The 68,204-nt window shown below is 40.7% G+C and overlaps 3 protein-coding genes across 3 annotated transcripts; 1 reads left to right on the top strand and 2 right to left on the bottom strand.

Annotated features, from left to right (window-relative positions):
- Positions 1–15,173: 15,173 nt before the first annotated feature.
- On the bottom strand, positions 15,174–17,789 carry LOC105051235 (L-type lectin-domain containing receptor kinase S.1). Its single transcript, XM_010931570.4, has one exon. It carries the CDS (start codon positions 17,563–17,565, stop codon positions 15,556–15,558), a length of 2,010 nt encoding a protein of 669 aa, XP_010929872.2. The 5' UTR covers positions 17,566–17,789; the 3' UTR covers positions 15,174–15,555.
- Positions 17,790–31,595: 13,806 nt separating this feature from the next.
- On the bottom strand, positions 31,596–39,025 carry LOC105036749 (uncharacterized). Its single transcript, XM_073243877.1, has 2 exons — positions 38,735–39,025; positions 31,596–31,900 (listed from the first exon to the last, which is right to left on the bottom strand). The coding sequence occupies exons 1-2, from the start codon at positions 38,870–38,872 to the stop codon at positions 31,748–31,750; spliced, it is 291 nt and encodes a 96-aa protein (XP_073099978.1). The 5' UTR covers positions 38,873–39,025; the 3' UTR covers positions 31,596–31,747.
- A 2,935-nt stretch (positions 39,026–41,960) lies between these two features.
- LOC105051237 (C2 and GRAM domain-containing protein At5g50170) lies at positions 41,961–53,321 on the top strand. The gene is given in 12 exon segments (XM_010931572.4): positions 41,961–42,597; positions 49,723–49,962; positions 49,965–50,003; positions 50,006–50,551; positions 50,554–50,961; positions 51,104–51,286; positions 51,387–51,670; positions 51,745–51,861; positions 51,943–52,205; positions 52,320–52,494; positions 52,603–52,875; positions 52,960–53,321. Coding segments are annotated over 12 exon segments (3,114 nt in total). The 5' UTR covers positions 41,961–42,221; the 3' UTR covers positions 53,170–53,321.
- Positions 53,322–68,204: the final 14,883 nt, after the last annotated feature.

Below are 68,204 nucleotides of genomic sequence, written 5' to 3' on the forward strand. Positions count from 1 at the left end.
GAGAAGAAAAAATATCCAGCCAATTTCAATCCTCCCACTGACTTCACCAAGTCAGATTAAAAAAAAGATTTAATTAAAGCTGGCATTAGGAGCACCTAAATCAGTCAAACTGATTTACCTAATGACATGGGTGAGCCCTAATCATCAAGTGATCTAATCAAAATCTAATTACCAGGTTGGCCAGATAAGTGAGATCAGTGGTGGGATAAGCCATTAACTCGTCAGAGATCGAATCACTGCGAGTAGCTCCCGCTTAAAAATCACTGGTCAAACTGCCAAACTTATCTTAGACACTAACCGGTTCATTAGTTTTAATTTGATCAACTTAGTAAATAGGGTTCCACCGCGTAGCCATGAATTAAGTCCATCTTGGTCTAGTTAAAGACATGGACCCATTCAACTACAACTATTGAAGTTGAGTCTAGAGTATCATTGACCTAATCTAATTCAACTTTTGATTAGATTTGATCAATTACTCTAATTTAGTCTATTTCTTTAAGCTAACTTAGGTCTAACCTAATTATGGACCTAATCCATCTAACCCATTGACCCACAAGTTTATGCAATTGTCTTAGATCTTAATTCACAATTCTAGACCTACTTGACAACACTTAATTTTTTTAATTAGTATTTGGGCTGATGGGTCAAGATTTGGCATTTCGAAAATAATTTTTAAATTTGAAAGATTTTATTTTTTGTTCACCAAATATGTTGACTTATTTCACAAATAGATCAGCATATTTTATAAATAGCAATCCTATTGCTAATTACATAACAGAAAATAACTCAATCAAAATAAATCATGAATATTCCTTTAGATCTAATCTAACACATTCATGATAAATTTCACAATTAAACCTTTACAATTAATTTCTTTCGCTACTTCATCTGTATGGGATATAATTGCAGTGGCACCCCTACCGCCATAGGAGACCCCATCGAATGGGAGGAGAGGGCATTTAAACCCTATTTTCTCTTATGATCGGACGGCCATGGCAACCAACCTAATTCGATTACTTGCTACTTGGATCAGGTATATCTAAATATACCAATTTTAAAATTTAAATTTCAAATTTTAAATTTTAAATTTCAAATTTCAAACAAATTTCAAATTTCAAATTTTTGAATTTCAAATTTTGAATTTCAAATTTTGAATTTTAAATTTTAAATTTTAAATTTGAAATTTCAACCAAATTTCAAATTTCAAATTTCAAATTTTGAATTTCAAATTTTTAAATTTTGAATTTCGAATTTCAAATTTCAAATTTTGAATTTCAAATTTTTGAATTTTGAATTTCGAACAACTTTCAAAATTCAAATTTCAAATTTTTGAATTTTAAATTTTAAATTTAAACTTTTAGATTACAACTTAATCTATGAATGCAAATATATATATCATATCTAAGAACCCGCTCTGATACCATTATGTTGGGAGGAGATTCAGTGTAGGGGTAAAATGGTAATTTTAAAACTTTTTCAAAATCATTATTTTATAGTGAAAAAATATTAATTAATTAATTAATTAATATAAATTTATCCTATAGTAGGATCTAAATATGATATATAGCATGCATGTATTTAAATTTGAAATTCGAATTTGAACAATAAACACTTTATTGTAATATGTTCAGAACACAATACCTTTGTGCGGGTAGTAGATCGTCGTAATCTGATACCATCGGGAGAGTCTGATCATTGTGACGTAGCACACAGTATATCTGGCCTCTGTGGATCATCCACACGAAGCTTCCGGTCTGATCGACTCCTCACGAGTGCTAGCTCGTTGTAGAGTCCTTTTGACGGTGATGCTGATCGAACTCCTTCGATCGATGTCTGTCGATTCTTCGGATGCTCTGAATCATCAACAGATGTGCTTGAGAGGATGTTGAAGATCTTCCTGAGATTTTGTGGGCTCACGACACTCATAGCTCACTTTCTCACTTCCCGAACCCCAAGCTAAAACTCTAGGGAACTCACTGGAAACCTTGCACCCACTTTTCTTTCTTTTCTTTCTTTTTCTCTTGGAAGGATATGGACTTCCTTTTCACGCACAAGACTTCTCACACCCCAGAATTTTTCTCCAAAAATCTTCTTCTTGCACGCCCCACTCTTCTCCTCCTTTTATAACAATGTCAAACATCTTATCCAAAAGAAAGGATAAAGATGAGTAATTGCACATTTGAATTCAAATCAAATTTTGAATTCAAATGGACACCAACTCATCTCTTATCCACTAAAGGCGTGAGGCGTGGCTTAAATTGTGTATGGAGTGATTTCATGAGAAACTTTTCTCATGTAATAAATGGGGCGTAAAAAAAGGGATAAGGTGCAAAGATTGATTGCCCATTCAAATTCAAACTTTATTTTGAATTTGAATGGCCAACCAATCATCCTTATCCATTCAAATGGCACATTAAAGTGGGGCATGGAGAGGGCTTGGCATGAGAAAAAAATTTATGAGAAGTTCTTTCTCATGAATTCAAATGGGTGCAATGGAAGTGAGGTGGCGCATGGAGATTGGGTCAAGGTGGTTTAATTATTTAAACCAACCTAATTGAACCAAATAAGTTAGGTCTAATTAGACTAATTTAAATCCAACTTAATTAGACTTAATTAGGCTCAATAAAATCTTAATCAAATCAGAATTGACTAAGCCCAACTCCTGTTCAAATCAGGGATCAAACCATCTTGATGATTAGGTCAACTCTTAACCTAATCGGGTCAAACCTAACTGAATCCAATTCAATTGGACTTGATCCAAAAATAATTACTCAATCAAATTGAGTTAATTAGTGATCAAATTACTAATTAAACCTCTCATAAATACTGAGTCAAATTCAATGGGCAATCGGGCATCAGAATTCATCGATATATAACCCTGATCGAAAAGTCCCAACCAGTGGGACTCTTGACCCCAGTACCCATAATGTGTAGAACTCATGATCAGAGAATCCTGATTCTTGATCACTGAGTCTCAAACATGTAGGATTCTACATCAGCCATCAGATCAGATAGGAACTCTAATATGTGTGACCCCGCAGGTTCGAACCTAAGTCGGTAGCACAGGAACCAATTTCTGTACTAATCAAAGTGACCATCTAGCAATGGTACCCGACGTTCGGATAGGTCGAAGAGTCGCAATCTCAACACTCAGAACCTACATGAATATGGTTACTGTATAATTCATCCTTTTGACCCCTGTGTTTAGGACGACTCAGGGTTAAACTGTCAACCCTGATCAGATCATCCGAATCGTGCTTAACTCCAACAGTCCTATGACTCATAAGGACTATCCTGATCAAGATTTTGCTAAATTAAAACACGACTGTACACAGCTCCTAAACTAGAGTGGTCAATCTCATCTTGACACACGCACCGACAAGTCAAGTACTTGACTACACCCAGCAGCCTTCCGTCATTGAATTAAAAATTTAAGTAGTCCAGTGCCTAAGTACAGTGAGTTGCTTGCAAGTCACCGTGATGGTCTCAGGTCGGAGAGATATTTATACCCATATTCCATCGGAGCAAATCTTGACAGCAGAAATAGCTCCGGAGTCGGTCACGTTCAGTGCAGATGTACCCTTACATCTCACCTGTATGCCATACCCGTGTCTCCACACTCATTGGTTAAGAGGACAACCAACCTATATGGCACACAATGACCTATGCTTGATAAACATTGTCGTCCTTGGTAACAACGTATCATTTGGTCGCGAACAAATTTAAGGACTAAACGACAAATCCTCCTTTGTCGAGTCTAAATAGTCCTAAGGACTTCACCACAACATAGGAGTTCATTAAAAGATAAAATATTTTATGATGTAAAATACTAAAATAATTTTTATTAATTCATAATTCATGTACAAATATAAAAAATGAGCACAACCGTCAACAGACTGACGATTGGCTTTGGGACACTATTCCCAACAGTGACTGCCCTTTGACCTGCGGTGTGTTGGCTATTCACAATGAGGCTACATAGTTTGACTGCACATTCTGTTGATCCCTAACCATTCAGATCCTTACTATGTATGTTGGTTATTGTAGGTTCAAGTTCGCTGTTTGGAGTAGGATACACCTAAATGAAATCTATCGATCTTGATAGAAAAGGAGAGTTCTATGCGATTCGTAAGACTTAGTTCAGAAAATCTCTGATCAAAGTAAGTGTGAATATTAGAAAAGAGTTTTAATGAGATTTACAAATGAACTCAAGTTAAGCCAATCTAGCACATGACTGACGATGGGGTTTGACGAGTTCTCCATGATCTCCATCAAATTGGGACACATGATAGAGGGATTATATCACACGATAACTGCACCTAGGGTTCATATTTTCTGTTCTATTGGATTGCCACTATATATTGCTAGAAATCACTGGGAGATCGTAAGAACTCACTAATATCATTTTCGGATCAACGATCTTTGTTGAGGAGAGTTGGAATCGTTTCAGCCCATCGAAAAGCATTTCAATGATACTGTGATGGAGATCATAGGTATATCTCACTATCAGATAGAATAGAACCTGAGGGGTCATATACAAAAGGAGCATGACCTGATCAATGACTTGGATCATATTCAAATTATCAATCGGATTGATAGTTTAAATTTTAGAAACTGCTAAATTGTAAGCATTACAGTTTTGGCAGTTGCTAATTGTTAACGCAGGGACTAAATTATAAATATTATAATTTTATTAGGATTGATTAAATTAAATTAAGTTTAATTAATTTAAATTAATTTAATTTAATTAATTTAGTTTAATTTAATACTAATTTGGTTCAATTATCCAAATCGGATTTGGATTAGAAGCTTGATTGAATCAGGCTTGACAACCTTTTCGAATTCGCTTGTTTCAGACTCGATTTGAATCCGATGAGGCCTATTTGAACTAGACGAACTATGACTCAGAGAGTCAAATTTTGTAGATCTTTCTCTAAAAATTATGTCAAAAAAAAAGTGAGGTATTATTTTTTCTCGAGCTCCTTTCTTCTTGCACGTGTGAAGGAGAGGGGGCGCCAATAGTTAGCGCCCCACCTTATCTAACTCTTTTTCATCTAAATTTTTTTTATTTGAATTTAATTTAAAATAGAATAGAAATTCATCTATTTGGGGTGTGGAAGAATTTTTTGTGCGACAAAATAAATTAGAGAAAGAAGGGCGTGCACTAAAGAATTGGTGTGAGAAGATTTCACACATTTTTCTTCTTGGTGAAAATTTTTTCTTTTCTCTTTTCCATACCATTCTTACCTATTTAGATAAGATTTGATCTTATCTCTTAATGGGGCATGAGAACATTCTTTTGGTGCAACAAAAATTTAAGAAAAAAGGGGTGGCATGTGTGATGTGCGAGTAGGCTTCTTTCTTACATCTTTCTCTCCTCCCCAATGCCTCCCTTCTTTCTCCCCTTCACATCTCCATGCCAAGATCTGATAGAGATCAGATCTAAGAAAAGAAAAGAGAGAGAAGAAGAGAAGAAGAAAGGTTCTTCTTCTCTTCATGGTGATCTGGTTCAGATCCCGTCAGATCTACGCGAAAGAGTTCGTACAGCGATCTTCTTTTTCAAGATCTAGAAGAAGAGATCTAGATCCGAGACTGAGGAGTGAGATCTGTAAGGTACTAGCACACCGATGATCTCAGTGCTCCAATCAGATATCTCTATGTGGATACCAGTAGAGGTCAAATGTGTGTGCGGCTACGATCAGAACCTGAGACATCTACAAGATCTGAGATATGAAGATCTGATCTCCGTTTGATTTTTCTAACATTTATTTTTCTATTTCAGATTTCAGATCATGGTTACATGTTCGTATCAAGATCCTAACTATAATTTTTAGATCAGATCTGGTATATGTATGAATTAAAATTATTTTAATTTATTTACTTCTACTGCTTCATGTTTAGAAAAAATTTTAAACTATATTTACGAAATCATAGTGATTTTCCAACAGAAAGACTACTCGATAGAGGTATAGCTCCTCACGTAGTTCTAGTTTGGTGAGGAGTGGCAATGAGCCGAGATACTTTTTAGTTCTTCAAATGCTCATTGGCACTCCTCCATCCACTTGAAATCTATCAGTCACTTTAGAATTTTGAAGAAAGAGAAGCAATGCTCCATCAACCTAGAGACAAATTAGTTGAGAGCGACTACCTTTCTAGTTAGGCACTGGATGTCCTTCATAGACCTCAGAGGGTTCATACCTTGCATGGCCTAGATTTTTTTTGAGTTCGCCTCAATGCCTCTATGTGAGACCATGAAACCGATGAACTTCCTGGAGGTAACTCGAAAGGCATATTTCACTAGATTTGGTTTCATCCAATATTTTTAGAGGGTGTCAAAAGTTTCTCTGAGGTCAATGATGAGGTCCTCCGATGTCCAGCTCTTGATCAATATGTCATCCACGTACACCTCCATGTTTCGATTAATTTGCTTTTTGAAAACCTTATTCACCAACTGTTGGTAGGTGACACCTATATTTTTCAGTCCAAATGGTACGATCCTATAATAGAAGAAATTTTGATCAGTAATAAAAGTAGTTTTCTCCTCATCTTTAGGTGCCATCCAGATTTGGTTATGATCGGAGAAGACATCCATGAAAGTAAGTCGATTCGAGGTAGAGGGTAACTATCCTTTGGACAGACTTTGTTAAGGTCAGTGTAGTCTATGTAAATCCATCACTTCCTATTTATCTTCTTCACGATGACTACATTCGCTAGCCATTCAGGGTAGATCACTTTTCTGACAAAGCCAGCACCAACTTATCCACTTCTTCGGTGATGGCTTTTTACTGTTATGGTACAAAATTCCACTTCTTCTGCTTGATGGGCCGGTGCAAAGGGTCAATGTTCAATTGATGCATCATTATTTCCGAATCAATTTCGGATATGTCTGCTGTCGACCTAATGAAGATGTCTGTATTCTCTTGCAAAAAAAATGTTAGCTAGTTCCAAGTCACCTCATTCAGATTTGACCCTATCTGAACCATGTGTCCTTCATTCCCATCATTTAGGGAGATCATCATGAGGTCTTCCATCAGCTCCTCTCATTCTTCCATCAGCTTGTTGTGGGCGTCTAAACCCTCGATAGGAAGGGTAGTAGATGATTTTGCCCCTTGAAGGGTGATTGTATAGCAATACCGAGATAGAACCTAATCTCCATAGACCTCACCGACCTCATGCTAGATGGAAAACTTTGTTAGCAGATGGTAGGTCGACACCATAGCCTTCAAGGCATTCAGCCTTGGCCACCCCAAGATGGCGTTATACATCGAGGGTGCTTTGACGACCAAAAAATCAATCCTTGCAATGGATTGTTGGGGCTTGCATCCAGCCATTACCAGCAGGATAATTGTAGGGATTCTGTGGTGCCCCATAGCCTTGGAGGTGACCATAAGTAGAGTCGATGTGATAGACTCTAAGTTCGCTAGGATGGGAGTGATCGTAGATAGAGGTGGAGCATAGCTTCCATGGATTCGAGGTTCAGACTGGTGAGGACTTCGACGAGCTTGATCGGGGCTCTAGATAACTAAGACATATGGTGGAGCAAGGAACCAAACAAAGGACTTCAGCCAGTAGAGGAGTCGACTCAGATCTTAGAGGAGTCGGCTCGCATCAGCTCGAGCTGGCTCAGACCCCTGAGAGAGCAGGCTCGAACTCCAAACAGAGAGCAGCATTTCATGGCATGCTGGTGGTATGGCAGCCGAGCCAACTCGAGCTCTGACCAAGCCGACTCGAGTCACGAAAATAGATGTGCGGGATTTTTGTTTGGATCTGGGATCGGGTTTTGATCCTAGGGTCTTGAGGTCTGATTTGATGGGTCTTAAAGGAATTAACTCAAGGGGTGAGTGCATGATCATACCATGGGTGTACATAGATTTGGGTGAGTGCATTTAGGTTAGTGCAGAAAGTTTTTCAGATTTGGATTTTGACCTATTGTATAGGCTATATGTATGTAACTTGTAACATTATGGAATGAATCGAATCTTTTTCTTCTGAAACCCTCATTTCTCTTTTCTCTCTGGTTGCATGCCATCATAGGAGGGGAGCAAACCCTAGCCGCCACTTCCAAAGGTTGAAAGAAAGGAGGCATTACCTTCTCAAGTAAAATCCTAATACCATCTCTATCATGTGAAGTTTGCTGGTGTTTTCGAGTTTTCACAATCTAGAAAGTGTACAACAATTGGTATCAGAGCTAGGTTGAGCATGGAGAAGGAAGGAGATGCCAGGATCTGAAATTTTCTTGTCAAAGATATTCTTTCTCAATCTAATCTGTGTTGTTTGTGGTTGTGGTGTTGAGACATCATGAGTAGTGGGTTGAAGATTGATTTTAAGAAGTTTGATGGAAAAAAATTTTTTGATGTGGAGGACAAGGGTGGAAGATCTGTTGATTCAGTAGGAACTGAATCTGGCTTTTAAGGAAAAACCAGAAGAGATGATAGATCGAACTTGGAGTTCTTTGAAAAAAAAGGCCTGTTCGTTGATTAGGTGGTGTTTGGTGGACATGATGCTATATGGCATGCTGAAAGAGAAGACACCCAAGGATTTGTGATCAAGGTTGCACTCCTTGTACATGAGAAGGAACATATGCAACAAGCTTATGCTAAAGAAACAACTCTACAGCCTTCAGATAGAAGAAGGTGGAGATGTGTTGGGACATATTCAGTGGTTCGATCAATTGAGTACGGATCTACTCAATTTGGGTGTGGCTATAGAGGAGGAGGATAAGTCTCTGATGTTGCTGTGCTCGCTACCCAGGAGCTTCGATCCGCTGGTAATGACTTTATTGTATGGGAACGAGACACTAGTCTATGAAGAGATAGTATCGATCCTTCGGATGAATGAGTAGAGGGAGAAGATGGTTAGGGGTAGTATGGAGCTTCCTCAGGATACCATGGTGATCGGTGAAAGGTCTTGGAGGGGAAAGGATAGATGCGAGGCAGTGGAGAGGCAGAATTCCCCAAGGACTATCAGGAAGGTAAGATATTATATGTGCCGACAGCTAGGGCACATGAAGAGAGATTGCCCTCAGAGGAAGTAAGAAAAGGGAGAAGGTTCCATACCAGAATCATCCAGTGCAGTGGTTGAGAGCAATGTATCAGATGATCTTCTGATGTTATCAGCTCCAGATCAGAGTCATCCAGTGCAGTGGCTGAGAGCAATGTATCAGATGATCTTCTGATGTTATCAGCTGGACACAGAAAGGAGGCAGATCGATAGGTACTGGATTCTGCTAGCTCTTATCAATGTATACCTCACTGGATGTGGTTCATTTCTTATACATAGGTGGATGAGGGGCAGCGAGTGATACTAAGAGATGGGAGCTCCTATGGTGTAGCAGAAGTGGGTTCCACAGGCTGAGGATGTATGACAAGAGGATGCAGACCTTGATAGATGTGCATCATGTCTCAGATCTCAGGAGTGTAGTATCACTTGGATACTTGGAGAAAAAGGATTTCATTTTTAGAAGCAATTTAGGAGTGCTGAATGTCTTCAAGGATAATAGGATTGTGATGAGAGGGAGGAGACTGAAGAGTTGTCTGTACCAGATGGAGGGATCTGTTGTGTCCAGAAAGATTGATGTGATTGCTTCAGCTATAGAGGATCAGTCGGAGATCCAGTTGGTGTAGATTAGACAGTTGATGGTATGTTTATCGAAGCTGCCTATTGCAAGGTCACCAGATCACAAGGAGGTGGAGCATCGAGTACAGGTGTGTCCACATATGGAGGAGGAGGAGCACCAGAGAGAGGTTCCTTTATGGGTGATAATGAAAATTATGGCCATGACATGGGCTCTAGGCAAGGAGATGCAGAGGGAGATGGAGTCTCCCAGGCACTCGGGCAGCGTTGAGCGGGCATCAGAAGAGGGTCTAGAGGCATATGCATCGGGAATAGATGCTACGATGATGACAGGATGCAAAAAGAACCTGAAGATCTATGAAGAAAATTCCACCAGCATGGACCATAGGTGGATTGGAGGCAAGGGAGTAGAGCTACGATCACTTCAAAATTTTTCGATGCTGCAGTGGAGTATGTCGTAGGAGCAGCGACGGTTAGAGCTACTAGGCCAGTGGTGACTAGAGCCATTAGAGCAACGACGAAGAGAGTCACTGGGGCTACAGTAGTTGGGAGTCGTAGGTGGAGTAACTGGTGGTGCGATAGTGAGTCACGGAGGCAGCAGCAAGAGTAACTACTGGATCAGTGGTGGGCATAGTCGCTAATGACAGGATCTACAGGAGAGATGTCCGAACATAGGATGAGAGCTTCAGCCATAAGAAAAATGGTGGCAGTCTCCCGGATAGCTCCAGGATTGAGATACTATGGTGGCGAGGAGGTCTGCACAGTTGGCTTCACTTCTTATTGGCCAGGTCGTATAAAGGATCAGAGCTCGATGAAGAGTGGTGCTTGCCAAGGCTTCAGGGGCACCAAGGTAGAGATTGTAGGGATGCTGTGGTGCCCCCATAGCCTTGGAGGTGACCACAAGTGGAGTGGGTGTGATAAACTCTAGGTTCACTAGGACAAGAGTGGTCCTAGAGTGGAGGCAGAGCACAGCTTCCATGGGCTCAAGGTTTGGATTGGTGAGGACTTTGAGGAGCTTGGTTGGAGCTTTGGATACTTGGGACATAAAGTGGAGCAAAGAACCAAGCAAAGGACTTCAACCAGTAGAGGAGTCGACTCAGACCTTGAAGGAGTCAGTTCGAATCAGCTCGAGCCAGCTCAGACCCCTAAGAGAGCTGGCTCGAACTTCAAACAGAGAGTAGTGTTTTATGGCACACCAATGGCATGGTAGCCGAGCTGACTCTAGCTCTGATCGAGCTGGCTCGAGTCACAAAAATAGATGTGCGGGATTTCTATTTGGATTTGGGATCGGATTTTGATCCTAAGATCTTAAGGTCTGATTTGATGGGTCTTAAGGGGATAACTCAAGGGATGAGTGCATGATCAGACCATGGGTGTACATGAGTTTGGGTGAGTATATTTGGATTAGTCCAGAGAGTTTTCAAATTTAGATTTTGACCTATTGTATAGGCTATATATATGTAACCTGTAACATTATGGAATACATCGAATCTTTTTCTCCCAAAATCCTCGTTTCTCTTTTCTTTCTGGTTGCACGCCATCATAGGAGGGGAGCAAACCCTAGCCGCCACCTCCAAAGGTTGAAAGAAGGGAGGCGCTCCCCTTTAAAGTAAAATCCTAGTGCCACCTCTATCGTGTGAAGTTTGTTGGTGTTCTCAAATTTTCACGATCTGAAAAAAGTGCACAACAATAATAATCCCTTCGACTGGTATTGCATCTCCAGTAAAACCTACAAAAGGAGAATCAACCATGCCCAGTCATTCTGGAGGGATGCCCACGTTGGAGAATGCATTGTAAAATAGAACGCCAGCCAAGCTTCCATTATCTATTAGAATGCAGCATACATCATAATTTGTAATACGAAGAGATACAACCACTACATCATTGTACAAAAATTAAATTCCCTCCATGTCCTGCTTAAAGAAAGTAATTGCTTCCTCCAATTTCTGCCCTTTGGCCAATCCATCGGGCCCCATTTCGTTGTGCCCTCCAGCAATGGTATTAATCACACCAGCCATGGGTCAATTTTTCGCCAACTGCTCCTATCGAGGCTGCTCTGGGTGTCGAGGTGCTTTAGATAGCTATACGGATCCTTCCTTTATGCTATGGATAAAACAGTCCAAGTGGCCTTGACAAATAAGCCCCTCGATCTCATCTTTGAGCTAGATGCAATCTTCGGTATCATGGCTGTGGTTACGGTAGTAGAGACAATACCTCTTCCATGTGCGATTTTGCAATCAAGATCTCATTCTTTCTGGTCTGGGCAACTGCTTCCTAATCTCTATAAGTACTTGGGCTTTGGAGACATTCAGAGGGATGTAGTTGGTAAACCTCCTTTGAGGAAACTGACACCTTGGTGATCGACGACACTATTTTTGAGGGCTTCTAGGTCACCAGCTCCAGGGAGGGGTTCTGGATCTTTATCGATGAGGAGTCCAGGATCGTGACCGATTCCTCGGGGGATCCTCTCAGATTGAAGAGAGCTTGAGGTCTTTCTTTTCTCTTCAATCATAGGGTCGACCAAGGTATCATACTTTTTGAAGGCTTCATTAGCTCGAGCATACTTCTCAAGCCGATCTAATATCTTGACAAAGTTTTTCGAATACTTCTTCTCTAGAGAGTAAAGGAAAAAATTCCTCCAGAGTCTGCTCTTGAAGGTGGTGATGGCGATCGACTGATCCAGGTCGCATACTTCTAGGACGTCCATGTTGAAGCGGTTCATGTAATCATAGAGGAGTTCTCCTTCCCACTACTTAATATTTACTAGAGAGTTAGATTGTCGATGATGCCTTTTACTGATATGAAGTGGATATCAAACGATCGGCTTATCTAGTCGAATGAGTGGATAGAGCCTGACTTCAGATCTGAATATCAATCTTGAGCCGTCTTCTTAAGGGTAGAAGAGAAAGCTTAGTATAGAATTGCATCACATACCCTATAGAGGAGCATGAGAACCCTAAAGTTCTCTAGGTGGTTTACTGGGTCGGTCAACCCATCATAGCTTTCCAACTGAGGCACTTTGAAGTTGCTAGACAGCGGCTCTTGCATAATTCTATCACTGAATAATGGGTTGATGCGGAAGCCAAGTTGATCGCCTCATTGTGTGGCACCTTAATCTATTGTTTCATCTCTTGGAATCTATGATCCACGTTGGGATCTCGAACTATGTAAACCCCTACGTGGCACGATGGGAAATGACTCAGAGTGGACCCCACACCAGAGAGTGGGGTTGACTCCTTCATTCGGGGCTCTGGGGTCGATCAGTCGCATTTGCCTACCTCAATCCAGGCTTTGCGGTAGAGACTGAGGAGATCACTGCAGGAGCAATTCCTGTGCCAAATTCGTTTGTTGTATGGCATTGACCGCCATAGTCAATGCTTGCAGTTGGGTGATCAAAATATTAAACTGGTCTTGATTTAGCCCCTCAGCCGACCAGGGGCTACAAAGGTGCCCTCGGCTACAAAGTTGGAATATGGTTCTCAATCGGATTTTCAATCGGTCGGCATGTCGTGGCATTTGAACGTCTTGAAGATGTTCTTTGCGGCAACATGGTGATGGATCCTGTGCTTTTTTTCAGAAAATGAGTCTGAAAGGCTCTTTCTCTAGTGCCAATCTATTGCTGCAAATTTTTGACTCAAACCAGAGTTGCTGGAGTGCAGCAGCACCCAGCAGGGATGATGGTGCCCGAACCTACAAAGAAAGACTCTGGCTAGAATTAACTCCAACAAGGATCCTTCAATATTCAAGTTGAAAATCTAGAATAGATGGAAAGGAAAGTGCACGAGAATTGCATACCTTGGGGGTCCCTTAATTGTCTATATTTATATATCGATGTTAGAGCTACGGAGGATGAGTTGTAGAAGGCCCTCTTGTTGTCTCTGGCTATACCACTTCAAAAATTCTGGCCTGATATTTAGTGATAGATATTACCTTATGCGGTGTGCAGCCAGCCGCTTTTAAGAGTGGCGTGATTTGACAGAACCTCATTCGGTGCGCAGTCAGCCACTCTCAAGAGCGGCATGATTTGACATCGAGTAGTATGATTTGAAGGGACTGCATAGGGGTCCCTTGTCAACTTTTTCAAATATGACAGTCGGCAGTAAGTCCCTTGGTCGGAGACAATGTTAGGGACAGGACTCTTCTTGAATCAATGTCCAATGTCTAGGGCTCGTTCTAATGGTATTTGGACGTATAGGTCAGCAATCAGAGGTGCTTGGAGGCGGGCTCAGCGCCGATGCTAAGGTCGACGGCTCAAGTGTGGATTGGCGACTTATGGAGAAAGGTGCTAGTGGGAGGTCAGAAATCTGTGCATAGGTTGGCGGCCGATGTGTGAGTCGAACACGACGAGAGCTTATCAATATATTCGCATCGAGCATCTAAGTTCTACCCATAACAACAGTAGTAACTATGGAGTAATCTTAAATTATCATATATAACCAGAAAGTTTATATTTATTGAACATTGATCGTGACAAGAATAAAAAAAAAACCTACGTTACAAAAAAATCCACTGATGCAAGTGTCTTTGATACTTTATTCTCCTCACTACATGGCATTAATCTTCGTTGTTGTAGTATGTCTTGCATCTTCTGAAAACATTTCTCAGGCATGTTTCATCCAAGTTTGAATGTAACTCATGATAGAATATCAAAATCATTGATAAATTCTCTGATAGAAGGATGGATTCCCATATATTTTGGCCTATAGCAACTGATTTATTAAATTTTCCACAAGAATCAAAATCCATAGAGATCACATGTTCATATAGTTATCATTTTCCAAACTAATTGATGTCTTTTAGACATTACAAAGTTCAAAGATCAATAAGCAACCGACTTAAGAGACATTGAATGGACAGCTCCTATACTTTTTGAGTTGATTCTCCCAACTTTATCATTTGTTAAATTATATGTGTCATATGGTCATGAATGTTAGGGCTTGTCCTGTGGTTATACCCTTCCACTTAGCATCAGAGATTATAGATTCAATTCTTAAATGGTGCACACTCAAAAATATAGACCCGGTTAACTACAATGCTTGACAATCGTAAGCAGTATACCAAGGATGGAATATCATCTCCAATGAGTAATCCAGGTAAGTGCAAGAGTATGGGAGCATAGGAGTTTAGCCAATGTGAAGTATCCTCTTCACCCATTTGTGTTTCCTGTGCTTCACGGCAATTAATTACTGAAGGTCAGCTTCTATGGGCCTTGGAAGGACACGGGCATGGGGCTTTAAAAGGACATGGGCATGTTGGAACAGACTACGTTGTTCATCATCATTCGGGTCTAGTGTTGGCCGCCGGATTGGTTTCCTTTACGGTTGACTTCGATTCTATCGATCGTGATTTCGGCGATATGGCATGTGTTTATCTCACTCTTATAACCTTCCATCAGGATATATAAGCTTTGGATTGAAGGTGACTCGCATTTGATTTTGCTCATGGATACTTTAGGAAGCCTAAGAACTGGCTAGATATATGGATAGATTAAATGGCCTCATATTTCTAGGAAGGGTAATTAGGTTGGTGACTGCCTCATTAACAACACATATGATTAGAGGGATGTTATGCACTAAAAGGCTTCCAAAGTGAGGTAACAATTCATGCAAACGTGGATGTTTTCTTATTCCTATAATGGTAGCTAATCTTAGATCTGATCGGATCTGAACGGAGATCCACTTGCCGGTAATGATAGCAAAATGAAGGTAATGAGAAAACTCAAAATCAATCACATGTCTTCTCTCATTATTCCATAAGCACTGATTATGTCAACCACCTCGTTTGCTCTTAACCACTTATCAGATCTCCGGTAGCACAGAAGTTCAGTATATTGTCACACATGTTGATCCATTCCCTCCTAGTGGTTGTCAGTCGGCTCCATTGTAGTAGAAGCCTTTCTTGTAGGCCTCTGAAGTCCCTCAAGAATTAAAGATAATTCCTTCTTTTTTGTTAGAAACAAAATTCCTTCCAACAACACTAATGTCAATCAGCAGCAGCACTAGAAGAAAGAGATATTGGAGCAGAGTCTGTTGCAGGGTTTCCGGGACCCTCGGCGGCCAGCAGCAGGGCCACCACCTCACTCATTGCGGGCCGCTTCTCCGGTTCGGGATGGCAGCAGGCCAGGCCCAGCTTGAGCACCAGCTCCATCTCCTCCTCCCGGAACTCCATCCGCTTCTCCGCCACCTCCACCAGCCGCCCCTCCGCATACATCTCCCTCACCCACTCCACCAGCACCCAATCCTCATCCTCCACCCTCGCCGCCCTCTCAATCGGCCGCCGCCCGCATGCCGCCTCCAACACCACCACCCCAAAGCTATACACGTCACTCGCCACCGTGGGCGTCGCCGCCAACGCCAGCTCCGGCGCCAGATACCCCAGCGTGCCCACCACCCTGGTGTTGCTCGGCGCCGCCCCTCGCTCGTACAGCTTGGCCAGCCCGAAGTCTCCGAGCCTCCCCCGCATCTCGCCATCCAGCAGTATGTTGCTGCTCTTCACGTCCCGGTGGAGCACCACCTGCTCCCACCCCTGATGCAGGTATTGCAGCCCCTCCGCCACATCCGCCAGCACTCGCCGCCGCGCCACCCACCCCATGGTCTCCCTCCTCCCTTCGTCGAAGATCCACTGGCTAAGATTGCCGTTGGGCATGTATCCGTACACCAGCATCAACTCGTTTCCTTTCCGGCACCACCCTCGGAGCGGGACCAAGCTCCGGTGCTGCAGCCTCCCTATGCTTGATATCTCCGCCATGAACTCCCGCAGCCCCTGCTTCGAGTCGTGGGACACACACTTCACCGCCACTTCCTCCACCTCCTCCGCTTCTCCTCCTCCTCCCCCTTCAATTCCTCTGGAGATCGAAACCGGGAGAGCCCCCTTGTAGACCTTCCCAAATCCACCGATTCCGAGAAGTCTCTCCTTCGAGAACCCATCTGTGGCGTTCGAGAGATCTTCATAGCAGAATCGCCGCGGCCAGTACTTCAGTTCCCACTCTTCGTCCTCCTCATCCTCTTCTTTTCCTTCTTCCCGGATCTTAGCCCTCTTCTTTCTATGGTAGTAGTAGAAACCCGAGGAGAGGACGAGGATTGCGAGAGCAACGGATGCGCAAGAGACCCCGGCTATGAGTCCTGGAGATGGAGATGACGAGGAGGACGAAGATTGGGGCAGGAAGACGGGGAGATTGGACGTGTTGAGCTCCCGCGCGGCGCCGCCGGTGTCGCTGAGGCTCCAGGCAAGAATCCTCTGAGCCTCCACCCACTTGACCTTCGAAGCCGAGAAGCCGACAAACATCTCCGGCGAGACGTAGTTGGCGATATGCGGGTCCGTGTAGGAGATCAGTGGCTGCGGCGGTCTCGGATCCTCGGCGGCGGCGATTGTGACGTTGATTTGGAATTGAGGCCCATCGAATTCGATCCAAGCTCGGATATTTTTCCCTGATCTCATGTCAAGAGGAATGAATTCAAGTCCCGACGAGCCGTTCCGGTAGTAGCCGGCGGAATGAGTTTTAGCTGATTGAATGAAGTTGAGGTCGATGCCGACGTGATTGCCGTCAGGATCGTTGAATTCCGGGTTCTGGCCGGTGTCAAACTCGACGGCGAGTAGCGGCGCCGGAGACTGGCGGGTGGAGTTGGAGAAGATGCCGAAGTACTGGCCGGAGATGGCGCCGGGCGGCGAGGTGGAGTTGGAGAGGACGAAGGCGAGGCCGAACCCGGGGCTGCTCGGGATGTCGGGGAGGATGGAGAAGACGAAGGAGGTGGAGAAGGAGGAGAGAGTGCGGTTGGGGGCGGTGGAGAGATGGAGGCGGGAGGGGAAGAAGGCGCGGCCGATGGAGTAGTAGTTGGAGTCGTTGGTGAGGCGGAGGACGGAGGAGTCAACGCGGGCGTCGCCGACGAGGAGGAGGTCGGAGGTGTTGAAGGAGTTGAAGAGGAAATCCACGGCGGCGGAGATGGCGGAGAGGGAGAGGAGGTGGATGACGGCGGCTAAGATCCGCTGCTTCATCCTGTCGGCTTGCTTCTCTCCGTTTTGTTCCTGGAATGGAATGGAGTGGGTATGATTCGGTGGGGAAAGGGTGTGGTGGGCTGACGGTGCTGCGGCGGGTGGATGAGGCCTGCCGCCGCTGTTTTGAACGGAAGTATTCCGCACGCATATAATAGTGCAATATTAATTTATTATATGTTGACAAATGGTTTTTTTTGACCGGGCTCTTGCCATTGATCTACCCATGATCCAGCACGGATTTTAGGCATGACCGGAAGGAGAAAAAAAATACTCATAGCAGACTCCTTTCAAGAGTTCGCCTTCTTCGTCCAAAGGTTCATCGGAGTGGAGGACTCTAAGGCTTTATTCAGTTTCTTTTTTTTAAACACTCTAAGATTTTGGCTACAAAAGAGACCCCACCTTGTGTTTAATTTGATTGTTGGTGGAGGTAAGAATTTTTTTTTTTTTTTGGTGAACAAAAGAACAAAACAAAAACCTATCGAATCTCTGTTAACCAAAAAAGCTAAAGCAGCAAGAAGAGAAGTTGAGTTCCAAAAATCCTCGTCTGTGAAGATTTGCCAACCAATCAGCTGAAAAGTTCGCCTCACGGAAAACACGGACCGGCCAAAAGAAATCCAAGGTTTCAATCATTTTATGAATATCCATAACTAGCGGGAGAGATTGTTTGCTAGGAGTAATATCTTTAAGCCAGGAGCTGACCACCATCGAAACCCCTTCCAAAATAATCCTTCGACTTCGAAGCATACGGACAGCCACAAAGAGACCTTCCCAAGCCGCTCCAAGTTTAACTTGAGGTACTGATGAAGCTATGAAAGTTCGAGATCCAGCATAGATTACCTCGCCCAAATATTTTCTGATGATGAAACCTGCACCTCCACTACCTTGTTTAAAAGATCCATCAAAATTAATCAGCAGTGCATCCTCGGAGGTGGGTTCCCAATGAACCATAGGAGTGACCATTACTATGGGGCTACTGGAGCTGCAGGCGCTCCAGCACCAGACAGCACTAAAAGCAGCAAAATCCTTCGCCATTTTGAAGGATTGAGCTACAATTGAAGCTGGGGGAACCGCATGATGTTCAAAGATTCTCCCATTTCTGACAGACCATAACATCCAGGCTGTATAGGCAATTATAGATCTCTGCATCGGATAATAACTATTAGTAACAAAGTCCAGAATATCTACCAGCGATGTAAATTATTTTTATGTAACAATAATTTTGCTTTGCATGGTATATAATAACTATCCATTATATACTTATCTATGATTCTTTATGGATTTATGTGTCATATATTACTAATTTTAATTTATATGGATTTTGATATTTATGTGCATCAAATTCTAAAAAGAGTATAATTTTGAATTATATTTACTTAACAAGTATGCAATTGACGTATATATCTACATGGTTGGTTAGGATGTCCTGCACTAGCCACATTGTTCGGAACTACGGATCAAAATGTGATGCTTGTTGATGCCCTGCCATAGGTCAAAAATATGGTACTTATTGACACCCCATCATAGATCGAAAATATAGTACCGTTGGTGCTCCCCACCATAAGGATATAGTTGTGGTATCCCAAAACTAAGAACCTAAACATTATTGGATCCGATATATATTAATTTGAAATAATTAATTAATATAATTTGTTGCATAAAAAATATATTTTTGTTATGCACATTGTATGATTTGATTATTCTATGACATAGAATTTATAAAAATAATAATTAGTTGATAATTTTTTTATTTATTATTATTATATTAGTATGAATATGTGAAAATTTTTACTAAACTATAAAGCTAACATCAATTTTTCTTTCTTTTTCTCAAAGATGTAGGATACTTATTGTTGGGTGTAAAACCTCCCCAGCCGAAGTTCGTGTCAGGAGTGACCCCTCGGAGATTCTACCGGCATCCAACTTCAGCAGCAGGAAGACTTCGTCCGGACTCCTACGGGAGCCGGACTTCACCTCCGACTCCAACTACAGGAAGGCTTCGTCCGGACTCCTACGGGAGCCGGACTCCGTCCCCGACTTCAGCAGCAGGAACACTTCGTCCGAACTTCTACGGGAGCCGGACTTCATCTCCGACTCCAACTACAGGAAGACTTCGTTCGGACTCCTACGGGAGCCGGACTCCGTCCCCGACTTCAGCAGCAGGAAGACTTCGTCCGGACTCCTACGGGAGCCGAACTTCATCTCCGACTCCAACTATAGGAAGGCTTCGTCCGGACTCCGTCCCCGACTTCAGCAGCAGGAAGACTTCGTCCGGACTCCTACGGGAGCCGGACTTCATCTCCGACTCCAACTACAGGCAGATCTCGTCCGGACTCCTACGGGAGCCGAACTCCGCCCACGACTTCAATCACTGGTAGGCTTCGTCTGGACTCCTACGGGAGTCGGACTCCGTCTCCAACTTTGACTGCAGGAAGACTTCGTCTGAGCTCCTACGGGAGCCGAACTTCGCCTCCGACTCCAGCTACAGGTAGGCTTTGTCCGGGCTCCCACGGGAGCCGGACTTCTGCCCTGAACTCCTGCTGAAGGTCTCGGCCGAGATTCCTCGACAAATGATCCCCATCCGGGCTTTTACGAAAATCAAACTCCAACCGAACTTCGGTCGATAAGTCTGGACCCTCTGGTAGGCCACAATAACGGCCACGACTCTGCTCCACTCCCTGCGACGGATCCTACGCAGCTCCATCACTCCCTGGCAGGCCGCAGTAACAGCCACGACTCTGCTCCACTCCTTGCGGCGGATCCTGCGCGGCTCCATCACTCCCTGGCAAGCCGCAGTAACGGCCACGATTCTGCTCCACATTCTGCAACGGATCCTGTGCAGTTCCACCACTCCCTGACGAGTCGCGACAACGGACGCTGCTCCACTCTCCGCAACTGATTCCACGTGGCGAGCCATGGTGACAGCCACGACTCCACCCCATTACTCTTCATGATAAATTCCTCCTGGTCTCGTATGGCCCACGACGAGGCGATCATAAACAGTCGCTATCAATCCTTTGCTCTCCCCGTCTATAAAAGGGAGACCCCAGATACGTTATTCTCTAAGCTCAAAATTCTATCCCAAAACTCTGCTAAAATTTTCGTTCGAGCACTCCATTCTTGTTGAGGCAGAGAACTGACTTGAGCGTCGGAGGGTCTTGCCGGAGCAACCCCACCTCCGGTTTAGACTTCTTTTGCAGGTCCCGGCGGCGACCGCGACTCCCTCGACTCCAACTTCTCCGGCGCAGGCGGATTTTTGCACCAACAGGATTGGCGCTAGAGGAAGGGCCCGCTGTGTCTTCGCAGCACCCTTGTTCTTAAAGGAGCGCTCAACAGGACCGCCTCCGGTCACCTTCCCCGACATCCACTCCTCCTTCCCCCACTAGGTCTTCGCCCAATGCCTCCCCGCAAAGCATCCACACGGCGATCTACGGCCTCCGCGGCCAGATCTCAGGCTCCGGCCTCGCCTCCAGTTTCCCAGGCCCCACATCTTTCGGCAACGGCCGCCGGCATGGAGCGGTCGGACAATCGGCCTCCGACGGATTTTGCCAACACCATCTCGGAAGAATCCCGGCGGGGAGCGACCGACGTATTAGCCGGACTTTCCAAGCGGCAAAAGATCGAGGAATCCATAACTTTCACCGAAGAAGATGCTCAGGGAGTTCAATTTCCTCATAACGACGCGGTTGTAGTTTCCTTGAATATAGCTAATTACGACGTCTGCCGCATTCTTGTCGACAATGAAAGTTCAGCCGATATTTTGTTCTACGACGCCTTCTCAAGAATGTCCATCCTTGACGGCCATTTGAGGTCGATTAGCTCCCCTCTAGTAGGGTTTACCGACGACGCTGTCCCGGTGGAGGGAGTGATAACTTTGACTGTAGCTGCGGGTCGATATCCAAGACAATCCAGGGCTCTGGTGAATTTTCTGGTGGTGAAGGCACCGTCAGCCTACAACGCGATCCTCGACCGACCTGGCCTCAATGCTCTCCGAGCCATCGTGTCAACCTACCATTTGAAGTTGAAATTCCCTACCAACCAGGAGATCGGAGAGGTCAGAGGAGACCAAGCCCTGGCCAGACACTGCTACAACATAGCCTTGCAAAGAAGTGACCAATCCGACCCCTGTCCAGTTGATGGGCTGGATGCCCGCGACGACCTCACTGAGGAGAGGGGCGGCCCAATCGAAGACCTGGTTTTGATCCCTTTGAATGACGGGAATGCGGAGCATGTGGTGAAGATCGGCTCCAACCTAGGGGAAGAGGTGCGGACGCATCTCATCAATTTTCTACGAAAGAATGCGGATGTTTTCGCTTGGGTTCCAGCAGACATGCCAGGGATTGACACGGAAGACATGGAGCACCGCCTGACCGTCGATCCCAAGCATCGACCGACGAAAGAGAAAATCTGAGGTCATGCACCAGAGAGGCAGAAAGCAATAGCCGAGGAAGTGGACAAACTCCTGAAAGCCAGTTTCATTAGGGAAGTCAATTATCCTGACCGAATTTCCAATATTGTCCTAGTCAAAAAGGCAAACGGCAAGTGGAGGATGTGCATAGACTTCAAAAAGCTGAATAAAGCCTGCCCAAAGGACAGCTACCCTCAGTCCAGAATTGATCAACTGGTGGATGCGACCTCGGGCTATGAGCTCCTCACCTTTATGGATGCATTCTCCGGCTATAATCAAATTAGGATGACGCCGGAAGACGAAGAAAAGACTACTTTCATTACTAACTGTGGCCTTTACTGTTACAGGGTCATGCCTTTCGGCCTCAAAAATGCAGGCGTAACCTACCAACGCTGGTGAACAAAATCTTCAAGGAACAGATCGGCCGTAATATGGAGGTCTACGTGGACGACATGCTCGTGAAAAGTAAATCTTCCATGAACCACATCGCCGACCTCGAGGAGGCCTTCGACACCCTCCAGAAATATAAGATGAAGCTGAACCCGACTAAATGTGCTTTCGAAGTGACCTCGAAAAAGTTTCTGGGCTTTATGGTATCGGGATGCGGAATTAAAGCCAACCCAAATAAAATTCGCACCATCCAGGAGATGGCCGCCCCGAAGTCGATAAAAGAGGTTCAGCGCCTTACAGGGAGGGTAGCAGCCCTGAATCGCTTCATCGCGAGGTCGGCCGAACGGTGCTTACCCTTCTTCCAAACCCTCAAGAGGCCGAAGAACTTCTGTTGGACCCCTAAGTGCCAACAGGCGTTCGAAGAACTAAGGAGCTACCTTGGCTCACCTCTGCTGTTGGTGAAGCCAGAGCCTGGAGAGAAACTATTTTTATACCTGGCGGTCTCTGCCATGGCTCTCACGGCAGTCCTTGTCAAGGAAGAAGCAAAAGTCCAACGGCTGATCTACTACGTCAGTCGCGCGTTGAGAGACGCCGAGACCAGGTATACTAAATTAGAAAAACTGACTTACGCCCTGTTGATTGCAGCCCGGAGGCTCCGACCCTACTTTCAAGGGCACACCGTAACGCTGCTCACCGACCAACCAATCAAGACGATTCTACACCGGGCGGATGCCTCCGGGAGGATGACAAAATGGGCGATCGAGCTCACAGAATTCGACATCAACTGTCGACCCAGGCCAGCAGTGAAGGCCCAGATATTGGTAGATTTCATAGTGGAGTGTACTATCCCAGAGGAGGCCGAACCTGAACAAGGTGAAATTGATGGCCTAGAGTCCCGACCGAACTCTCCCAAAGAAGAAGCAGATCCCTCTGGTTGCTTTTGGGCCCTCTACGTGGACGGGTCTTCCAACATGTCAGGCGCAGGCGCGGGCCTGATCTTGATCAGTCCGGAGGGAATCGTCGCGGAGTACGCTCTGCGCTTTGAGTTCTCCGCAACAAACAATGGAGCAGAATATGAAGCTCTGATTGCAGGACTGAAGATCACCAAAGAGCTGGGAGTAGATCGGCTCCAGGTCCACAGCGACTCCCAACTGGTAGTGGGACAAGTCAACGAAAACTACGAAGCACGGGAGGACAGCATGGCTAAGTATCTTGAAAAGGTAAAGGAGCTCATCCCCGCCTTCAGTAGCTTCAACATCAGGCAGATTCCGAGGATGGAAAATATCAGGACCGACCTTCTCTCCAAGCTGGCAACGCTGGCTCTGGCCGAATTGCCCAAGGGTGTTTTCTTTGAAGTTCTAAAGTGTCCGAGTACGGAAGAATCACAGCCCGTGATGGAAATTGACCATGAGCCCAGCTGGATCGACCCACTGATAACATATCTCAGAGACGGGGTTCTCCCTCAGGATGCAAAAGAAGCTCGAAAGCTCAGAAATCAAGCCTCCCGATACATCCTTTATGAGGGCAAGTTGTATAAGAGATCATATTCTTTGCTCCTTTTAAAATATCTCCGGTCTTCGGAAGCTGACTACGCCTTGTGGGAGGTGCATGAAGGAATCTGCGGAAGCCATCTGGGGGCTAGATCTTTATCCCACAAGTTGCTCCGCCAAGGATATTACTGGCCGACGATGCATCATGACTCGATTGAATACGTCAGAAAGTGTGACCGATGTCAGAGATATGCCAACATCCAGAGATAGCCCGCCACCGAGCTTACACCCTTGAGTGCCCCATGGCCTTTTGCGCAATGGGGGATGGACATCCTTGGACTCTTTCCCGTGGCATCGGGGCAGAGGAAGTTCCTCCTGGTAGCGATTGACTACTTCACCAAGTGGGTCGAAGCCGAACCACTGGCAAAAATCATAGAAGCTAAAGTGCAAGATTTCGTCTGGAAGTCAATCGTTTGCAGGTTCGGTCTGCCAAGAACCCTAATCACTGATAACGGACGGCAGTTCGTGGGAGCAAGATTCGTCGAATTCTGTGAAGATCTAAACATCTCCCACAACTTCACATCAGTAGCCCATCCTCAGGCGAACGGCGAAGCTGAAGTGACCAACAGAACTCTGCTGCAAGAGATCAAGACAAGGCTCGAAAAGGCGAAGGAAATTTGGACAGACGAACTTTATCATGTGCTGTGGGGGTATCGAACTACCCAAAGACTGCCCACGGGGGAGACCCCCTTTGCTTTAGCCTTCGGAATGGAGGTTGTTATCCCAATCGAGCTTAAACTCCCGTCGGCGCGAGTCGTGGCATTCAACGAACATCACAATTCACAAGGTCTTAAAGCCAACCTCGACTTACTGGAAGAAAAGTGGGAGGTAGCTCAAGTTCGGATGGCAGCCTACAGACAGAAAGTCGCCCGCTACTACAATTCTCGGGTCAAAAATAAAGTCTTTAGAGCAGGAGATCTAGTGCTTCGACGAGCCGCTGTCTCGCAACCTCAGGATCGAGGAAAGCTCGCCCCAAACTGGGAAGGCCCGTATGAAGTCAAAGAAGTAGTCCGGCCCGAAACTTATTACCTCAAGGAGCTCGGAGGAGCAGACCTCTCGCGATAATGGAGCTTGAAAAACCTACGAATGTATTACCGATAACTTCATTTTAAATAAAAGTTGCATATCTACATGTCTCCTCTCTTGGCACAAGCCTATATCGACAGGACAGTCAAAACAAACCGTGTCGGAAGCGGGAGGAGAACTTCGTCTCGACAAAGTCGAAGGCCCGGTTCTCTTTAGACCGGATGGGGGGAGAGGCCAAGCAATGCCCATATGTGCTCCCACAGCTCTGTTAGGTACAGGAGGAGAACCTCGCCCTAACTTGAGCAAAGTCGAAGGCCCGGTTCTCTTTAGACCGGATGGGGAGAGAGGCCAAGCAACGCCCATATGTGCCCCCACAGTCTTGTTAGGTACAGGAGGAGAACCTCGTCCTAACTTGAGCAAAGTCGAAAGCCCGATTCTCTTTAGACCGGATGGGAGGAGAGGCCAAGCAACTCCCATATGTGCCCCCACAGCCCTGTTAGGGACAGGAGGAGAACCTCGCCCTAACTTGAGCAAAGTCGAAGGCCCGGTTCTCTTTAGACCGGATGGGGGGAGAGGCCCTGCAACGCCCATATGTGCCCTCACAGCCCTGTTAGGGACAGGAGGAGAACCTCGCCCTAACTTGAGCAAAGTCGAAGGCCCGGTTCTCTTTAGACCGGACGGGGGGAGAGGCCCTGCAACGCCCATATGTGCCCCCACAGCCATGTTAGGAACAGGAGGAGAACCTCATCCTAACATGAGCAAAGTCGAAGGCCCGATTACACCTAGACCGGATGGGGGGAAAGGCCCAGCAGCGCCCATATATGTCCCTACAGCCGCGTTAGGGACAGAAGGAGAACCTCATCCTAATCAGAGCTGAAACCTGTTACGATAGAAATAGAGGAAGAACCTCGCCCCGACACCAATTAAGGTCTGGTCATTCAAGACTAGATGGGAAAAAGGGGACCTTCCCAGCGGCCCCTTCACAAGAAGACTTCGTCCGGACTCCTACGGGAGCCGGACTTCGCCCTCGACTTTAACTGCAGGAAGACTCCGTCCGGACTCCTACGGGAGCCAGATCTCATCTCCGACTCCGGCTACGGGGAGACTTCGCCCGGACTCCTACGGGAGCCAGACTTCGTCCCCGACTTCAACCGCAAGAAGACTCTGCCCGGACTCCTACGGGAGCCGGACTTCGCCTCCAACTCCAATTGCAGGTAGACTCTGCCCGGACTCCTACGGGAGCCAGACTTCATCCCCAACTCTGGTTGCAGGAAGACTCTGCCCGGACTCCTACGAGAGCCGGACTCCCGCAACCCCACCAAGAGCAGAGGGAAAAATCCCACTCGAAAAAGAAAAAGGGGAAAGGGGAGAGGAGTTAAAAAGGAAAGCGATGGACTACGTCAGCGACGAATGAAAAACAAACAGCATCAAAGATGCAGAGAACCTCGTCTCAGTAGGGATTGGGGTTCTTATCAAGAACCCCAGCTTTCTCTCAACGCAAATCCGAGATAAGACGACTTCCTCAGGGTGACGAGAAGCTCAGACCTCCGAGCTCGAGCCCTGATGGGGGGCGCCAAACCCAACGGCTCCAGGCAAATCTACGGCCATGGATGAGAGGACGGGTCGATGCGATGGTAATCGGGTACCTCCGAACGATGCAAAGGCCGAAAGAAGCTCGGCAAGCGATAATTCAACACATGAGTAAAAGAGATAGCAGAAAATTTCTTTCTCATATTATTTATTAAATATGCATTATAGAGCCATTAAGGCTGAAGAAGAAGGATAACTGGAAAGGCGAGCCGACGTGGCAACAACCAGTAACCTCCGGACGACGTCAAAAAAAAAAAAAAAGAGAAAGAGAGAGAAGGGAATACAACAATAACAATGGTAAAGGAAAGAAGTTCGGCAGGCAGCAATTCGATGCAAAGTGCAGACGAAGTAACAAAATCTCCTTCTCATTTTTCGATTAACAAGATGTACATTACAAGACCCGGAGGGCCAGAAAAAGAAGACATTACTACAAGACTCGAAAGGAATACGTCGGAGACCACTTCAAGCTGTCGACTTCTCTTCCCGGTTCCGTCCTTCTCAGCAGTATTTTTCAATACGTGTGATAAACCTCTCGGCTCTCGCCCCCCACCTCGTTCCGCTCCATCGCCGAAACCCCAACCCTAGGGGGAAAAAGATGGGATAGAATTCAGGGGACAGCGAAGGCAACGGCAACGGCAACGGCGACGATGACCTGCATCAGGAAGAACCGGAGGTATCCCGGAGGCTGCGATGGCACCGGAGGCATGCACCACCACCGTGTGCTCCACGACAGCCACCGTCCTAGGTACTCCGGCAAGGTCGGCATGCGCTACTTCCACCGTCCCCGCAACAAGTTCTACTGCCCCACCGTCGGCGCCGACCGCTTCTGGTCCCTCAGCCCCGACGAGGTCAAGAATCCCGCCACAGCTTGTGACGACAACTCTGCCTCCTTGACCGGTGTCGCCCCGTTCAACTACTCCAAAATTCTCGGACGGAACGCCCTCACCGGTTGTCCCCGTTATTAAACCCCTGTTGTTGAAGGAATTCTCCCTCGAGTCTCCTTTAAGGCGACGGGAACCCTCAGTGACAGTTTGACAGTCGGAGAACTCGCAGGCCGCTGTTTTCCTCCTCACACTCCTCTTGGTCCGTGGCATCCTCTCGAGGTTGGCCTCCGGGGCGGGGGCCCCGGCGGGAGAACCCCTCGGAGAGGTTCGGGGGACTGAAGACGGCGGGGAGCCGGCGGGGATGGCAAAGACTGGTGCGAAGGGCGCTCGGAGTCGAAAAGGGCACCGATGGAGTGGCTGAGTGGCTAAACTCTCAGGCGGAAGAAAGGTGTCGACCCTCAGGCGAAGTGAAGCCCCTGGAGGAAAGGCGGGGGCTTAAATAAGCAACGGAGCCTGGCGCAGTTATGGTGGCAGATATCCCTAGGTCAACCAGTGCCCGCCACATGTCCCACTCACCGCGGCATAGGGCTGACCGTTCACGGACCATTATGGCGTGACGCTTAGGATTATGCCCCGGTGGGAGTTTCGAAAGGACTCTTCGGATCGCCCTAATCGAAAAAAGGCTCCAGCACGCGCGCATTAAATGCCAAGATTTCTGAGGGCGGTCGTGTGCAGAATTCAAGGAAGCGACTTCGGCTGTGAAAATTTTCTGTACTTCTTTCAATCGAAACTCAAACTCGAAAGTAGGGGGACTGGTGTTGGGTGTAAAACCCCCCCAGCCGAAGTTCATGTCAGGAGTGACCCCTCGGGGATTCTACCGGCGTCCGACTTCAGCAGCAGGAAGACTTCGTCCGGACTCCTAGGGGAGCCGGACTTCGCCTCCGACTCCAACTGCAGGAAGGCTTCGTCCGGACTCCTACAGGAGCCGGACTCCGTCCCCGACTTCAACAGCAGGAAGACTTCGTCCGGACTCCTACGGGAGCCGGACTTCATCTCCGACTCCAACTACAGGAAGGCTTCGTCCGGACTCCTACGAGAGCCGGACTCCGTCCCTGACTTCAGCAGCAGGAAGACTTCGTCCGGACTCTTATGGGAGCCGGACTTCATCTCCGACTCCAACTACAGGAAGGCTTCGTCCGGACTCCTACGGGAGCCGGACTCCGTCCCCGACTTCAGCAGCAGGAAGACTTCGTCCGGACTCCTACGGGAGCCGGACTTCATCTCCGACTCCAACTACAGGCAGACCTCGTCCGGACTCCTACGGGAGCCAAACTCCGCCCACGACTTCAATCACTGGTAGGCTTCGTCCGGACTCCGTCTCCAACTTCGACTGCAGGAAGACTTCGTCCGAGCTCCTACGGGAGCCGGACTTCACCTCCGACTCCAGCTACAGGTAGGCTTTGTCCGGGCTCCCACGGGAGCCGGACTTCCGCCCTGAACTCCTGCTGAAGGTCTCGGTCGAGATTCCTCGACAAATGATTTCCATCCGGGCTTCTGCGAAAATCAGACTCCAATCGAACTTCGGCCGACAAGTCTGGACCCTCTGACAGGTCGCAGTAACGGCCACGACTCTTCTCCACTCCCTGCGGCGGATTCTACGCAGCTCCATCACTCCTTGGCAGGCCACAGTAACGGCCACGACTCTGCTCCACTCCCTGCGGCGGATCCTGCACGGCTCCATCACTCCCTGGCAGGCCGCAGTAACGGCCACGATTCTGCTCCACTTCCTGCAACGGATCCTGTGCAGTTCCACCACTCCCTGGCGAGTCGCGACAACGGATGCCGTTCCACTCCCCGCAACTGATTCCATGTGGCGAGCCATGGTGACAGCCACGACTCCACCCCATTACTCTTCATGATAAATTCCTCCTGGTCCCGTACGGCCCACGACGAGGCGATCATAAACAGTCGCTATCAATTCTTTGCTCCCCCCATCTATAAAAGGGAGACCATAGATACGTTATTCTCTAAGCTCAAAATTCTATCCCAAAACTCTGCTAAAATTTTCGTTCGAGCACTCCATTCTTGTTGAGGCAGAGAACTGACTTGAGCGTCGGAGGGTCTTGCCGGAGCAACCCCACCTCCGGTTTAGACTTCTTTTGCAGGTCCCGGCGGCGACCGCGACTCCCCGACTCCAGCTTCTCCGGTGCAGGTGGATTTTTGCACCAACACTTATATATGACTACAGTTGAAATTACAGATAAAAAAATAAATAGATAGAATATCATTGATACTAATTAATTAATTAAATTTTATAATTATATAAATTTAATTATTTATTATAAATTAAAATTATTATTTTTATTGGTATTGAGATTATAATAAATTTTTAATTTTTATTTTAAAAAAATTACAGCCGTGTCATGCGGTCAACTTGGGCAATTGGTCCAAGGCATGGCAAGCTAGTCCTGTGTTTGCTTTGGATTTTGTCCAACTTCTACCTACCAAGAGGTTTTTTTTTTTATTTTTTTTAGGTAACAGAGAATAGCAATATTTTTTCCGGGGATGTTTTAATATCTTGATGCTTTTTGATTTGGAAGCATGTAAACATCAATGGAAAGAGGGAGATTTGGGAGGGTTTAGTAGCAAAAGCACGGCCTTTTTATAAGAGATTTTTTGTGCCATCCTCCGAGATGATGTATGACTAGCATCATAGCCGGCTATGCCTTGTGTTCCGGTATATCTGAGATTTGGCTTGAATTTGTGGCTTTGATCCACTCTCACATCTAGACTGAGGTCATGTTGGACTATCAAAAAGTTTGATTTGCGAACAACCTCCGCCAAATGTATGGATCCTTTGAACAGTATAATTGTCACTTTCTTGCAAGGCATTCCAGTTTCCGTATTCATAAATTATCAATGTACGGAGAACGACTTCGTGCATAGCAGATTGACCTTTGGATTCGGGATTTTCCAAGAGTTCAATGCAATGACATTTAATTACAACACGTGAACATTAATTTAGTAACAATTTGCCCAATTGATTAATTTGACTTGTTGGTTAGATTGGATTGAATACAAATGTTCTTGAACAATTTGATGATGGTTTTTGTATAAATATGATTGGATAGCACAACCCTAATTTGGTGCCAGTTATCCAGCCATGTCTAAACCAAACGCTGAAACTAAATACAAGTGTCATTCTAGCATCCAATCAGAACACTTCTTTTTTGACTAGCATCCAGACCCCAATCAACGAGGGTTTTCCCTCTAGATCTCGGAGCTGGTCCCAGATGGGAGGTTCAGAAAAAGGATTACAAAGCATGCCAGCCTCTTACTTCATACCTACATGACTAATAAGAATCATCAATTGGTCCCTTGACAACAAAACTAACCCACTGATCCTGCATCTGAAATGGAAAAAGTTTTTCCCTGATAAGAATCATTCAATAATAAAGATGAAGAAAAATACTTGTCATCTAAAAACTAAAGATCCGTTTTGTTAGGATAGGTCAAACTACGGAGTAATCTGTCAATTTCTAAGAATTATTTATTTAAAAAAATAATTATAAATTAAAATAATTTTTATTATATTTTATGAATAAAAAAATAAATTTAAAAAATAATAATAGAGAAAAATTGCTACGTTTAGTTAGAGTCATATCTATATAGGAATATGACAAATTTACAAATATATTTTTTAATATAAAATAATTTTTTAATATTAAAAAAATATAATCATCTTCAATTAATTTTTATATAATGATTATAATCACATAACTTTTACATGATACCATATTCATTTGAATTTTTTTATAAATATTTTTTATTAAATAAATTTTAAAAAATATCATAATAAATTTAATAATTACATATACAATTTTATTAAAAATATTTTTATCAAATATGAATTACCGTCACTAAAAAATTTACCGAATATCGATCCTCCCATGATATTTATTTCACCTTTTCTTTTTAAAAATTAAACAAAAATTCCATCAACCCTTTTACCATCTCTCTTTTTCATATTTCATACCAACCATGATAATCTGACATAACATTTATTTTTTCATGCTAAATTATCCCCAACCAAATGGATCTTTAGATATTATCCTGCAGATTTATCAATGAACTAAAAATTGTCCTCAGCAATCACTGAAACATCTTCAACCAATTTTGGTAAGAGTTCTCGGATATAGAAAGAAGCAGAAAACAAAAGCAATTCCTTTCAAGTGTGGACATGCATATAGAAATAGCTTGATGTCAGGCAACAAATATATATAATGTATCCAATGCCACATGGTCAAGTACTTCATGATCAACAAGCAGTGAATAACAAGTAGTTTCCAAATTTCACCAAAACAATTTTTTTAAGGGAAAAAAAAAATCGGGACACATCAACCAGTCTCCTGCTCAAATTCATCACCCTCAGATTCCTCTACGTTATCTGCATCATCATCTTCCGCATCAGCATCGAAGTCTTCTTTGTAATCGAGGGTTGTTTTCCCAATAACAACCAGGTTGCTATTTGTCTTTCTGATTTCACTCCACTGCAGATGAGACATTTAGAAGTTATTAATTAAACCATTAGAGTGGATTAGAATTTAATGGCTGCAGAAGTGGAAAAAATAATGTTGAGGAATGATATAGAAATATCCTCTGCTCCTGTCCAAATCACAATTGGCCATAAAAACATGTGAAGGGTCATTGACTTTGAGTCAAGTTAGCAACAAAGTTTGAAGAAAAATGCCTAACCCATCTATTTCAGCTGAAAAATATAAATTTCAGCTGAAAACAAGCCAAAATTAATTTTGGTCATGTTTGGTCAAAATTAACTACTCTTGCTGTTTTCAGTCAGTTTTTGAACAAAAACAATCAAAATGGCCATGGATGCTTCTTTTTAGCATTACTTTGGTATATATTATCATATGAGTTCATTTCTTCATTTTTCAAGGAAAAAAAAAAAGAGAGCCACAGCGTCATTTTCAATTTATTTTTCCTTTTTTTAGTTAAAAAAGGAAATATTTACTGATGGATGATAAATATAACCTTTCAGAAGTATTCTTTCAAAAAATTCGCATGGAATTTGACACTTACTAGAAAATTGGAAGCACTTGAGAGTTCAACATTACAACATTAATAAGAAAAGGCAACTTTTTGCAAATGTAAAAGGCCTCTTTGGGTTTTGAGAGATTTATCTTATGGGGATAAAGGATAAAAGTAGATCATGTAGTGGATGAGCTTCTAAAACAGTAAACTCCCCAGATCAAAGCCTGGATTTGCCAAATAATAGCTTCAGACTTATAAGGAGAGACATATCCAATTACAATTTAGCTCATAAAATGTAAATTGTACACTACTTGGCACTTGATAATGATGGTAACCATAATAATGTTCATATTTATATGCAATTACATGCAGTAGCATTTACTTCTATACATACTAAACTGTTAGCTGTTTAATAGTGACATCCTTATACAACTATTAAGGCCTGATATATATTGTTGGCTCTTTCCCTAACAGCTTCAGCTTTCAGAGTCTACCGGTCGGTTAGTTAACATGGTACCGAAGCAAAAGGCCGTGGATTTAAATCCTCATTCAAGCTAGTTTCTTCTTACTACCCATTAATTATCTCGAGTCTTTTCTCCTTTTGACTCCTTCCTGGTCTGTTATCAAGTCACTCTTGACACGTTAATGAGTCATGTTACACTCATTCATGCATTTCAGTTTGTGGTCCAGGCACCATGCAAGAGAGGGTGTTAGGGTATGATACATATTGTTGACCCCTTCCCCAATAGCCTAAGCTTTTAAGCTCTAGTTATTAGTTAATACAAACATTCCAACCTACTAACTTATCCATGGTTTGTCACCCAGTCATTCTTGACTTGTGCATGCCTTCATGCATGTGGTCTGCATGTGACAGGGGGGTGTTGAGACCTGATATACATTGTTGACCCTTAGCAGCTTGCACTTTTGGGGTCTAGTGGTTTGTCAACATAGACAGTTCAATATAATATGATTCTTCAAAATTCTTATAGTTTTCTGGATAGGGAAATAACATGATATCTCAATGAGAAACCCAGAAAATTTCACATAAAGACACTGCAGCAGCAAGCAGCAAGGCCATCATATTTCCCATATTTTAAATTCTACACTGAATTCTACATGAACAAGCTGGTTGGGTTCTTTGTACTCATTTTTATCAGTAACCTAGGAAATAATTATTGAAAAGTTAGATTAGAAAGAAAATCTTATTATTTGTGAAGCACATATTAGCATCATTTTGTGATAAACTATGACATTTTTGAAATTTTGCAAAAGTTTAGCTAACAGCATGGCATGGATTTTTAGAAGATTGATAATTTGAAGTTAAGGAGAGACATTAATATGCTTTAACAAAAGGAAAACTAGAGACATAGCAACCAGATGCAGAAATCCCAGGTAACAATTTAAAAAGGAAATGATTTTTTCCATACACTGGCAATTTCATTATCTTGTCTTATGATTTGCTTAAAATATAAAGATGGAAACTACGAAAGAGAAACTTGAACATCAAAAGACAACCTACTAAATCGAGCATATACTGGCATTCAGTAAAAACGAAATGTGGAAAGATACAAAAGACTGCACAAACGAGACATATCACAAGGAAAACCAGATATTCACACTATGTTCAATTTTTCTTACACAGTCTCAACCATTATAATGCAAACTCCCAGGGTTGTGGCCCACACATCTCTAACCCTTATTCCATGGTGCCTCTTGAGCAGATTCCTCCTTTCACTTTCATATGTCCACATTTTGACTTATCCCTTAATATATGCTCTAAAATAACTAAGAAACAAAAGAAGTACATGAGACTAAACATGAAGCCATCCAACAAGTCCTCCATTCTCTAAAATAAACCACAGGCAATGCAGCTGTCAAATACTAGCTATCGGTAATGACATAATGACTTGGATACAAGAGATTTTCTGCAACTAAATCTACTAAATTAGTCAATAAAAAAGGGGCCTGAGGGATCAGGTGAAACAACGTCCAAGGAACAATGCAAGTGTAAGAGGTGCGGAGAATTTGGGCACCATGCAAAGATATGAAAAAATCCTAAGCTAGTTGCAGCACAAGGAGAAACCAGCTTAACTGAAGCTTCAACCTCTTCAGTTTACTGCTAGAGTGCCTGGCAGGTAACTATATCCCATCCACTCCACTACTTGTCTCTAGTTTACTTCATCTTGCATTTGATAGCTTTGGTATTTGACACGTTGACGTGGTTCTATAAAATTTCTCATCACTATGTTGTTTATTTGGTTCTAATAAATGGTATGTAACAGGCCTAGGAAAAAGGAAGTGCTTCAGGTGCTTCAGGGGGTAGGAGTAGCAATGGACCATTTGCGCACACTATTTTCAATTCCCCCAAGACCAAAAGCACGAGCAAGGACCTGCCAGCAACCATCAAGGAAAGAACCTTCTGGTGGCATGGATCAGACATTCATATCTTAATGGGTATGTGTACTGATCTATTTGTTCCAAGTCTATTAAATATAATAGATTAGTGTGTATGAAAACATTGTACTAACAAAACTCCAGGGTTGATGTGCAGGTTTAATGATATTGCCATTTACACCCACCTGGTCAGAAGCAAGCCTGTGGCTTGTGTTTGAAACAAAAATTGCATATTTTCCTCTTTGGAGTTGTATGGCAGTCAAAAACTTCTATTGGATCAGGTCGTAGGATGTCATCTTTTGACTTTTGTCGTTTGTTTGGATGGTATGACAGGGGCTGGTATATGGCAGCCGTTGAATGCTTTATTTTTGTTCGATGAGGCTGGTATGCGACAACCATTGAAAGTTTTATTTTGTGTGATAGGGCTGGTAGGTAACAGCCATTGAAGGATTTGAATGTTTTTATCTTAAAGCTAGTATGAGACGATTAATAGTAGTTTGAATTGTTGTGATGGAACCAATATTGTGTCTGAATGGCAGGAGTGGATTCAGTCATTTGGATGGCTTATACCAATAGTTTGAATTGTGTCAATGGTTTGCATCAATGATTTGAATGTTTGAATGGATTCAATGGTTGGGTGCTTTGTATCAATTGTTTGTATTAATCATTGCATATCAAGTAATATCTTGTTCATGAAGCCAAAAGATTGCTCACAACATTCCAATACTGTTGACATAATGACAACCTCATTCTTATCAGGTACATATCATGAACCATCTTTGGATCAGTTGGTTTTCATTCATAATACAGTTTGTTAGGCATTCAAATTATCAATCAAGTATGATGCAGATCACATTATTTCAAGTTTGCCTATTTTTTCCAGTCAGAAGTGGGTTTGTGTCTGCAAGCCATTGAATCTCCTTTCTATGCAAAAACCATTAGCAAAATCAGGAACGCTCAAAACGAAAAATAAGCTGTCAGAATTACACTGATAGAGGTATTGACACAAAAATTCAAAACTGGACTGTCAGGGACTTTTGGCAGGGGCACTAGTGCAAAAATTTAGATCCAGCAATCCAAAAGCCTGTTAGAAATTTTGGCACTTAAATGGCTGGTTTTCTGTTGCCATCTGGCAAAAAGCTCATGGAAAGAGACAATTGTGCAAAGATTAACTTTACAAATGTATATATGCAATTGCATTTTTGTGGGGCTAAATATGCAAATTTGGAATTTTATAGGAGTACGTATGCATAAAACCCAACAGTTATATATGTTTTAGTGCTCATAGCATTTCACTATAGGAAAAAATTGGCTAAAGACTTCTAATGAGCAATGAAATCAAACCATTAATACATTGGCACCAGTGACTTTTAGGCTCAGAAAACCAGATTTTGACTATGTGATTCCTATTCGCTCCCATTTATGTTGACATGTAAAGCTGGTTGCTTATAATAGACTTTGAATATGTCATTGTGTATACCAAATCAACTCAAAATGCACAATTGCATATACAAAAATGTACCACAGTGCAAACCTGTACGAAATTGCATCTCTCTTCCATAGTTTCAGCAGTCTTTAAATCTTTAAATTATGATATATTGATAACATTATAATGTTTAAAAATGAGTGGGCAACTTTCAAAAAGAAAAAGAAAAATTATTCTACATACATTTCATACTTTACTTAATATGAACTTCATAAGTATATTGTACAGCAATATGTACGAATTACATTTTAGACTTTACTTGACATGAACTTCATAAGTATGTTGTTCAGCAATATGTAAGAATCATTATGCTCAAAAGTTCTAATGTCAAGCTTTATCATGAAAAATAGCAAAAGCATATGTAATCATATTAAAAGAATACAAACTGTTTCCTATCTATCAATCATCATCTACAGAATATGTTAAAATAGTGAGCATAGATTAAACTGAGATATGTACTTTTAACTTGTTATTTTCTTAGATTGTTAAAAGATTACATATACATCTTCTGTGGACTTAGTATCTGACAAACCTCCTTTCTATGTTATATAAGCACAATTATTCCCCTTGTTCGCAGATATAATATATTTGATTTATAACTTCTGTTTTGTTAATTTCTACCAAATATCACATGGACCTTTATGTATAACCGTTAACTAGTACAGATGTTGCTAAAAAGACCAAAAACACTCTGTAGTTTCATTCTTACAAACCCAATACAACAAACATATCATCCTTTCCCTTGCATAATTGATCACTAAAGGTTTGACACGAAGACACCATGAGCATGCATACCTTATGCATCGTAACAAGCACCGCTTTGCTTTTTTAAACAGCCATCTATGACAAATTTATCATCCTCTCTCTTGCATAAGTCAATCACCAAAGTCTGGATAGAAAAGCCCATTGACCAACTTGGGCAACAGGCGTAAAAACCTTGGAACTAGACCGGACATGAATTAGCTCCATGAATATGCACACTAAATATATTATAAGATGTTTACACCTCCACACTGTCATACAAGTGAAAAGGTAAAAAACTTCCAAAAACCTAATTAGGATTCAAATACGTTACTTCCTCCAAGACATTAGGATGCCAATTGCTTGAACTAAGTCAGTGTTGGCGGACGCTAATATTTCATAAAGCAAATAAACTTGAATTTCAAGATCAAATTACATGTGGATTTCATCACATTAATATCTTAATACTGCAATCAAGGTGGATCAAGATAGCAATCATGAATTTGCTCCAAATAAAAACAGATAGCAAGGTAGTCATACGCTTTGAACATTTCCATTTTAACTTTCAAATCAATTTATTAGATAAGAACATAAGAGGATTTAATCATGTAAGAACAGCACAGTTACTCAAGAGATTGCAAGTTTGTTTCTTCAAACTATGTAATAATGATGAAGTTTTTTGAAGATTTTGACATGCACGCCACCAACCAAGTCTAAAAGTTGGACTTCACAAACAAAATTTCACCTTTGCACACTGATGAAAACTCAAGGTTTATCCTCTATCACAAAAATAAGGACAATATCACTAGCAGCTCATCTTGTGTCTTTGCGTCTGTCAAGCTTAAATTCCTGAAAGTAGTATTTCAACAATTTCTTTCTTTTTCCGCAAAAGAATTAGTTAACAAGCTAACTTACTTTTTTGAAAACTCCCACAAAATTGCAGAACTACTGTAAATTTAAAAGCCTAAAGCAAAAGAATAGCTAGAAAGTACTGAGACCTATAGCAGCTTCAAGCTTGACTCTATACCAAAAAAAATATGTCATATGCAACAAACATCACAGATATACTCGCACTAAAATCCAGAATGCGTCTAAGTAACACCCATCTCAAGGAACCGTAAGACACTGCAGAAACAACGGATACACCTTCTCTGACATATATGGCCTTGGAAGTTTCTAATTGCTGGAATGGACTTGTTCCCTAATTAACCAACTAAAAGCAGTAATAGGTTTATAACGACAAAAACATGCAGGAAAAATTTACAGAGAAAGAACATGTTATCTGCTATCTATTGTCTGCAACACCGAAAGAATTCCCGATCTACTTGGGTAAAGAAAAACTACTGAAGTCATAGAGGTGAGACGAAAAGAAAGAACGAATGCAAGAAATACCACCACCTTAGTTTCTGAATTCTGATAAACAAACAGAATAACAGAAGAAATAAAATAATGAACGATCAGAATCCACTTGAACGAATACATGATAACCACGAAATAAAACACATTTTAGTAATTCTTTTAGCAAATAAGAGAAAAATCTTCGACTATCACCATCCATCCAGTTAGCATCAGATTCTTAAGTAACTGGGAAAAATAAAGATTAAATCTATCTAAACCAATCGAGAGAGATCACAAGCCCTAGTTTAGAAAATTTCGGCAGGAGTAAGATTGAAGTGTGGTTGAGGAGAGAATGGAGAGGAGGAAGAGGGGTTACCCTTTCTTCAAGCTCGGATTCTTCCATGGCAAGAAGCAGCTCGTCGTTCTGGGCGAGGGCCCACACAGGAAACAGAGTGGAGGAAGGGATGAGGGTGGGCGACGGGAATTGACGCATGAACGCCGGGAACTGGAGCATGATTGCGAGATTCGGGCTGCCTCTTGCGGTGGTCTTCCGGCGGCGACGGTCGTCGCAGAGAGCGGGCGAGGGTTGGGGCTTGAAGTTGTCGGGGAACGGGAACGATGGAAACACGAGACAAGTGACCAAAAGGGAACGCCAACCGACGGTACCCCTCCGGGCTTCGTTGCTTTTTATCTGGTGCTTGAACTCGAAATGTTAGAGCGTGGCCCACATTGTAAATTTTCAAACCTACGGGTTTTGTAGCTTTTATTATGCCATCGTTTCCTTTGTTTTTTTTTTTTTTTTTTCTTTTTTCCTCCCCCTTCTTCTTCTGTGCAAATCTATTTTCCTCGATCAAGTAATACTGTAGCACTCTACGTGCGTATGGACTCACCACATGCCATACGTGTGAGGTCCTCGGTTATCAAAAAAATACACGTGAGGCTTAGAAATCTTGGACGTTGAAATTTGAAGATACAAAGAAGATTGATGCTATGATCCCAACTATGGGTACAATCAAGCCGGGCCGAGTCGGATATCTAAAAATCCTAGCTCGACTCAATTCAAAATACTCAGTCTCAAAATTTAACTTGTGATCGATCAAATTTTAATATCTTAAGTTCGAGCTCAATTCAATAAAAAATAAATAAAATTTAAAATTAATTCGATTCGATTCTAATATCAATCAAGTCATATTTGAGTTCGAGTTTATGTTCGAAATCAAATTTGAATCAACTAATAATATATATAATAATATATATTATAAATAAAAATAATATTATTAAATATATATATAAATTTGAGTAGACTTATGAGCTTTCAAGTCAAGTATATTGCTAGCTATTTGAGAAATTATTCGAGTTCGACTCAAGCTCAATAATAATCAAGTAGAGTCGAGCTCGAGTAGTTCGCAAGTGGCTCGACTCGTTTGCATCCCTAAACTCTCAATTTTGATGAAAATAAAAATTTTTTATCTTTATTTTGAATTTTCTATTTTATAAATATACAATGACAATCGAAGATAGTAGGAGATCAAAAAAAAAAGAAAAATATTATATCTACTTCCTCTTGCAATTTCTTTGATTATTTATTTTTCTTATAATGACAATATTTGAATTGCTACAGGATTAGCTCTTAGAACTGCAAATTGATTGTTATAAGTTGGAGGAAATTTTTCCATAAGTACCACGTAAAGGCTCATAATATTATTAAAGATTTCCATAATTTCAACCGTGATATTTCTTTAATTAAGTAATTTTTTCTGATAATAATTATGTTAATATAGTGTTTGTATCTATATTATAGATGATGGGGCAATTAAGCTAGAAAATTTTGTTAAGATAATACTATGGAACTGGTACATCTTCATTTTATTATTCATAACAAGCAACACCACCTCATCTTCTAGGTCTAATTAGGCTGTATGTGGTATATCTTCTACGGATCTTGTTGAAAAAATTTATTCCCTCCTACAACTTATTAGTTATTACCCATCTTGTTGAAATAATTATCAGACATCTCGTGAGCCGGAGCAAGGTATGTAGGCCAAAATCTTTGGGAGGGCTCGATATCAAAAATCTTAGAATTCAAAACACAGCCTTCCTCATGAAGCGGTGGTTCAAGATCTACAATGATACAGATCGTCCATGGAGTTCTTTGATCCAACAAATTTACTATACTTCGACCACACCAGATGATCCTCACTTGAGGTGCATTAAAACCGCTTCACCTTTCTAGAAGAGTGTGTTAAGAACAAAGGAGTTGGCTTAGCTCTTTTCTATCATTAATGTAGGTATAGACATCTTGCTTCATTTTGACATGACTCTTGGTCTGATAAAACACCGCTTGATCGGCGCTTTCCACATCTCTACATGATTGCACAACAAACTTGTGGGTCGATCCATCATTTCTGCAACATAGTTAACTAGGCTACACTCTTTAGATGGCTACTTAGTTCAGTAGCAATCAGTGAACTTCAGTCTCTAGAAGTGGTGAGGAGACCATCTCCTACTTGGGACGGACAAAGATAAAGATATTGGACATGACATTCCTCCAGATCCTTCTCGGTAAAGAGATGCTATCTCTTCATGATAGATAGTGGTAAAATTTCTTTCTTCAGCAGAATCATTTGGAAAACACCGTTGCCTGAGAAAGTAAAAATTTTTAAATGGCTATGTTATCACAGTAGTGTGCTTACATAAGATAATTTACAAAAAAGGGGCATTCAAGGTTCCCCAGCATGTCCCTTCTGCTCTAATCATGTAGCAAATCTGGATCATTTAATGCTGGGTTGTGTTTTTTCCAGACAGATCTGGTGAGTACGCATGAGGCTTGGCACATATGGATAACAAGTATAAGAAACCAAAAAGTAATTAAGGCATGGGACTCCGTCCTAGCAAAGGACTTCTGGTGCATTTGGAAGGAATAAATTATATAGATATTGTTCAAAATAGTAAAAAGTTGTAACTATACCGCTTCATTATTTATTTAGTTAAATTATATAGATATTACTAATCTTTTGTTTTCTATTGCTTCATAGATTGGAACAATCATAAGATGAATGCTCCAATCGGAAAAAAAATAATTACTCAAGTTCAAAAGTGAAGGAATTGGAATCTTCTGCATCAAATAAAAAAGGATTGAATGCCTATGCATAAGCACACGACTTCTTTGTTCCTATTACAAATATTCAAATATTATGTGAAATAATTTATTTTTTCTACCATTGCTGATTCTTTTATTAGTGAGATGTTGAATATAAAATTATCAATAATTATTAAATATATTCCATTGATAATTTTTTTAAATTTTATTATTCTTTTATTATCATCAAATTATATTTCGGTTCTCACTATCAACATGTATGCATGGGTGTCTTTGTTGTGAAATATCATTCATCCAACTCTCTATTATTGATTTCATCCTTTTCAACGCTCCAAATTCCTTTCCCAAACCTCATTACCCTCTAACTCTCTCTCTCTCAAGCGCGTTATCCATCTCCCACCTTAATCACGGGACTGGGCACGGTGCTCAGCTTCTGGAGATACCGGTCTGGGGGAGTTCGTTTTGTTTTGTTTTGTTTTCCTTCTCTCTGCGTCCCCGAGTTTTTCAAACCTTTACGATGTGCATATTTGACCGAACTCCTGAAACCGCCTCTCCAAGAAGTCAGTTTGTCTCGCACCTCCCCGCAGTTATCCACCCGCCGAGCAACGTGTCAAGCCCACTCCACCTCCACATTTTACCCGGGATGCATTCCGGACCTCTCCCTACACTTCCCCCTGCCGCCCTTCCCCACCATTTTCTCTCCCCCGGGTTCCCATCTCTCTCTCCCCGCAAGCCGCCTTAAACGCTCGCCATCGGCCTGACCATGAGGCTCTACGTCTACGTGCTGGAAGCCCGCGGCCTGCCCACCGCCAAGCCCTCCGATGGAGGCGCCGCCGCTGCCGGCGTCTACGCGAAGCTCAAGGTGGGGAAGCACAAGTCGAGGACGAGGGCGTTGAGGGGGACCCTCGATCCCGTGTGGAACCAGGAGTTCGTGTTCCGGATGGAGGACGACGAGGAGGGGGAAGAACTCGAGGTTGGGGTCTTTCGGGAGGCGGAGGGAGGCGGTGGAGGGGAGCTCCTTGGCCGCGTCCGTCTTCCCGTCCGCGTGGCTTCAGGTGAAGGGGTGCAGACCGTGCCGCCGACTTGGCTCTCTCTGCAGCCCCGGCACCATGGTGCCAAATCCAAGGCCAAAGACTGCGGTGCGTGTGCTTCCGTTTCCCGAACCTTGATCAGTTTTCGCTTTTGTAGACTTGTGGTGAATAATCGATATTTTGATTGGTATGCTGGCATTCTGCTATTCTTGTGATTGTGATTGTTATACTAGTCTGCGGGGAAGATGGTCCGACATAATATACAGCGTGAAGACGTCAATCAATTGGAGGGTGAAGGAAGTGCTGGGTGAGATGATGCAGTAATGAATATATTTGGAATGGGTGAGTAAAAAAGAGCTGAGTTGATGGTGGTACTGGTGGTTCTGGGGAGAAAAGGTGAATGGGGACTTGATATTGTGCAGTGAGGATGTCTTTTTTGTGTACAACCTTGATTAGATAGATAATGAAGGCAATCAAGGTGTCAACTTAAGTGTGTCTATTGGGATTGAATCATTTGAAGAGAAAGGAGGGAAGAGTTCATAGAAATGTTTGTCCGAGCCACATTTTACATTGAAATGGGAACTAATTGTGGTAATTAGGATGGAAGTTTGGATTTGACATTATTCCTTATATTTGTTTAGTGAGACATCCCAAATTAAGGTGCTTATGTTATTGAATGAATGGAAGATGTCGCAGTCAAGGGCTCGTGGCTTGGGCAGGTCGGTCTCTGCTCTTACGTACGTGAGGTATTGTCTGCTTCAGCCTCTGCCCGCTATGGCATGGAGCCTTATGGTTTTATCCTTTAAAAGATCCTCATAGGAGAAAAAATGTCCCATTTCATATAAGTCAAAGTCCCCTTGACTCACAATTAATGTGGGACTAAAGATGTCCTCTCTCCCACACCACAACAAAAAATCATCTGAACTTTAATCGATCTGGATTCAGTATTGCCAGTTGCAAATATTGGTTGGGATGTTAAAAGAAGAGAAAAGTAGATACTGACTAGACTGTGTAATAGGGTTCAGTGGCTCGGTACCAAAACCTATACTGATACCATCTTATTATAGTATTTGTATATGGTATGGTATGAGTTGGTGAGGCATATTAAATGTTGGTATGGTATAAAACTGCATACCAATTTGGTACCAGTATAGATGGTATGCTCGGTATGGTACGGAACTGACAGGTACATGCCATGTAAGAGAACTTTTGTCATCTCCAAGCATTAGTAAAAAGAAAAGGTTAAACAAACAAGACTTAGTAAACTTTTTGGTTATTGACTTAATAAATATTTTGATACCATTGCATCAAGACTTTCTTGAACATAGAAGGTAGGAGAATTTGGTCATAGAAGGCAGATGAATAAGGAGCAATAAACCAGCCTGCCTTGAATTGAATGATTCTTTAATAAGAAAGCGTTTGAAGTTTGGAGTATTATTATTGAATCTCAATGTTCAAATGCTTATTTGACTCCTTAACTTTGATAAGAAGATGGCTTATTGAAAATTTATGCATAAGCCTAAGAAACTATGGATAAGATAAAGCAAATGGATGTTAAAGTCTTATTCCAGCTGATTATGAAACCCTTTACTTGATTGGAATAGTGCTGCTTTTGTTCAAGCGATGTTGACAAAGCCACGAAAGAGTTAAACCAATTAATGTGAATAATGCATGACAAAAAGTATCTTCTTGCTTGCTTATAAGGCATTGAGGCAAGTGATAGCATACAAGTTCAAAACTCTCCATGCCATTCATAAATTAATCACACAAACAACTTCCTCATCCCCCCTGGCCGCTCTATCAAACATTATTTAAGGCCTTGACTAAAGTTCCATGGTGCTTTCTTGTCAATATCTGGTTCTTCAAAGGTGGATGCTGAACTTCTGCTTGGAAACTGAGTATTTTATAAGGCTTTGTTTTGGGATATTCTTTCCAAGGCTTTCAGTTTAACAAATCGTCTGAACCAATTTATCTAATTTTGTTATTTTTTGTCTATCTGTTGAATATGTAGCGATCTTGCTCATTATTATAGTGGATCCCAACTGGATTCTCTTTGACCTGTGTGTGCTACACCCTTTTGTTCCCACTGGATTCTGTTTGACTTGTGTGTGTTACACCCTTTCTTTCCCACTAAATTCTCTTTTCGTCAGTATTGAGATTTAATGGGGCCACTTACCATAAATTAGTGCCAATTATCATGTGCCGCATGATAACCAAATCATGTTGATTTAAAGACTAAAGCTTCTCAATACTCATCCAAACAAAGCTAAGTTAACCTTTTGTAGATTAAATCGGAGTTTCTAACATCGTACTTGTAATTCAAGATGTTTTTATATGTTATAGCATGCATGGTTATGCTACCTATACTGTTAGCGGGATTTAGTGTATCTAGTTTCTTTCCTTATGTGTTTTTTAAAAAAGGATGTCCTTTAGTATTTAGTTCTGTTGTTGTGTGTTGTTGAGTATTTCTGTGTACATTTAAGATTTTTGGAAATGGTTTAGGATTTGACATTTAGGTAGAATGGGATAATTTCTTTTTTCGATGTCTAATCAAAATCCAAATCCAAATTAGCACTTCCAGATTTTAAATTATGCCTACTTTGGTTGTGAGATTAGGACATGAGTTGAGGCCATATGAGACAAGGTTTGTTATGTAATTCATTGGTAGAATACAATGTTCTTGTTGGTTTGCCTTGGAACATCTTTAGTAATTGATACATAAATTCAAGAACAGTCCTAGTGGATTTATTTATAGGAGAAGCTGTGATCATAAATTTCTGATCTATTTTATGGAAAATTGTGATTTATGCTCTTATACTTTCTTCTTTTTTTTTAGAGAATATAATCAATGATTTACCATTTCTTGTGTAGTTGATCTCATTCAGTGGCATTTCCTGAAATGTGAAATTTATTTTCAGGTAAGCCTCTTTGTCATCAAAATCTTCATATGAATTTGGGTGAAATCTCATATATAAATCTGACTCTTAAGGTTAGGTAACATTAAGGCCCATTTGGAAATGAACTAGTTCAGTGGGATATTGTTGAATTTTCAATCCTAATGAAAAAAAATCCTTGAGGAGATAGGATAGGATGTTTGAATACCTAATCTTGTTGAAGAAAAAATATCCTCGGAAGGAAAATTCTTTGATCCAATGCTTTTTAGTTGATGTTGCACCACCCTTTCTTGCCTCCATCTCATCTTCATTCTCTGTGAGAGATCATGCTTTCTTGAGCCTTGAGATCCCATGCTTCATTGTCACGCGGCTACCAAACCTCAATCAGTCCTTACCTCTTTTAAAAAGGCCACTTTTGGCCTCTCATTATACCATCGCTTGTGCCATTGCCATTGCTGTCAGCGTCATTCTTGATGTCACTTTACCTAGACATTGGATGGGATGTCAAGTGCCAAGTTTCCACTAGAATCTGACATAACAGGATTAAAAGAAACTTGGATACACAGACACAATTGGACAATTTAATTTTGTATTGACATATTTGGAATCCTTTTGATTTTTGATTGTTAAGTGATTTTTATGATCTTCAAGATACTTGGCTTATATATAAGAAATGGTTAGGGGTTTTAATTTCATTTGTGATCAAGTTACCATGGATTGACTTGGTGGCACACCTAATGCAGGCAAAAGATTTCAAGTGGACCTTTACTAGGCCTTGCCCTTCTAGTCATGGTAATATCACAGTCTGCTCTTTTTCTCTATCTGCTTCTCAATTGTGAGTCCCCATCACACTATGCTTGGTTCATGACCGGAATCGGAATCAAAATGGATTGGAATGAGAATCAGAATGACCAAATCCCCTGAAGTGTTTGGTTCATGAGTAGAATGGGAATCGAATCAGAATCGGAATAAAAATTTGAACCCATAAGGAAGAGTGGGGATTGAGTTTTAGGTAGATTGGGCCATTCTCATTACATCCGGAATCGGACTCCCCCCAACCAAGTGGCTGGAATGGGAGTCACCCATTCCGATTCTCATTTCAGACTTCTATTCCCCCAACCAAGCACCCCGTAAAACCCTCGAGCACCATAGAGGAGGATAGGCTACACCCATTCACTTGATTGTGTTCTCCTTCAAGAAGAAATATGGAGTTTAGACCATTGGAATCATGTTCCATCTCTATGGCTAAAGGAGAATGTGGCGGCAAAGAAGTAACAGATGTGCTCTAGCTCTTCTTCTTATTCTTCTTCTTCTTCTCTCCCCCTCCTTTTCTCTTTTTTCTTTCATTCTTTTTCCCCCTCATTCTTGTCACAAGCATGAGATTGAGAAGTTATATGGACCAAAAATCATGCAAATTGAAGAAAATGGCTATCATGGCACAGGATTATGTGACATGCATGCCGTATCATGTTTGTTGTGTTGATTTAACATTTGGTTGATGGTGATATCTGTACGATATGGTTGATGGTGATGCCTGTACAATATGCTTGATGGTCTAAAATGTGACATTGATGCTATAAGATTCTGGTTTGTTTGGTTTTTGGATTTTAGATGTATGAGACTTGGGCTTAGGGACATGCTAGGCTGCCTGGTACTTAAATTCTCATGCATTGTTCACCATGTGAGCTTTTGAATTGGCTAGTGATCATATATATTAGAGAGCCGATCACTTTCCTCTCCTATGATGCAAACTCCAGTTCAATCTAATATGAAGAGAAAGGTAGGAATAGTAGCTGATAAGGGTTGGAGATGCATCGATGGTAATGATAGGTGATAGCAGCATCCACATGGGCTAGCTGAGGGTTCTCCCATCCATAGTTTTAAATCCTATGGGATGTCCTACAGGATGCTGAGATGGGTTATTGTCCTAAGTTTCGGGATGGCCCATCCCACCATTCTAGGGACATCTCATGTTGCAAGTGTCGACGAGAAAAAACAAGATATAGAATACAAAGGAACAAATCATAAATTTAATTAAATTGTATAAGTAATTATTTGATACTGTAGGACAAAAATAATGTTATTTTATATTTGTAGGCCTCTTTGTACATATGTAGTACTAGGAACCAATCACCTGTGATAATACAAATAAATGGGCAGTAATGCTGAATCAACTATGATTCAGTCTAGTTATTTTTACATGAGTTTGAATAAATCATGATTAACCAATTATCATTCATATAAGAAGCCATGTCAGAGGCCTTGGAATTATTTTGAAAGCTTACTGCTAAAGAGGGAGTGATTCATGGAGAAGACTACCAGTAATTATTGTCTAGAGCATGTTATTGCTGGAAATAACCACTCTTTTCTTTACATGGAGGAGAAAATCTATTCAGTCTCTTTACATTTTTGCATCATAGAGCAACTTCTAGATCACTGGAGAAATGTTATGTCCTCATAACTGAGGCATGGAAAAGAACCCATAAGGGGATCAACTAGACCAGTGATAACCATGGATGCTGGACCACTCCAAAAAAATTTCAAAATAGGAAACAATACGTAATTGAAATATGTTTCTTTCAGAGATTCTTTTATGCTAATGCTAATTATTGGTAATTGATTAACATACATAACTATAGTAATGCATTCTTGGTTCATATGTAAAACGTGATCTGAGGTATGTTGAAAAGGGCATAATGCAAGTACATTTGATGATAATTCATAGATTTTTTAAAAGAACACTGGTATAAATTATGAATTTAAAGATTGATCATTTTCTATCTTTATTAGGAACTTAAGGGCATCAAGAAAAACTTAAAGGCTAGTGTTGAATGCCTTTGAGTGCAATTATTATTAAAGTTTGTGTTCCTCACTAGAATTTAAAATCTAGCACAAGCAAAAATTTGTATGAAATTTAACAATCTTTTTTATTTGTCTATCTTTAAACAAGCTCAAAGATGAGCTAAAGACTAATTATCTTGAGATTTGTGGGATAGCTTTGTTAGTCTCATCATTGAAAAATTCAACTTAGTGATGTCTTAATATGCATTATCCAAAAATATGACATGTATCTATGGTATGTGATGTGTATCCAATCCATGGAGATATATCTCTTTGGATTTTCTAAGATATAGAAGGTATCCAGGTATGGTGGCATGATGATGGAGATAACCAGGATGGTTCCTAAGAAGAGCGGAACTTAAAATAGTAAAGGATGCTAACTCTTGGTATATCATGTACACTTCTAATCATGATCCCCATACTGAGTTGAACCTCTCAATTCGAGGCATACTGAGCTAAATCGATGTAGAAATCTGGACGGTTCCTCCAATTGGTTCGATATAGAGGCCAAAGCCTCCATTGATCCCCTTGTTCAATTAAAAATGGCTTAAATAATCTAGCTCAATCTTGTCACCGGCTCGATGAAACCCTCCCTATCTGGTCATCCCTTGTCGCATGATGTTGAGTAAATCCCCCTCTACTCCACTCGCTATTGTAGCACCTTGTCATCACGATGCCTCAAGATCGACACCTTGGTCACCAGTAACATCCTCTCTCTGTCTTACATGGGCTTCGGTTTAGGTTAATGGTCCCCTCACCCTCTCCCTTCCTCCCTCCTCCTTCCCTCTCTCTCTCTCTCTCTTCTTTCTACTTTTATCCTCTCCCCCCTCTCCAGCTCTCTTTGTGTTAGTACATCCTGGAATGGCATGGTATGGACCCATACAATGCCGAATTGGTCAGTGGCCGGTACACCCTCTAGTATTGGTTGGCAGACTTGCTTTTAATCCTAATAATTGGAGATAAATGTGTGACTTGCATGGCTGTTGACTGAGGCTTTATGTAATTGGAGGATAGCCTGTCTTACTCAATTAACAAAAGGTTAGTTGTCCATCAATCTCAAAATGAGATGGCAGATGTTATAATCCTCTATATGTAATGTCAGATGATATTTATTTTCATCTGTTGTTCCTGATACATGAAGTGTATGCATGACAGAGGAAAGGGAGGATAACATACTCTTTCACTCCCATCATCACTTGCAGTTATGCGGCTGAAATCACTAATGAGGATTTGATTTTAATAGGATGACTATCATGGAGTGTAATATATTTAGATTGTATAAGAATTTCTCTAGTGCATATTTATTTTTCCAGTTATTTCGAGAATCCAGCATTGTAAATTTCTAGCACTGTTGTTTGAGGAGCTAAATATGAATCTATGCATAATCTATTCTTGCATGTGTTTTCTGCAAGATTGTATTCTTGTTATCATATTGATACTAATGAAACTTTCCAGTATTATCTTCTTATCAGTTATGACCTAATTATTGGAAATTCAGGAAAAATTCTTCTCACCTCAACATTGTATGGAAGAAGCAACAGCAATTCTGTTAACCATACTTCTCCCCCTTGTTCAAGCCTCGTCAGTAGTGCCAATGTTAGAGAGCTAAAAGACTCGGCTAGCACACCACATAATGTTCTCCAAGGCACAGAATCTCCTACCATGACAAATATGACTAAATCAATTTCTGTAGTAGAACAAACACCATCAATTCAAGCTCATGCTGGCCATTTAACAGAGAACATCCCAGTAAGAATGAAGCAAGCTTCTCGGTTGTTTCTAGAATCATGATTTGTTGGAGTTTTCTGATGTGCTTTCCGGAGATGAGAGCAATAAAGGTGCAAATGTCTTGTTTGAAGATGCTATGCAGATCATGCAAACAAGGGAGGAAACTAATATGCCAGCCAATCTTGAAGGGGGCATTCTTCTTGAGGAAACATACATGATAGAGACCAAGGATCTAAACTCTCTCCTATTTAAACCTAATGCACAATTCAGGAGAGAGCTTGCAGAACTGCAGGGAACCACAAACTATGAGGAAAAACCATGGAAATGGAAGTGCAAGGATCCACCATGTTTAGGAAGGTTGGTCACTTACACAAAAGCTGCAACAAAGTTTGTAAAAGCAGTCAATGCCATAGAAGAGCAGACCTATATGAAAGCGGATGGGAAAAATTTTGCAGTTTTGACTCGTGCCAGCACACCAGAAGTCCCGTATGGTAAGTGCTTTCAGGTTGTTTTGCTCTATAAGATAATGCCTGGTCCACAACTATCTTCAGGTGAAGAAAGCTCTCATTTTGTTATATCCTGGAATCTTGAGTTTAACCAAGCACTGTAATGAAAAGCATAATTGAGGGAACTGCTAGGCAGGGATTGGAGGACAGCTATGAAAGCTTTTCCGACTTGCTGTCTCAATATATTAAACCAGTTGTCTCATCAGAGCTGTCAAAGGACAAAGAGCAGTTGTTGGCACCATTGCAGCTTGATCACCAATCAGATTGGGAATTGGCTATCGAGTACTTTTGCAATTTTACAGTAGTTTGTACCATATTTATGTGTCTCTATGTTCTTACGCACATTGTTTTGTTACGACATGGTGCAAGCTGGGGACTCGAATTTAATGGTTTAGATTTGCCTGACACATTTGGTGAACTGATCACCTCTGGGATTTTGTTTCTTCAAGGCGAGCGCATTTTCAATATGATTTCACATTTTGTGCAGGCAAGATTACGAAGAGGTAATGCTCCCACCCTTATTTTATGTATAGGATGTATGCTGTAGCTTTTGTTGGGACATAATATATGGCATTTCCTGTGTGTCAGTGCTACATGCTTAGTTTTGCTGGAACCTCTAGCAAAATCACTACTTCCCTTTGGCAGGTAGTGATCATGGAGTGAAAGCACAGGGTGATGGGTGGCTTCTTACTGTCGCTTTAATTGAAGGATGTAATTTACCGTCAGCAGCTTCATCTGGTTTTTCAGATCCTTATGTGGTGTTCAGCTGTAATGGTGAAACTAGAACAAGTTCTGTCCAGCTTCAAACACTGGATCCTCAATGGAATGGTTACCTTTTAATGCACTCTCTTTTTCACGATTTTAATCTGCTTAGTTTTTTATTGCATTTGTGGGTTAATATAGAATAACTCACTGAGAAATTCTGCAGAAATACTGGAGTTTGATGCGATGCAAGAACCACCATCCGTGTTAGATGTTGAGGTTTTTGATTTTGATGGCCCGTTTGACCTAGCAGCCTCTCTTGGGCATGCAGAAATAAATTTCCTGAAACACACGTCTGCAGAGCTGGCTGACATGTGGATACCCCTTAAGGGCAAACTGGCTCAAACATCTCAGAGCAAGCTTCACTTAAGAATTTTCTTGGACAACACAAGGGGAATGGAAACTGTAAAAGAATATCTAACAAAAATGGAGAAGGAAGTTGGGAGGAAGGTATTTCAGTTGATACAACCTGTTTCTAGAGGTGCTAGTTTATGACTCTACTGACTGTAGTTCATGCTTGGCAGTTAAACATCCGGTCACCTCACAGAAATTCAATGTTCCAGAAGCTCTTTGCTCTACCACCAGAAGAATTTCTCATCAATGATTTCTCATGCTACTTGAAGAGAAAGATGCCATTGCAGGTCCTGCATTTTGCTGTTATAAAAATTCTTTTCTTAATAATATAAGATAGCGGCAATAGAATGACATGTCTAATGCTGCAGGGCAGGCTTTTTTTATCTGCAAGAATTGTCGGATTCTATGCCAATCTGTTTGGTCATAAAACTAAATTTTTCCTTCTCTGGGAAGACATGGAGGATATCCAAGTGATTCCTCCTTCTTTTTCAACATTTGGGAGCCCAGCTTTACAGATAATCTTGAGGAGTGGTCGAGGCCTTGATGCTAGGCATGGTGCAAAGTCTCAAGATGAAGAAGGAAGGTTGAGATTTCAGTTTCAATCATTTGTATCATTCAACATAGCAAGCAGGTCTGGTGCAGTGCTATTATGCTTAGATCTTTTTCTCTGATCATTTAAGAACTAAGATGTCATCATTTTGATATGGCAAAGATAATTAGCTGTTACTGCTTGTGTTGTGGCTAGGACGATTATGGCTCTTTGGAGAACAAGAACCTTGAACACTGAACAGAGAGCTAAGCTGGAAGAAGACCAACAGAATCAAGGTATAAGAGCAGTTCAGATTCAGGATACTGAGACTCTATTGAATTTTGGAGACATCAACCTTTCAAAGGCTTACTCTTCAGAGGTTCCTCTCCATGTGAGTTGTCCACTCTTTGCTCTAGCAGACCTGCCTTACATTATCAGAATTTTTTTGTCTGGAAGAAATTCTGTCAGCTTTTTCCCCCATCACTTGGACTGTTCGCAGGTAAATTTGCTTATCGAATTATTCGAAGGGGGGAATCTGGAGAAGAAAATTATGGATAAAGTCGGCTGTCTTAATTATTTGGTGACTCAGTGGGAGGCTTTAAGACCCAATGTTTATGAAAGACACATACGTTACAAGTTCAATCGCCACATGTCAATTTTTGGTGGTGAAGCAGTCAGTAGCCAACAAAAAACCCCCACAGCAGCTGGTAATGGGTGGATTGTGGATGAAGTCATGACTATCCATAATGTCCCATTTGATGATCACTTCCGGGTATGCTTTATTCATCGAGCTTCCACCAATGTCCTACATTTGCTATCTGTGGCTTTCATTCTCTTCTTCTTGTTTCTGCTGCAGGTCCATTTGAGATACAAGATTGAGACCTTGCTACATATCTCCTCAACAAGCCAATGTGATGTATTTGTTGGCACAGAATGGATAAGAAGCACCAAATTTCAGAAGCGAATAACAAAAAATATATGTGATAAACTAGCTCATAGGTCAAAGGAGATATTTGAACTGGCAGAGAGAGAACTTTCTGCAAAGGCACAAGATCAGGCTAGCTAGAGAATAGTGCTTTTTAGTTGCATATTAACTGGTGGTCATGTTAACAGTCATAAATTTGAAACATAGCACCATTTGGTTCAGATAGCATTTGTACATTTGTTGAATTGATTAAGCAAAACTGAATGCTAGTAAGAAGTTGTTTTGGTTATTTACCAAGCAGATCATCACTTAGGCTGGAAATATTAACTTGTAGACATGAGAGTTGTGACTCTTCCCGGTTGACTGTTTTGGTTGCCTGAAGATGGGATGACGATCAACAGAAAGGTATATTTTGGCATTGAATTGACTGTCTATTGCTCCGTCCACTCCACTGACTTCCAATTTTGGCCTAGTCTTCTAGCTGTTCCCTTTTCTTGCTACGCTGCCTTCATTCATGAATCTGCTTGCATGTTTGGATATTTTCCAAAATAGTGGGATGTTTGCATCTTAAGAAAAACAATCTTTGTTGATGAGATGATATCAGACTCCATTAAATCTCCCAAGTTCATTAATCCATTTGAGTAAGAAAAATGTTGATTTTTATGAGTATTGAGTTCCCATAAGAAAAAAATAGTTCCCCTGGTCTTGCATATATGTTTCAAGAAGCGTGCATGCATACATAAGTACATCCATGTATGCAATATGTACCCAAAAAGATACATACATATCCTTGCATACATCCACTGCATATGTCCGTCCATAACGCAAATACATCCATCCATGTCCATACGTGTGCGTGCATGCATGCATACAAACACAGCTCGTTCGCAACTACCACCGGGGCCAGCCCGCCAGACGCCTCCACTGCGCCGACTCCACTCACGGCCACTGGGAGTACCGCTGGCAGTGGAGCTCTCGTTTAATATGGACGAATACGAAAGCCGTGAGGATGCCGCTAGCCCTATACTGTACCGTTTCTCATATTACTATTTTTTTTAAAAAAAATTAACGGTTAGACGTTATTTTGGATGCATCCATCTATTTGAAAAAAGTTGCTAAAATATACTATAAATTAATTAATTAAACAATCAATTGCTACCTTAGGGCTTATTCTTTTGCGGATAAAAAATTTATACAAAAAATAATATTTTTTTGAAAAAATATTTTTCAGACAATATTTAGACAGAAAAATAATTTATCCATATTCTTCTATGCATTAGAAAATGGCTCGAAAATCTGTTACCCATGTTCTTTTATATTACTACTTTTTTGGGTAAGTTACATTGATTTATCCATATTTTTCATAATATTTTTTATTATATAAATATTATTATATATACTATTATATTATATTATATTATCACATATTATAAAATTATATTTTATTATATTATAATAGTATAATATTATACTACAAAATTTTAATATATTTATTATTTTATTAATATATATTATATTAATATAATATATATTATATTATATAATATTATTATACATAATAATATAATATATTATATTATAAATATTAATATATAATATATTATATAATAGTGTATTATAATATATTATACTATTTTTATAGTATTATATAAATATATATAAGATAATATATTATTATATTACTATATAATATACTATAATATATTATATTATTTTATGTTATTGTGATGTTATATTATATTATGTTATATTATTAAATTATATTATATAATTATTAATATAGTATCATATATTATAAATATTAATATATAATATATTATATTATATATTATTATATATTATTATATTATTATAATATATTATACTATATTATTATATTATTATAGTATTATATAAAAATATATAATATAATATATTATTTTATGTTATTATTATATTATATTATATTATAATTATATAATTATATTATTATATAAAATATTAATACCTTATATTAATATATAATATATTATATTGTTATATATCATTATATTATTATAATATAATATATTATATTATATTATATTATATTATATTAATATATGTTATTATATATTGTTGGTGCATTAAACTGGCCTCGAGACATGTGGCATATCATATGAGACTAAATCTTAAAGTGCTAGATTCCAACATACCAATTTACCTGTAAAGTAGATTCAGCTCAGTATTTTATCGATTAAATAAATGATGCTCTTATACTCTCCAAATATCTATGATTGGAGAAATATTTAGATTGGATATATGCCGACCTGAACCCTTCTCTATCCAGGAATATTACAGCATCCTTATTTCATCCTGATCTTCTAATGAGGTAAACTATTATTATGACGGACTTGGCTATTTTGCAAATGCCCACAGTGATTTCTTGGACCAGGCCACAGTTGATCACATCTCATGTCCAACTTATATGCACAGCTGTATGCCAGCTCACTTACAGATAATTCTCTAACTATTAATAGACTCTCTTAATGGCCTAACAAACTCTAAAACGGCCTCATCATCCCCTTTATAAATAGAGGGCAGGGATCCTCTATCGGTAAGTCCAACTCTCGAAAACTAAGGAAAACTCTGCCAGTAGAAAATCAAGCCTAGACTTTTGGCTCCTACAGAGTTCTCCAATTCCATTCAATTCTCTTGCTCTTCTATTCTTTTCTACCTCTATTCTCAAGACTCGAACTGAGTTAAGCATCGAAGGATCAAAAATCAAAGGATCCTATCTAATTTTTTGACTGATTTTGCAAATTAAAGGAGTTTTTGCTAGATCACAAGGATTGCTCCGCCCAATCTCACTCAAGTGACTCACTCTATTCTAGATTTTGAGCCCTGAAGCAACAGATTGGCGCTAAAGGAAGGATCTTTTTTGATTTCTTTTGTGAGAAAGATGGTCAAAGCAAGAGCTAAACATTCTTCTCCCTCTACTCTAGAAGAGGAGTACCAGATGTGCCACTGCAACAGCCAATTACTATTGATCCTCATAATTCAGCTTTCTTGTTCAGCAAGTCCAAGCCCTGCAGCGACTGTTCAATAGCTTTAAAAAAGGGAGGAGCAACCATCGAAAGAAGCTCATCCTCTAAATGCTTTATCTCAATATAGTTCTCGACTAGCCCATCAAGATGAACATCATATTGATGAGGCTGACACGAATTTACCCTAGCACTCTGAAAGTTCAAAGAGAGGTTGACCTGGAGTACAAGGTCCTGGATCTTGAAAGGTATATGATGGAGTTCAGGTAGGGGGTTGATCTCAGAATAAAGATAGTTTCAATCTTCAATCTCCTTTCTCTCATGAAATCTTGAATGAACCTGTTTCAAATCGATTCAAGATGCATGCCATCGAGTCTTTTGATAGCTCTGCTGATCCAATAGATTATATTGAGGGCTATAGGGCCCTCATGGCTTTGCAAGGGGCTTCTAATGCCCTATATGCATTGCTTTTCCTGCAACCCTCAAAAAGGTAGTGAGGATTTGATTTTTTGGACTCCCATAGGGTCCATCTCTTCTTTTGAGTAGCTTAGAAGATTGTTTGTCACTTATTTAGGCACTAATAGACCTCACTTGAGGTATGTGGATAGTCTTTTTTCTATTCAACAGCAGAAAGAGAAGATCTCTGAAAATATGTAGCTATTTCAATGTGGCCCCACTGGAAGTAAAAATTTTTAATGAATTAGTTGCTACGTCTACTTTGAAAAGGAGACTCTGGAGCAACCATCTTGTTTTTTCTCTGAATAAAAACTTTTCAGATACTTATAATGAGATGCTCGATCAGATACGTAAATAGGCCTAGGCCGAGGAGGAGGAGGCTATCTTAAGACGGGCGAAGAAGGATAAGACTGAAAAGAAAGGCCCAAGAAGAGTGACGAGCGGACTGAAAATTCAAATTAACCCTAAAAAAATCCGAGGTCAAGAAGCCCACCTCCAATTTTTGATTCATATGCCCCTTCATCGCTCCCCGAGCTTAGATTCTAATGAGATTGAAAGGGAGAGATATCTCCGAAGGCCAATCCTTTAAGAGCCCCACCAAAGAAAAGGACAGCAGAAGTATTGCCACTTCCATAGAGATCATGGCCATGACACTGAGAAATACAGATAGCTACGAGATGAGATAGAAGCCCTAGTACATCGGGGTTACCTCAATAAATATATCAGACCGGTCAAATTCAAAAATTACAGGCCTCTAGTAGAGAAAACTTTTGATGATCACAACCGACCAACCGTTGGTGTTATCAATATGATATCCAGTATTTTGCCTGGCATTGATGATCCGCCCCCTAAGAGGTAGAGAACTGAAAATGTTATTTTTTTTTCTGAAAATGATGTAAAGGAGATCCAAACCCCTCATAATAATGCTATCATCGTCTCTATGATGATAGCAAAATATGATAAAAAGAGTTCTTGTTGATAATAGAAGTTCTACCGATATATTGTTCTATGATACTTTCTCAAAAATGAATCTGACTGGACAGCTTAGGCAGATCAATACTCCTTCATCGGATTCTTAAAAATTTGATGGCCGCTGAAGGAGAAATTACTCTACTAGTTACGGTAGGACATAAATCAAGACAATCAATAGTACAGCTTACTTTTTGATAGTCAAAGTTTCATCTGTTTATAATACTATCCTCAGTCAACCTGATCTTAATTCCCTCAAAGCCATTGTCTCTACTTACTATCTATTAGTGGATTTTGACTAAGAAAGGAGTTGCTAAAATACGTAGTGACTAGACGGTAGCTCAGCAATATTTTATGATTTTGCTAAAATGAACCAATCGGTGAAAACTACGCCAGTTGATATACCAGACGCATTGGATAAGGTCAGAAAAATCAAGGCAAACTAGTGGAAAAGCTTGAAGCTATTCCTTTCGAGATGATCCAAAAAAAATGGTCCAGATCGGTGTGAATCTTAAACCTGGCTTGAGAGAGAGATTGATTAAATTTTTATGAGTAAATGCTGATATCTTTATTTGATCAGCTTCTATATGTCTGGCATCCCAGCCGATGTGATTATTCATAAACTAAATGTGGATCCAAATTTCAAGCCGGTTCAACAGAAAAAAAGAGTTTCACTTCGAAAAGGCAAAAAGCCATTGATGAAGAAGTTGATAAGTTTTTGAAAGTAAGATTCATCAAAAAGCTCACTATCCGAAGTGAATAGCCAATATTGTTATGGTCAAAAAGCTAACAGCAAATAGAGAATCTCATTGATTATAAAGATCTCCATAAAGCTTAACCGAAAGATAGTTTTTCTCTATGAGAATTAATCAGCTTGTAGATCTGCCTTGGTCACAAACTCTTCAGCTTATGGATGCTTTTTTCAACTATAATCAAATCCAAATAGCTCCAAAAGATGAAGAAAATACTACCTTTGTCACCGAAAGAGGTTTGTATTGTTACAAAATGATGCCTCTTGTTCTTAAAAATGTTGGTGCTATATTCCAACACCTTATTAACAAAATTTTTAAACAATAAATTGACCGAAATATGGAGGTCTATGTTAATGACATAATAGTAAAGAGTATTAAACAGGATCGGCATATTACCGACTTGAAGGAAGTATTGGAGAACTTTGAAGGCACAAGATGAAGCTCAATCCCAATAAATATGCTTTTGGAGTTGGCTTAGGTAAGTTCCTTGACTTTTCATTAATCAAAAAAAATAGAAGCTAACTCTGGAAAGATTAGAGCTTTATTAGAAATGAAATGTCCGACTTCTATTAAAGAAACCCAGCATCATCAGATGAATAGCAGTCCTCAGTCGATTTATTTTCAGGTCAGTAGAAATGTGCCTTTCATTCTTTAAAGTATTGAGATATATCAAAAACTTCAGCTGGATAGAAGAATATTAGACTACTTTTGAAGATCTAAATAAGTATCTTGGCTCTCCACCTCTTCTTTCTAAGCGATCGAAGGTGAAGAACTATGCATGTATATTTCTATCTCACTTTTTGCAGTCAGCTCGATTCTAATCCAGAAAGAAAAGAGAATTCAGAGACCGATCTACTATACCAATAAATTATTATGGGATGTAAAAATCGATATAAAAAGATTGAAAAAATGATATATGCTTTGATTATGGCCGTTCGAGGCTCAGGCTTTAGTTCCAAGCTCATACTGTGGTAGTATTAATAAATTAGCCGATCAAATTGATATTACAAAGAGTTGATACTTCAGGTCAGATCGTCAAATGGTCATTGAACTTAGTAAATTTGATATCCACTACCGACCTCGAACTGTAGTTAAGATCAAGTATTAGCTGATTTTATTACAGAATGTACTGTCCTGGATGATGGGTCAATCCCAGCAAGCCCTAAAAGTGATGATTCATTTTAGATTCTTCACGTAGATGAAGCTTCAAATTTTTAGAAAAATGATGCTGGTTTGATTCTAGCTAGTCCTGAAGAGTTCATAACTAGCAGATCCTGAAGTTCAATTTTAATACTTCTAACAATGGTACTGAGTATGAAGCCCTAACGATGGATCTCAAAATGGCAAAAAAGCTCGAGATCAGAAAATTAAAGATTTTATAGATTTACAATTTATGGTTGGTCAAGTTCGAGGTCAATTTGAAGCTAAGGATTCCACGATGGCCTGTTATCTATAGAATGTCAAAAAGCCATCTAAAAATTTTGAAAAACTTGAAGTGCTTCAAATTCCTAGATTAAAAAATATCTGGACTGACGTTCTATTACACCTCGCCACTTTGGATTTTTTCAAACTGAATCAAAAGGTACTGATTGAACAATTGGATAGGCTTAGTATTGAGGTGCTCTCTATATTTTAGGTCAGTCATGAACTGAGCTAGATTGGTCCCCTCGTGGATTACATAATTAAAGGTATCTACTTGACGATTCGACCAAGCTAGAAGTATTAAAAGACAAGCTTCATGGTATGTTCTCCAAGAAGGCCGTTTATATAAAAAGTCTTATTCTCTTCCTTTACTTCGTTGCTTAGCACCATATGAAGCTGACTACGCACTTCGAGAAGTGTATAAAGAGATATGTGGAAACTATCTGGGGGACAGATCATTTGCTTATAAAGTAATCTGGTAGGATTATTATTGGCCAAGTATTCAAAAAGATGCTACTGATCTTGTCAACAAGTGTAACCAATGCCAAAGATATACTAATATCCAATATAAATCTGCTGCTGAGCTTATTTCTATTACTGCCCCTTGATCATTTGCAATTTGAGGGATAGATATACTGGAGCCTTTCCCTGTGGTAGCAAATCATAGAAAATTTTTGATGGTGGCCATTGATTATTTCATAAAATAGATAGAAGTGGAACCATTAGCCCAGATCACAGAGAAAAAGATGCAAAATTTTGTCAGAAAATCTATGATCTACCAATTTGATTTACCTTGGGTTATTATCACTGATAATGGTTGGCAATTTGACAACCCCAAGTTCAAAGAATTCTGCTCCAAGTTTCATATTGATCACTGACTCACTCTGTTGGGCATCCACAGTCGAATGGTGAAGCTAAAGTAACCAATAGAACTATCCTTCATGGTTTGAAGATAAGGCTCACTGATGCTAAAAATTTATGGGCTGAAGAGCTACAGAGTGTGCTGTGGGCATATCGAACCATACATCGAATTCTGATAAGAGAAACTCCTTTCAAGCTTACTTATGGGACTAAAGCTGTGATCCCAATGGAGATTGGCTTATTGTCTAATAGAGTTAGAAATTTTTATGAGTCAGCCAACTCTGATCGATTCAGGACCGACCTGGATTTCTTGATGAGATAAGGGAGCAAGCCTATATCAAAATGATGACCTATAAGCAGAGAATTGCTAAGCATTACAATGTTTGGGTGAAGTCAAAGTCATTTTAGAAGGACGACCTCGTCATGAGACGAGCTGAAGTTTCAAAGCCTATTGAGCAAAGTAAATTGACTCCCAATTGGGAAGAGCCTTATCGAGTCACTGATGTAATTCATCTAGAGGCTTATAGAATTGAGAATTTAGATGGATATGTTATTCTCTGTACTTGAAATTTTATAGATTTAGAAAATATTATCAATGAAAATGATTAAATGAATTGTTTCTTGTACATCATATCCTCCCATGTATCGAGATTCGATCCTTAAATTGGTAAAGCTCCGTAGGGTGCGATATCTTAATCTAGATTTCAGTCTGATAGAGCCCCGAAAGACATGAATGTTTATCCAAATTTCGGTCCGATAGAGCCCGAAGGGCATGAATGTTTATCCAGATTTCAATCCAGTAAAGCACATAGGGCACGATAACTAATCTGGATTTCAATCTGGTAAAGCCCTGTAGGGCACGATATCTTAATCCGGATTTCAATCTAGTAAAGCCCCGAAAGGCATGAATATTTATCCAGATTTCAGTCCGATAAAGTCCGTAGGGCACGATATCTTAATCCAATTTAATCTGATAAAGCTCCGAAAGGCATAAATGTTTATCCGGATTTCAGTCTGGCAAAGCCCCATAGGGCACAATATCTTAATCCAATTTCAGTCTGGTAAAATCTCATAGGACACGATATCTTAATTTGGATTCCAGTCTGATAGAGCCTCGAAGGGTATGAATGTTTATCCAAATTTTAGTTCGACAAAGCCCCATAAGGCACGATAACTTAATTCTGATTTCAATCTGATAAAGCCCTGTAGGGCACGATATCTTAATCCGGATTCTGATCCGATAGAGCTCCAAAGGGCATGAATGTTTATCTAATTTCAGTCCGATAAACCTCGAAAGGCATGCATATTCCTCAGATTTTAGTCCAAAAGAGTCTCAGAGGACTTGATCACCCCATCGACTGATGACTTATGCTGGATATAAGACCAGAGGGGTTTTACATCGATTTCTTATCGACATGATGTTACATTGATATCTAGAACGAGATTATCTTTGGGTTCTCTTGAAAATACCAACTTTTGGATCGAATGTTAAGGCTTGATCCGTCCGTGATCATGCAAATAAAGGTATGCCTAGTCTGTTTTTAATTAATTAGCGATGAATGAATTTAAAGTTACCAGTCTTCGATTTTGTTAAAATTAGTTATTAGTTTTTGATTTCATTGATTTATGAAGATACGTATGATTATTTCTTCCTGGCAAGTAATGAGATTTGCTAGACTACATGATTCAAGTATGCTTGAGAAAATATCCTTTGCATTGATATTTAAAGAAGTTACAAAAATAAGAACCCACATCGAGTTTACATGTTTCAAAAAAAGAGAAAGAAAGAAAAACAAGATGACTGGTATCAGACCGATATATCCTGAGAAGAAAAAAAAACTATTGAATGATCACCGGAGTGTCGAAGTTTTCCTTAGTTATTTCCTTCTTGGGTTGCTCCGACTTCCTAGTATTGATGATGGCCAGCTCCACAGTTAGGGTGGGCTCCAATTTCTTACTAGCCTCGAGGATCTCAGTCTCCACTGGGAGTACCATGGATATGGGTGAAGGAACCAGATCTAGAATTTCGGAGTTAGATCTTGAAATTTTTTCAAGATCAGGCAGTGAAAGATTAAAATAAATTAAAATTTATCTTATAAAATTAGAAAATTTTTAGATCTAAGATCTTATTACATAATTATTACATGGTATTAAATCAAAAATTAAAATATAAAGAGCAAGAACTACATGTTGATCATATCAACATGTTTTATGTTACATCTAATATAAGTAAAATATAATAGATCATATCTATTACCTTGCAAGTTAGACATTCTAACTTTGTTGATCCAGACTTGAGGATGATGTTGTGAGCCGCACATGTATTTGGCCTCTAGAAGTCATCCACACGAGCCCACGAATCACGATCAGAAGTCTTGATCCAGGAAATCAGCACAGTATGCTAATACTGTGCTGATCCTTTTTCGATGGTCGATCAGATACCTCCTTCTTCTTGATTTGGACTCTTCCAAAGATGAGAAATAGGAGAAGAAGTTTTAGATGTGAGATATTCTCAGAAAACTTATAGATAGAGGAAGAAACAAGGTGAACTCACCAACCCTAGAAGAAGATCCTCTTCTTCTTCTCTTTGCTTAACCCAGACATATAATTTTGTGTCTATTATAGCTCCATGCCCCAACACTCTTTCTCCTTGATTTTCACACACCCCAAAGGTCTCTCAATGATCTTTAATTATAAAATTTTTTTAAAAAAATTTATCTTAAATAATGAGATATAAAGAATTCTTGTCTAGGTCAAATACCTAGTCAAGAAAAATTCAAACAAGGCAAGACAAGGGGTGCCCAACTCTTGGGCGCCCCCTCCTTCTTTTTCTACCATGGACCACCAGCAAAGGGCACACAATATGTGCCATAAAAGTCATAAAAATCTCAAAAAAAATTTGAGTAAAATCAGTACCATAAGGAAAGAGTTTTGGTTTCCTAAAATTCTATCTCATAGAATTTGAAATCCAAACTAATTCTTACTTTGACTTGATCCACAACCACATTCCATGTAAGAAAAAAAGAGAGGAAAGCTTTGAGCATGCATGAAGGCCTGAGAGAGAAGGTTTTGTCACACAAAATAAGAAAGAGTGGGCATGGGGGCTAAGGTGGCGCAAGGTGGAATCCTAGTCTTACTAAGATTCAATCTATGACTTGTTCAAATTTGGTTTCTCAAAACAAATCAAACCAAAACCAAATCAACCCAATTAAAATAGATTTTAATCCAATTAAAAATCTAATTTAATCAGATTAAATTAGATTTAAATCTGATTTAATTTTTTAATCGAATTAGAAATTAGGTTGACCCAAGTCCTAATTGAACTAGGATGAATTTTTCCTTGCACTTGGTTTATCCAATAAATCAATTAGACTTGATCCAATCAAGCCCAAACCAAATCTAATTAAATCATATTTAATTAGACTTAATCTCAGTCTATTGACTTAATCAAATTAAGTCAATTAACAATTAAATTGCTAATCGATCCTCCTGCAACACTTGCACTAGGTTAAATGTCAATCATATTAATCATTTAACCCTAGAATGATTCTTAATTATTGATCAACCATCCGATCAGATCGTGAACTCTAATGTGTGTAACCTCATAGGTCTGAACCTAAGTCGATAGCACAAAAGTAAATTTTTATACCAATCAAAGTGACCATCTAGCAATGGTACCCGAAGATCGGATAGGTCAAATGTGTAGTACAACATCCTTAGAACCCATGCGGATATAGTTTTCATATAATTCATCCCTTTGACCAAAATGCTCATAGGACACCTCAGAGTTCAACTGTCAACTATGATCAGGCTGTCCACATTGTATTTTAAAATATCAAATCCATCTGATGGATTATCCTGGCCAAAGTTTTGCTAAATTGAAATATAACGACTCATTCTTCTCCAACTCTTGGAGTGGTCAATCCCATCTCGATCACACTTTGACATCGCAAGTACTTGACTGTGCTCAAAAGCCTTCTGTCACTGAATTAAAAATTCAGTTAGTCCAGTACCAAAGCACAGTGAGTTGCTTGCAAGTCACTGAAGCGATCTCAGATCTAAGGGACACTTATACCTATATCCCATCAGAGACATTCTTGACAGCAGAATGCTCTGAAGTTGGTCATGTTCCATGATGATGTACCTTTACATCTCACCTGTATGCCATACCAGTGTCACCACACTCTTTGGTTAAGAGGATAACCAACCCATATGGCCTACAGCGATCTATGCTCGATAGAAGCTGTCGTCCTTATTAATAGTCTATCATTTGATCATGAATAGTTTTAAGGACTAATTGATAAATTCTCTCTTTATCGAACCTAAATAGTCCTAAGGACTTCATCACAATAACGGAGTTCATTAGAAGATGAAAACTTATGATAAAAATATCAAAAATATATTTTATTTATTAACAAATCAATTACAATACAAGATTGCTCAACCGTCAATGAGTTGACGATTGGTTTTTGAAACATATTTTTCAACAACTCTCACTTGTCCTAAAGCCACTCGGCACAGTATCTAATACCCATCTTCGACTTGTGTTTGTCGAACTCCTTTATCGCTAGGGCTTTAGTGAAGGGGTTGGTCAGGTTCTCCTATCCGTCGATCTTCTAAAGGTCGACGTCACCTCGATCCACGATCTCCCGAAACAGGTGAAAGCAGTGCAAAATATGCTTCGTCTGCTGGTGTGCTTTGGGTTCCTTTGCCTGAGCAATGGTACTAGTGCTGTCGCAATAGAGCAAGACCGGACCATCGAGGGAGGGTGCTACTCCGAGCTCGGTGATAAATATTTTTAGCCACACAGCTTCCTTCGCGGCATCCGATGCTGTGATGTACTCCGCTTCACAAACAGAGTCTGCCACAGTATGCTGCTTGAAACTCTTCCAGCAGATGGCTCCACCATTCAGAGTAAAGATATAACCCGACATGCTTCTGCTGTCATCATGGTCAGATTGAAAGCTGGAGTCTGTGAACCCCACAAGTTTCAGATCTGACTCGCCATAAACCAACCATTGGTCCTTAGTATTTTTCAAATACTTAAGGATGGCTTTAACCACTTTTCAGTAGTTTTCTCCAGAATCAGATTGGTATCTACTCACTACTCCTAGTGAGTATGCCACATCTGGCTTTGTACATGTCATGGCATATATGATAGATCCCATGGTCGAAGTATATGGGACTCTACTCATACGCTTTCTCTCTTCGGGAGTTGTCGGACAATCCTTCTTTAAGAGAGAAATTTCATGGCCTATTGATAGATAGCCCTTCTTAGAATTCTCCATACTGAACCTCTTCAGCGCAGTGTCTATGTATTGAAAAATATATCCCAAATGCTAATCATCAGCCTGTTGACGGTTGAGCAACCAAGTATTGTAATTAATTTATTAATAAATAAAATATATTTTTTATATTTTTATCATAAGTTTTCATCATCTAATGAACTTCGTTGTTATGATGAAGTCCTTAGGACTATTTAGGTTCGATAAAGAGAGAATTTATCGATTAGTCCTTAAAACTGTTCACGATCAAATGATAGGCTGTTAATGAGGATGACAGCTTCTATCGAGCATAGGTCACTGTAGGCCATATAAGTTAGTTGTCCTCTTAACAAGGAGTGTGGAGATACTGGTATGGCATACAGGTGAGATATAAGGGTACATCATCATTGAACATGACCAACTCCAGAGCATTCTACTATCGAGAATGTCTCTGATGGGATATAGGTATAAGTATCCCTTAGACCTGAGATCGCCTCAGTGACTCGCAAGCAACTCACTATGCTTTGGTATTGGACTAACTAAATTTTTAATTTAGTGATGAAAGGCTTCTGGGCACAGTCAAGTACTTGCAAAGTCAAAGTGTGATCAAGATGGGATTGACCACTCCAAGAGTTGGAGAAGAATGAGTCGCTGTATTTCAATTTAGCAAAATCTTGGTCAGGATAATCTATCAGATGGATTTCATATTTTGAAATACAATGTGGACAACCTGATCAGAGTTGATAGTTGAACTCTGAGGTGTCCTATGAACATTTTGGTCAAAGAGAGGAATTATATCAAAACTATATCTGTTGGAAATAATATCCCAAAGTCAATCGTCAGTCTGTTGACGGTTGTGCTCTTTGTTGTATTAGTACATAAATCATAAATAAATAAAAATTATTTTGATATTTTTCATCACAAATTGTCATCTTCGAATGAACTCCTGTGTTGTGGTGAAGTTCTTAGGACTATTTAGACTCGACAAAGGAGGATTTGTCGTTTACTCCTTAAACCTGTTCGCGACCAAATGATACGTTGTTACCAAGGACAACAATATTTATCGAGCATAGGTCGTTGTGTGCCATATAGGTTGGTTGTCCTCTTAACCAAGGAGTGTGAAGACACTGGTATGGCATACAGGTGAGATGTAAGGGTACATCTGCACTGAACGTGACCGACTCCGGAGCTATTTTTGCTGTCAAGAATTGCTCCGATGGGATATGGGTATAAATGTCCCTCCGACCTGAGACCGCCATAGTGACTTGCAAGCAACTCACTGCACTTAGGCACTGGACTACCTGAATTTCTAATTCAGTGACGGAAGGCTGCTGGGTATAGTCAAGTACTTGACTTGTCGGTGCGTGTGTCAAGATAGGATTGACCACTCCAGTTCAGGAGCTGTGTACAGTCGTGTTTCAATTAGCAACACCTTGGCCAAGGTAGTCCTAGTGAGGAGTCACAGGACTGTTTGAGTTGAGCACGACTCGGATGATCTAATCAGGGTTGACAGTTTAACCTGAGTCATCCTAAACACAGGGGTCAAAAGGGATGAATTATACAGTAACCATATTCATATAGATTCTGAGTATTGCGATTGTGACTATTCGATCTATCCGGACGTCGGATACTATTGCTAGATGGTCACTTCGATTAGTACAGGAATTGATTCCTGTGCTACTGGCTTAGGTTCGAACCTGCAGGGTCACACACATTAGAGGTTCCTATCTGATCTGATGGCTGATGAAGAGTCTTAATGTTCGTGGACTATGAGTCCTATATGTCTGAAACTCTGTGATCGAGAATCAAGATTCTCTGATCACAAGTCCTACACATTTTGGGTACTAGGGTCAAGAGTCCCATTGATTTGGGACTCTACGATCAAGGTTTCATATTGATGGACTTTGATACCCGATTGCCTATCAGATTTGGACTCAATATTTATGAGAGGTTTTATTAGTGATTTGATCTCTAATTAACTCAATTTGATTGAGTAATTATTTTTGGATCAAGTCCAATTGAATTGGATTCAGTTGGGTTTGACTCGATTAGGTTAAGAGTTAACCTAATCATCGAGATGGTTTGGTCTCTGATTTGATCAGGGGTTGGACTTAGTCAATTTCTGATTTGATTAGAATTTTATTGAGCCTAATTAAGCCTAATTAAGTTGGGTTTAAATTAGTCTAATTGGGCCTAATTTATTTGGTTCAATTCGGTTGGTTTAAATAATGAAACCACCTTGACCCAAACTCCTTGTGCCACCTCACAATCTCCACGCCTATTTGAATTCACGAGAAGAAACTTCTCGTGAATTTTATCTCATGCAAAGCTCTTCTCACGCCCACTCTTGTGCGCCAATGAATGGATAACTTATCTCTTGCGCCTTCATGACCCTATCCACTTTAGCGCCCCATATCTCACAGGAGAAAAGGTTTCTCGTGAAACATTTC

This window comes from Elaeis guineensis, chromosome 9, assembly GCF_000442705.2.
Source record: "Elaeis guineensis isolate ETL-2024a chromosome 9, EG11, whole genome shotgun sequence".
NCBI classification, from domain to species: domain Eukaryota; kingdom Viridiplantae; phylum Streptophyta; class Magnoliopsida; order Arecales; family Arecaceae; genus Elaeis; species Elaeis guineensis.

Coding starts and splice junctions, on each gene's coding strand:
- LOC105051235 (XM_010931570.4), bottom strand. CDS start 17,565: ATGAAGCAGCGGATCTTAGCCGCCGTCATCCACCTCCTCTCCCTCTCC.
- LOC105036749 (XM_073243877.1), bottom strand. CDS start 38,872: ATGCTCCAGTTCCCGGCGTTCATGCGTCAATTCCCGTCGCCCACCCTC. Junction 31,901..38,734: donor AATCCGAGCTTGAAGAAAGG/GTAACCCCTCTT, acceptor TCTCATCTGCAG/TGGAGTGAAATCAGAAAGAC.